Genomic DNA, 66132 nt, shown 5'->3' with positions numbered 1-66132 from the left:
TTTGTCATATTTATAGTTAGACTAATTAGATTACATACAGATACATAGAGATTGTATTCTGCATAAATAGGTAATCTTCAACTACTTCTAAGAGCTGTAGAATATGGCATTTAAATAACTTAGGGTTCTGTTGATGTGAGACACGATTGTTCCTGGCAGCACCAATCTATTCCTGAGAGAATGTTGAGCACCGAAGACACTCCACTTAGAGCTTATTTACATCTTGACAAAACTGCCCTTTGGGCAAGGAACTGCCCATGCATTGACCACTGACAAAATGCATGATATCCGGACAGGACAAGTAGGGTACAAGAAAACATTCTGTCAAATCTTGCCAAGACAGGCTAAGACAGTTTTGAAAAATTTCCAGTTTCTGAAAATGGTCTATCAGCTGCTCTAGGCCTTAGCCAAAGTTGGTTGCTCCAAAGCTGCAAATGAGACTTTGGGTGATTACCCAGGTAGCCAGTTGTCTCTGTCATTAATTGCACATTTTGGAAGTTGCTTGATTGCACTTCCTGCTTATTCAAGTAATATTATTTCCCTTCTCAGGTCTTCATTGGGGTTGAAGACTAAATAGTTATAGTTACTTTCCTCTCATGATTTGGCCAAGTTATTTATTATACAAAACAAACTTATTAGGATAGGATAATTATTGAATTTATTACATGTTTCTTGCTTGATATTGTTTATGCTGGTTGTAATTCTAATTTTTATACCCGATATTTGTTCTTATTGTAAATAAATTTGTATTAGACTTAGAACTTTCTTATTTAAACAAAAGGGGAGTTGCTGTAGGAATTCCTACCACCAGTAACCTTTAAGTTACCTGCCAACTTGGGCATGGCCACTTATACTATAAAGTGTGCATCTGGACTCTTTTCTGGCTGCGAGATTCAGTTGCTGTTCCCTGTTCCAACAGAGGATTGTGATCTGTGAGTCTACCCCTAAATGAATAACCCTCTATCATACTCAATTCTGAGCTAGTTTGGGATTTCTTTTAAGTGCCCTTCTTTATACCAGAGCTTGCTGGACAGACCCATCTGCAGCCTCTTTCACATATACTGTATTTATCAAGTCTTACTGAATAACACATATAAACTTCTAGGTATAAACTTGCTGGACACTATCACTTCTATAGGAACACATAAAGCACTATATATCAGGTCCAAATGGACACCTGCCCCCATCCCATATAAAGTTCTAAACTGGATATGCTAGCTACAACTCTTGTGGCTGCCCAGTATTATCAGTCTCTGCTGAGATCCCTCGTACATATACAAAACCCATATACAATGGAAGGTAACAGGTCCTGCAGTACCACATCCCACCTTGCCCTCCCACAACAATAGGAATCTACATCTTGTTGAACAGTGTCCTACAGTCCTAATTAGATATCAGGTTCAACTGGACCTTTCTCCGTCTTCCATACTTTTCAAGGTAACAGACTTTGTTGGAACACACACACGCACACACACACACACACACACACACACACACACACCAACCACTGCTAAGCATAGACTGCTGGATTTCAAACCATGCTGGATATCCCTCACAACCCTGTATACTGGGGTAGGTACCAGATTTGGCTTTACTCTCCTCTACACTCCCGGCAAACAGGCATGGACTGCTAGATAACACTGCCATCTTGTGACTGTCTCAAACACTGTGGGCTCCCTGGCCCCTCCTAGCACAGTCCACTGGACCTCCTTCCACTCTTTACCCAATGCTAACTGTAAAATATCAGGACCAACAGGTCAACCATTCCTGTTACTGTACATTTCGGAAGGTTATCAGACCCCACTGACCAGTTCACCAGAAGCCCCCCACCACACACACACACTGCTAGGAATTATGTTGTACTAGATCCTTTCCCTTTCCCCCAATGACATCCTAAGCATATGCTGCTTTATTCAGGCCATGCTGCATACCGTTGTAAATACTACATCACATATACTGTTAGATATCAGCCCATGCTGGATACCACACAATCACTGCTAGAAATTCGGTAATGGGAGACGATTATCTAGTAAATCCTAACATCCAGCAGAATAGGTGTCACATTAAGTAGGGTGCCTAACAAGCCGTAATGTTTGGAGGTTTATATGTAATAGTGACAAGAGGGTATCCAGCAATTAATGCATCATAAATATAGTAGTGTATGTTTGGTTGCCCTGGAATGGCTAGCCACTTATTATCAGACCCTGTGTCTTAGTTAGGTTTACTATTGCTGTGATGAAAACCATGATCAGAAGCGAGTTGGTTTATTGGCTTACAGTTATACATTGTTCATCACAGAAGGAAGTCGGGATATGAACTCAAACAGGACAGGGACCTGGAGGCAAAAACTGATGCAAAAGCTATGGGGTGCTGCTTACTACTTGCTCTTCATGGCTTCCTCAGCCTTTCTTTTTTCCTTTTTTCTTTCTTTCTTTTGTTTGTTTGTTTGTTTTTTGTTTTTGTTTATCGAGACAGGGTTTCTCAGTAGCTATGGAGTCAGTCTGGAACTCACTCTGTAGACCAGGCTGTCCTCAAACTCACAGAGAACCACCTGCCTCTGCCTCCCAAGTGCTGGGATTAAAGGCGTGCACCACCACCACCGGGCTCAGTCTGCTTTCTTATAAAACCCGAGACCATTATCCCCACCCCCACCCTACCTCCAGAGGGCTGGGCCCTTCCCCGTCAATCACTAATTAAGAAAATGCACTACAGGCTTGGCTACAACCCAATTTTATGAAGATATTTTCTCAACTAAGATTCCCTCTCAGATGACTTAAGCTTGTGTCAAGTTGACATAAAAATATTCAACACACCCTGATACTAGGATATCAGCTATAACTCAATGTATTTGGGTCATTAGGGTGTCCAGAAGGGTCCCTACACAGCAGTGTATGGGGTGCTGTCATGGGGTAGGGTGTTGACCTGGGGTGGGGTATCCAACTGGACTTGATACCTAGCAGTGTACTCTGAGGAGGCAAGTAAGTAAACACCAGAATGCACATGTTAGTTGGTGTTCTCTAAAGTAATAGAATTGATAGAATGAATAAATACATATATAGGTATATATGTTATAAAATGTTTTTACATTACATTTTTTTCTTTTATTGAAAATATATTCCCTTCTCATATAATATATCCTGATCAGGGTTTTCCCTCCCTCCACTCGTCCCAGTCTTTCCCTCCCCTCCCCTCCCATCCCATTCAACTTTTTTTCTGTCTCTCATCAGAAAACAAACAGGCTTCTTTGGGGCTGCAGTAAAACAAAATAAAATATATTAAGACAAAACAAAACCAATACATCAGAATTGTAGAAAGAGCGGCGGGACTGCGTTCCGCCACCTGACTAGCTTTACCCAAAATAATTACACAGAAATTGTATTAATTTAAACACTGCCTGGCCCATTAGTTTCAGCCTCTTATTGGTTGATTCTCACATCTTGCTTTAATCCATAATTAGTAATCTGTGTAGCATCACGAGGTGGTCGCTTACCAGGAGAGATCTTAACCTGCATCTGTCTTGGAGAGGAGAAGCATGGCGACTGCATATGGCGACTGCCTGAAGCGTCTGCCTTCTTTCTCCCACAATTCTGTTCTGTCTACTCTGCCTACCTAATTGTCTGTCCTATTAAAGGGGCCAAGGCAGTTTCTTTATTAGCCAATGAAAGTAACACATAGACATTCCTCCATCAAGAATTGAACAAAACAAACAAACAAGGAAAAGAGTTCAAGAGAAGGCATAAGAAACAGGCCCACCCAGGAATCCTACAAAAGTACTAAACTGGAAGCCACAATACATAGGCAAAGGACCTGTAGGACAAAACAAGGAAAAACCATAAATAAGATAAAACAAAACTAAAATTTTAAAAATTAAAGGAAAAGCCCTAACATAACATTATGATACAAGGAGTCCCCAAAGATTCCACTGAGTTCATTTTCTTTTGGCCATATACTGCTTGCTATGCAGTCTACCCTTAAAAGTAGTTTGTTTTCCCAGTAAGACTTCCTTGGAAGAAACTAAATTTTCATTTTCAAGTGGTCATCACCTGGGGATAGCTTCTGGGTTAGGGATGGGGACATGCATCTATTTCTTTCAGCTCTAAGACCCCAACTGGTGCAGACCCATGCATGTCTTTTGCATGTTCCCTCAATTTCTGTGAGTTCATATGTGCATCGATCATGTTGACAGGGGCTCCTTATCCTCTTGGTGCACTCTAACCCCCCAGATCTTACACTCTCTACTCCTCTCCTATAGGGTTCCTTGAGCTCCGAGGGGAAGGATATAATGGAGACCTCCAACTCTGGGCTGAGCATTCCACGGTTTCTCACTCATTGAATAATGTCTGGCTTTGGGTCTCTGTATTTGTTCCCATCTGCTAAGGAAGAAGCTTTTCTGATGATGACTGAACAGAGCACTGATCTTCCTTCCTGGCTGGAGTCTGGATTACTGTGTGTATGTGCATAATGAAAAGGGGATTAGATTGGCTTACAGAATGTGGTCTGAGTGCTCCAACAATGAATGCCTTGCCATGGAGAGGTCAAAAATCTGGTTGTTTAGTTCTTGAGACTGAATTTCTCAGCAGTCCAATCTGACGCTAAATCCCCAAAGTCTTCTTGGAGAGCTGCTGATCCTCCTCAATCTATGTTGGAATCCTAAATATGCTGTCTCTAATACTGGTCGCAGTAATAGGATAGATGAACTTGCTGGCTAGAGTGAGGGAAAATGGACAAAAAGCAAAAATTCCTTCTTCCACGTCCATATGAACTACCACCAGAAGGTAGGCCCAAATTTAGGGTTATTGTCCTGCTTCCAATACTCTAAGAAAAGCCCTTAAATGCTGGTCAGTGGTGGTGCATGCTTTTAATATCAGCACAAGGGAGGCAGAGGTATAAAGATCTCTGAGTTCAAAGTCATCCTGGTCTACAGAGCAAGTTTTAGGATGGCTAGAGCTACATAGAGAAACCCTGTCTCAATAAAACCAACCAACCAACAAAACAAAAAAACAAAAAATAAAAGGAAAGAAAGAAAAGAAATGAGAAGGGAAGAGAACTCACAGGAGTTGCCAGCAGCTTGTGTTTAGTTGGTTCCACATGTAGTCAAATTGACAATCAAGACTATCCATCCTAGACTAGTATCTACCAAGGCATGTGGGACATTCAGGGGAATCCAGTGTCAGCAGTCTAACTACTTTTAGTGTATATTAGAATGATCAAGGGGAGCTACAGAAGACATGATGATGAGACGTATATTTAGGATGACATGTAGTAGAGGGTCATGTAAATGTACACTACATCAGACCCTCCTTGATACCCAGTCAGTACACCTAAACCACTGTTGTTTGGGTTCAGGTACTGGTGGATATCTACCACCAAACTTGAACTTAGTGATCAGGCCATGCAGGATATCTATTCCTCACACCCCCAAAATATACTACGGTTGTTCAGGCCTTGCTAAAAATCATGTGACCTGCTTCCCACATACAGTGTTAAGACTCAAACCTTACTGGACACACTTGTCCCTGACTGCCATCTTACATAGACTTGTAGGTATCGGGCTCTGCTGGATAGCTCCTCCATGTTCTAATACCTGAATGTTGCAGGAAACTGTCTACTTGGCCCAGGCCAATGGTCAGCACATGGTCTGGAGAATGTCTACAGCTCAATTTAAAGATATAGCTAGGAAGTCTCTAGGATATGACTGACAGTGGCCAGATCTACATTAAGGTCTGAAGGCATAGGCTGCTTGTTTTTTCCCAGCCCCCCAGACTGTATTAATTAAAACACTGCTTGGCCTACTAGCATATTTCTAGATAGCTCTTATATCTTAAATTAACCCATTTCTATTAATCTGTGTATCTCCATGTTGTTGTGGCCTACCTGTAAGGTTCTATACGCCATCCAGCATTTGTTTCTTGCAGGAGCTACATGGCTTCTCCCTGACTCTGCCTATTCTTTCTCTATATATCTTTTTCAACCTGGCTGTATTCCCTTAAGCTTTTTGACTGAAAACAGCTTCTTTATTAACCGATGGCAATAAAACATATTTACAGCATACAGAGGGGAATCCCACATTGAAGGTCTCAATTTATTTATGTTATATCCTCCTCTCCCCAAGGCAGTGATAGTAGGAGTCCCTATAGTCCAAAGTTTGTGTCTGAGTGATGAAGACTGATATGGCAAATGTGAAATGGTGTGTTCTCACGTAAGTTCAGATCACATGTGGGGTAAGAGGGGATATGTCTTTGAGATTCAGATGCCTACCACCACTATAAAGAAAAATTGCTGATTAATAAAATACTGTGAAACTATACATCTCATTACATGCTTGCAATTTGATGACTAGAAATGATACTTTTCATGTTTTATTTTCCTGAGAATTAATTACATTTTCCCTCTTGTGGATCTTTTAATTACCCCTCTTCCACAAATTAACTTTATCTATGTGTATGGGTTGTATGGGGACCTCCTAGTGAACCCCTGAGCTTTCCCCATCATTCTACTTATGCTATTGAGCTACACCCCAGCCTGAATTTCCCTTTCATATCATTTCCTATTTTCTGTGGTTGTACTCCATGTGTTTTGTTCATTGCTGTGTAGGAACTTTCCATTGTACTGTTGCTGACTACACTACACATGGGTTAGAGGCTGGCAAGTGCAGGAATTAGAGCAAGGAGCACTGTGGTCTTGGAGGGGTTCTGATTGGGTGACAGTGGGAACAAAAGCCGAATGGGGGGCAGGGCTTGGAGGCCAATCTCAAGGCAAGGTCGAGAACTGTCCCAGCAGGGGGCAGGACCAGATCCGAGCAGGGCCAACTTCCTTATAGGTCCTGGAATCTGGGATGGGTACTAGGGTGGTGAGGATCACCTGTGGGCCCAGTCCTCTACTCTTGCCCTTGATGTTTCTGCTGCCCCTGAGCCCCAAGGCTGGCTCTGCTCTGAAGTCTGGTGTCTCCAGCCCCTCAAAGTTTTCTGGGGTAGCACCGTGGAGACTGGGGCCACAGCAAGGCTGGGAACCGTTTACCAGCGGACACCAGGATTCTATGAGCGGAGCAGAAGGTTCGTTTGAAAGCCAGTGGGCGGGTGACCGGGTGGAGGCCATAAAGGCCCCGCAAGGCAGTGGAAGTAGTGTACCCTTTTGCCAAGGGGGTTTAGGTTCCCTTCCGATACTGACTCTTTCCTCCCTAGAGCCTGGTGTGGTGCAGTGGGACCCAGGTGGTGTCCAGGGCTGACCCAGTGGTAGTGACAGAGAGCATGGGATTACTAAGAGCGCGGACAAAGGGAACAAAGCTCCCTGAGATTTCGGATGCTGATTCCTGGGAGAAGATAGTCTCGTAAAGATCTAAGTTCAGTAATCCCCTCCCAGATGAATCATAGAAACAAAATTATCATTATTGGCCTCACTAGGTCTCCGTTTAGAAATGTAAAGCAACTTGTTCCAGGTCGCTCATCAGCACCACAAAGTCCTGCCAGCAGTTCTCTCTCCCTTGGGTAGATTTAATTTGGGACACTGAGAAGTCATTACCTTGAATAACTAATATCAGTAACCTATGAGACTTCTAGTCTTGTGATCTAAAAAGTAAGCACAAAGCTGTGTTATTTGAGAAAACAAAGTCATAAAACCTCCCCTGTGTCCACTTGCTTGTGATGCCCACTTAAGGATAGGCTGCTGTGGCCAGCCTTGTGATGCCCACTTAAGGATAGGCTGCTGTGGCCAGCCTTTTGTTTGCTTCATCCCATCTTTCCAGACTCCTGAGCTCTTGCGCCCACAGAACCTGTCAGTGGAGTTTTTCATGTCCCAGGTGGTGGCCAGTGAAAGCAGAGACCTGGCCCCAAATCACTTACACAGGTTATTTGTTTTTTGTCATGATCTTCTAATATGTGAAGTGGAGGAAGGTCTTCCTTAGGGAGTTACTCTGCCTCTCAGGAATTGTCTCTAACAAATTGCACGGGGGTGTCTCCACAGTTTGTGGGAAGCCGAAGATGGTTGGGAAAGTGTTTGGTGGCCGGGATACATTGGCTGGTCAGTGGCCGTGGCAGGCCAGCCTGCTGTACCGGGGCTTGCATCTCTGTGGAGCTGTCCTCATTGATTCCCACTGGCTCGTTTCCACAGCCCACTGCTTTCAAAAGTGAGTTTGCCTTGTCTGGAGCCCCCAGAGAGGGACTGGGTGGTGATAAAGATGCAGGATGAGAGGAGGAAGTTAGAGATAGGTTGCCTTTCTCCTCTGGGCTTTTCTCTGGGGCAGTCTACTTCCACCAGCAGTCCTCTCTGCCTGGATTAGCCCCATATGCCATCAAAACTTTCTTGATCTGTCCTGGTTCTCATTATATTTAATTCTCAGCTTCTGTAGTGATCCCTACACTCCCACTCTGTGCCTGCCAACTCACACAGATGTTTCCCAAGAGGATTGGTCATGCTTTGTTGTCTACCTGTAGACTTCATCTTATTTCATGGTCCCTTTCTCTCCTGTGAGTCAGATTCTAGGAAAGGACCACATATGACCAACAGCCAGGTAATTTCTTATGTTTGTAAAACTAAGCCCTGGGAAAAACTATGGTCATGCCTATGCCATATCAGTATATATGGATGGAAAGTGCCGGTGCCCCAACCTGAACAACTGCTATGGATAGCCAGGAGCCAGTCTCCTCTGGCTCTCTGGAGTCTGACAGAAGGCCTAGCTTCTGATCAGACATGGAGGAATCCAGAGGGAATGGGTGCTATACAGTCCAGATCATGGAACTGAAACTTAGCTTTTTGGCTTTGAGGCTCCAGCTTAATCCTGTTGGCACATATTTTGTGCTGCATTCACCTGAGACCTTTTAGGGAACAGAATGTAGGAGATCCGAGGTCAAGGTTTCTTTTCTCTCAGAAGAAACAAGCTTCAATCAGTATGATACAGGTGAGACATGCCAAACAATATGAAGAGGGTAGCTCCGAGGAACATAAATCTACAAAGATGCTGCAATCATGGAGGAATGAAAGGAGCTACAGTGGCTACCAGAAGGGAGGAATTGAGTATGTGGAGCTGGTGAGGATCCTCCTAGTGTGGGGGCTGTGGGGAAAAAAGCTGATACATAGGCTGTTTACTCAGTCCTATTCAGGAACAAGAAGGAAAGCTCCCCTTTGACGCACTGATGTGTGCATTTAACAAGTCATTTGTGAGTGCTTCATATCAAGTGGAGAAGCAGTCCTTGGTAAGGGGGCAGGAAAATATGCTAGATTTCCATCACTGTGACCAAACAATCCAGAAAATGAACAAAAAGAAGGATTATCTTGACTCATGGTTTCAGTCCAAAGTTAGTTGGCCTGTTTCTTTGATTATATAATAACACAGTTCATCACAGCAAGAACATTTGCAGATGAGCCTGATCACCTCATGGTAGCTAGGAAACAAAAATAATGAAAAGAAGTGAGGGCCCTTCCAGGAAATTCTCCTAATGACATAGCTTCTTTTCACTAGGCCTCACTCCTAAATGTTCCACTCTTTCTGGATAGCACCACAGGTTGATGACTATGCCTTTAGTTATTGGTTTACTCCTAAGACAATAACATTTAAGATTTAAATCACAAAACTCAGATTTAGCCATAGTTTTTCTTAAGTAAAAATTTAAAAGGTTTGATTTGAAGATTCTATTAGGGACCCTTCCAGTGCTGAAATTCTTTGTTCCTCCAATTCTAAGATATAATGGGGAATACTTTGTCTTGAGGTTTGAGTAGAATATCCATCAGCCTGGAGAAAGAAGGTTCCTATCTTAGTTACTTTTCTATTGCCATGATGAGACATCATAATGAAGGCAACTTACAAAAGAAAATGTTTACTGGGGCTCACAGTTTCAGAGGGTTTGAGTTCATGACCATTATGACAAGGAGTGTGGCAGCAGGCAGGCATGGTGCTGGAGCAGCACCATGTAGCTGATAGCTTAAATATTAATCCACATGTACAAAGTGGAGAAATAGATATAACTGAGAATGGATTAGGCTTTTGAAACCTCAAAACTAACCCCCCCAAGTGACACATTTCCTCTTTCAAGGCCACATCTCCTAATCCTCCCAAGCAGGTCTACCAACTAAGGATCCAACATTCAAGCATAGGAGCCTATAGAGGTCATTCTCATTTAAAGTACCACATTCTACTCCCTGACCCCCTTAGGCTGTGGCCATATTATAATACAAAAATGCATTTAGCACAACTTCAGAAATTTTCAAATCTTTTGGTCTCAACACCATTTCAAAGTACAAAGTCTCTTATGAGATTCAGAACAATCTCTTAATTGTTACCCCTATAAGATAAGAAAGCAAATTACATTCTTCCAACATACAATGATATTACAATATACATTACCATTCAAAAAGGAAGGAACAGAACTACAGTGAGGAAGTAATGGACCAATGCAAGACGGAAACCCAGCAGGTTAAACTCCAAATCATGGAGCTCTATGTCCAGTGTCAAATGACTTACATGGTTCTATCCTTCCAGCTTTTCTGACTGCAGCATAACTTTTCTATTTTGGATTGGTTCAACTCCCCTTGACAGGTCTTCTACAGTTGCAGTTCTAGCACCTCCCATGTTCTGAGGTCTCCAGCACAACCCAGGCTTCACCTTCACACCTTCACACAATGGCCTCACTGGGCTTCCTTGCAGGGAAGCTTTTCTTAACAGAGAAAGATTCCACAAACCTTTTACTCTGTATCCTCCATGACTCTAAAGTCAGAACTACATAGTTGATGCAGCCAAATTCTGCTTGCTGTTCGGGACAAAACTTGACTCCCTCAAATTACATTTGCATGAGCTTTGATTTGTTGTTGCTCTTTAGGAACAAATAATTCTTTAGACCTTTTCTTTTTACAAGTTGCAGGAATAGCTGTGTGAGGTCTTACCCTGAGGACACCATTCCCTTTACCACCCTCCCCTCATTCTCCTTATCTCTTTCAGCGTAAATCAAGTCTCCAATATTAAATTTCCTGGTGTTCCTTTTCTCTTCAGACTTACATTTTTATTTTTTCCTGCGTGCTCTTTTTCAATAAAACCAACTTGACCAGGTCTGTGACAGCAATAGCCCATTCCCTGGTATCAAATTCTGTCTTAGTTACATTTCTAATGTCATGATGAGATACTGTGTTCAAAGCAGTTTAGAAAATGTTTATTGAGACTCCCTATTCCAGGGGATTAGAATCCGTGATCATCATGGCAGGGACACAGCAGCAGGCAGGTAGACATGGCACTAGAGCAGTACCTGAGAGCTTAAATCTTATCTTCAGGGAGAAAATGGGTTGTAATTTGGAATTACTTGGGCTTTTAAAACCTCAAAGCCATCCCAGTGACACACCTCCTCCAACAAGGGCACATCTTCTAATACTTCCCAAACAGTTCTACCAATTAGGTGCCAAGCATTCAGATATATGAAACTATGAAGGCCATTCTCATTCCACCCACCACAACACTTGACTGGCAGAAAGGGAGAGACCATTCTGCATGGAATCAGGGCAGAGTGGCCAGTGATAAGTGAGGGTTCAGGAAGATGGGGCTATCCTCCCACTCAGAGATGATGGTGATGATGGACTCCTTTATCTTTCAGCAAATCTCAGGCTCCAGGGGACTATCAGGTTCTGTTGGGGAATACTCAGCTATACCAGAAAACACAGCACACTCAGAAGATGTCTGTAAATCGTATCATCAAACACCCAGACTTTGAGAAGTTTCATTCCTTTGGGAGTGACATTGCAATGCTGCAGCTGTGTCTGCCCGTGAACTTCACATCCTACGTTGTGCCTGCCTGCCTCCCACCTAAAGACGCACAGCTCCACAACCACACATCCTGTTGGATAACTGGATGGGGAATGCTTTCTGAAGACAGTAAGGGAAAGGGAAGTTGGAGAGGGAGTGAGGGCAGGGAGAGGAGGAAGGAAGGAAGGAAGGAAGGAAGGAAGGAAGGAAGGAAGGAAGGAGGGAAGGAGGGAGGGAAGGAAGGCAGGTGCATAGGTGTTGTGGATAGAAATGTTAGCAGGTATGAGGCAGCAGGATAGATGGAGACACTAATGAAAGAATGCATGGATGGAAGACTGGGTGTGGAAAACGGATAGATTGATAAAGGTAATGAAAAATAATTGGGTGTATGGGTGAATGGGTGGATAAAGACAGGATAAAGATTAGTGATAAAGGTTGCTTAACAACATTGGACACAATGTGTTAGTAGGATTTGCCTCTTTATATAGTAGATTTGTGGTCTGCTGCTGTGAGAGAGACGAGGAAGGTAAGTGGGAGTTTCTGAGAAAAAGGAGAGACGTTCATGAGAAGTAGGTAGAAGATGGAAACAGAATTTGACACTCAGGAGCATCAGTCAGAGCAGCCTGGACTTCCAGCTAAGTCACAGTGTCCATCACTGACCTCCTCCTCATTTTCACAGCAAAACTGCTACCACCCTTCTCTCTGCAAGAGGGTGAAGTGGGCATCATTGAGAATGAGTTCTGTAATGCCTTATATGGGCGAAGACCAGGCCAAAACAAGGACTATGTGCATGAGGAAATGCTGTGTGCCAGGGGCCTCTCCACAGGAAAGTCCATCTGCCGGGTGAGTAAGGCAGTCATGTATTTTCCCCATGCCTATTCTATCTCAGTTCCTCCAGTATTTGTGGAGACCCCCACACTTCTTGCTTCCTTACCTCTACTTGTTTTCCTTGGGTTCATGCCTCAATAATCTCCTTGAGGATAGCTTTAGCAAATCCTAACATCAATTTTTGTTGCATATCTTATACTTTTTATTGAGGCATAACATATACACAAATATGTAATTTTTAAGTAAACAGTTTGGTAATGTTTTCAGTGCTGACTTAGTATGCTTCTGGTACCCATCTCCCTTTCTTGCCACTAAGTGCATTTTGTATGTTCATTGTTATATGCTGTCTTCTGTGATGCTTCATTTAAGTTTCTCACTTTGTTGTTGGGTTGTCAGTTTCTTATGGTAACTCTTTATATGGTATAGAAGTAAATTCACAATTGAATATAATGGATTTTCTGGGGAAACTGTCCCAGAGAAGGAAAATAGTTGGTCTGAAGTGAAGTGGCACAACGAGGGCCCAGATGTCTGGATTCTGATGCCTTCCCCATCTCTGCAGGCTTCTGACTCCTGAGCTGACATAGTTCCCATTATATACTGGATTTCCCATGGGATTTTCCTAAAGGGATTTCACAAATGCAGTAACTTTCGGAAGTGTTCTGAAGACTCCTTTGTCCAGTGATATGAGCTGTCTTTCCCCAGCCAAGGGATAGGCATATTTTTTCAAGAGTTCCAGTTCACAAGTTGAGAAAATAGACCTAACCAAGGTTACCAAAGGCAGAGGAGTTGGCTGAATATATTGCATTAGCTCAAGATTTACAGAGCCAGGGCTTACACATAGGTTAGCAGAACTAGCTTTCTTCCAAGTCCCTAAACTTTCCCTTCTAGACATGAGGCATGGTAAGCAAAAAGAAAAGTCCGTAAGTTTTCAGCCTGTCTTCATCTGTCTGGGCTCTGTAGGATCCTAACATGCAGTTGGTATTTGTGGCCCTAAGCAGATTGCACACTAACTACTCTCTCTCTCCTCAGGGTGATTCTGGGGGTCCCCTCATCTGCTACCAAACCAGTTCGTGGGTCCTGGTAGGACTGGCTAGCTGGGGCCTGGACTGCCGGCATCCCATTTACCCCAGCGTCTTTACCAGGGTCACCTACTTCACTGACTGGATCAGCCAAGTCAAGGGACTTACTCCACTTCCAGAATCTGGATCTGTGTCTCCTCACACAGAACTACAACCATGGCCTCTGAAAGCTGCTGGCTCCCCACAAACCTGCAGCATCTTCATAGTTGCACAAATCTGGTTCCTATTGGTATTTATCACTGAGGCTCAAGACCAGGCCCCAGGGTGAGCACCAGGCCTTTGGGCATTCTTTGCTCAGGCTTCCCTAAGCTATAACCTCCACTCTTTACCATCTGAATCTTTTCCTCAGCATATCTGCCCATTCACTGCCACTACTAAAACAAGCCTATAAAAGCCAAGCAATAAAGCCTCATCCTCCCTCAACTCTGATTGCATACCTTTGTAGGGTTCCCATATCCCTTGGTGGCCAGACTTACCCTGGAGTTAGCCATTAGACCTTGAAAGGGAGGAGCTGGAACATTACAAGGAAATTCTCCTTGAGGAAAAGACAAGGAAATGGGGGTGTGCCTAAGTGGGCAGGAAAATGGGGGCATGCCCACTACAGGGATACTGGGGAGTAAGGATGCATCCCCGAAAGAGAGTGACGTTGCTATGGCCTTGTCCCTGCTGTGAGGAATGCCAACTCTTTCCAGGGAAGTAGAACTTTACACCTGGCCTTCAAGTACACGGGAATAAGGTGGGGCAGCAGCCCTCCTGGGATTTCAAGGAGGAAGAACAAATGCACAGAGAACCTGAAATATTGAGGTGATTTTGTGGGTTTGGGGTGCTAGGATCAGGTCAAAAGGATAGAAATGTGATTTGTGACTAGAAGTCTCAATGGATGTGGGGGACTAGAGCATTAGTTGAAAGCAGATAAAAACTGTTCTAGTAGCTGGATGAAAACCAAACATTAAGTCAACCATGCTCAAGTTTCTACTCTAGGATAATACTGAGCATCATCCTCACCTACTCCCAGGGGCCCCGTTCTTCCTATGAACCCGATCCCTAATGTTTGAAGCCCAGACCACACCTGCTTCTGTCCACACTTGATATAACCTTGGCAGTTTGTTTGACCACAGGAGATGGTCAGTAGACTACTTGTCTATGACAAAAAGCCCAACTTTGATCCCTAGTGCTGCATAAACAAGGTATGATGACAAACACCTGTTATCCCAGGAGTTAGGAGGTAGAATCAGGAGGATCAGATGTTCATTCATTATCTGGAGTGCCCTTGGTGCTGCTCCATAGCTGGTGTTTTTGAACAGTCTCTAGGCTATGTCCCTTTGCCATTAACAGTTTCTCCCCTGATTGTCTTGCTGGGAAGGTTTCAGGTTTGTTCAATACATTGTTGTGTGGGTCTTTACTGCCCTGTTGCTTAAAGAAAGAGATCCATGAAAGCCCATAGTTGCTTGTAGATGAAGATGCCTCTGAAAGTTCTGCTTGAGGACTCATCCATGACAGAGAGTTACGAATCCTCTAGGGTAAGCCCCAGCGCTGTAGGATGAGCCTCTTTCGAAGGTGGTGCTCAAGTTTCTTCTGGATCTCACTGGTGAGGGGAAAATTTCCAAGAGAGATGGGCCTGGGACCATGGGTCTTAGAAGACTGCTTGACTAATGAGGGATTGGGAGGTGGGGGATAAAATTCTTCCTGGGATTTTTTGACCACAGTGGGTAAACCCCACACTCTTTCCTGCACCTTTTTCAAGATGCTGTATTCTAGGCAGTGGATTGAAGAGGCCTCAAGAGGTTGTGCTTTATCCTGGGGTCTGTGAAAATACACCCTACAGATTCTAAGCTGGGATAGCAGAGAAGGTGACAGCATTGACAGCACTGGAATTGAGTGTTGAAGCTGGGTCTGGGTCTTGGCAAAAGGGACAGGTTGGGACTGAGATGTGGACAGAGTTTGGGGCAAGTTCTGTGGTTGACTCTCAGGCAAGGACAATGGTGTGTGGTTAGTAAGTATGGCAGAATCTGAGAATCTGTGAAAGCATCCAGAGGTCAAGGAACTGTCAGCCCACACAGGAGCAACAGAGTTCATGGACTCACTGTGTAGAGAAGGGATGTCCCAGAAAAACTGTGTATGTTTAGGCTCTAAATGATCTTGAGAGGTCTTGAGATGGGGGGACTGCTGGTGCATGTGAAGTCTCTCTGGTTTACCTTCGCAGCTCCCCAAAGGACGGGAAACTGCCAAGTTCTGCTGATCAGATTCTTGGATCTTCTCCCAAGTTTTAAATGAATCAGCCATCTTTTGATCTTGTCTCTCAAGTATTACCATGGAATCAAGGTTGGAAAAGGAAAGGTTTCTAGGTAATTTAAGGCTGGTTATGTTGTTTCCCCATAAGTAAGATTCAGAAGAATGGAGGTCAAGAAACTCCTGGTTAACCAAATGTTCTGGCAGAAATTGTAAGCAACAAATTTCTAGTCAGTAGCCTGAGGCATGTGACCCTGTAGAACTTGGAGAAGATGAATTCCACACAATTGTCTCAAAGTTAAAAGGTACAGAGACAGCAAAACCAAGGCAAAGAGAAGATAAAAAATATATAAAACTGTCTTTTGTCTGCCAGTTTCATGCTATTGAACTCTTCTGTCTTGTACTATAAAGATTTTCATAGGGCCATTCCTGAATTCAAGAAAGGTCTTTAGTGGAGATTTAAAGCCCTTTGTTATTCCTCAGCTTTTCCAGGAGGGCACTTTGGTTGAGCTCTTGCTACAGAGATGACACAGCACCTAATGATGTGCCTCACCTGTTAGAGACACTTCCTACCATTGAAAACGTGACTAAGGACATAGCAGTGTGAAGGGCTCTTCCAGTGCTCTCAGCTCTGAAACTGGTCCTTGGCCTAGATGGATAATGATCTCCTTCCTTCACCTTAGGCCTTCCAACCTTAAAAAAAAGAATATTCTGACTTGTGTTTTAACCTTGATAAACCTTACTGATATGAGTTACACAAAATAAATAAGTTGCAAAGCAACAGATACCATATAATTCCTGTATGTAAAACTCAAAGAAAGAGAGAAAACTGAAAATAAATTCTTGTTGCCAGGGGTTGGAAGGGAAGAAATGGGGACCTATTGTTTCCTGAACAGAATTTGTTTTGCAAAATGATAAGGTTTTGGAGCTCAGTGTACTACATACATAATACTGATCTGTTAACTTAGAATTGAATGGTAAATTTAAAATTCTTTGTAGATGACCCAGGAAAATAAAATTCTCTATTCTCTCTCTCTCTCTCTCTCTCTCCTCTCCTCTCTCTCCTCTCGTCTCTCTCTCTCTCTCTCTCTCTCTCTCTGTGTGTGTGTGTGTGTGTGTGTGTGTGGTATATGTGCACTTACGAGTGCATGCACATACATTGAAGTCAGGCATCTTGTTCTATCACTTTTATTACTTTGAGATAGAATTTCTCATTGAACCTAGTTCTAACTTGGCAGCCAATTAGTCTCAATGATCCTTCTGTCTCAATCACCTACAGTGTTAGAGTTGTAGGCATGTGTGCAACCATACCCAACATTTTATGTGGATACTGGGGTTTTGAACTCAGTCCTCATGCTCAAGCAGTAAGTATTTTTACTGGTGGAGTGATCCTTCAAGTCCCATTACAGCCCATCATAGTATTTTTGTGTTGGTTGAGACTACATGTCTATTTCTTTTCTATTACTATAACTCTTCAATTACTAAGATTTATGATGTCTTAAAACCAAACAACTGACATTTCCTTTTTACTGTGTATATAGTATTCTGCCTGCATGCATGCCTACAAGCCAGAAGGTGGCTTACAACCAGATCTCATTACAGATGGTTGTAAGCCACCATGTAGTTTCTGGGAATTGAATACAGAACCTTTTGAAAAGCAGGCAGTGCTCTTAACCACTAAGCCATCTCTCTAGCCCGGCATTTTTTTTAAATTCAGGGAATGTGTAACATAGATGGAAGTCTAGAAGTAAAACCACTAATATTTGAAATACATTCTTTTTTTTCACATTAATATTTTTTTCATGGTTTATTTTTTATATTTTAAAATTTCCATCTCCTCCCCTCCTCCTCCCACTTCCCTGCCCTCTTCCTCCCCCTTCCCTCCCCTCCCCTCCACCCATACCTCCCCTCCCTCCCTCTCCAGGCCAAGGAGCCATCAGGGTTCCCTACTCTATGTTAAGACCAAGGTCCTCCCAACTCCCCCCAGGTCCAGGAAGGTGATCAACCAAGCTGAGAAGGCTCCCACAGAGCCCGTCCATGCAGAAGAATCAGAGCCCAGTGCCATTGACCTTTGCTTCTCAGTCAGCCCCCACTGTTGGCCACATTCAGAGAGACGGGTTTGGTCGCATGATCCATCAGTCCCATTCCAACTGGAGTTGGTGATCTCCCATTAGTTCTGTCCCACCGTCTCCATGAGTGAATGCACCCCTCACGTTCCTGACTTTCTTTCTCATGTTCTCTCTCCTTCTGCTCCTCATCAGGACCTTGGGAGCTCAGTCCAGTGCTCCAATGTGGGGCTCAGTCATTTTCTTCATCTATCGCCAGGTGGAGGTTCCCTCATGGTCCTGACTTTCTTTCTCATGTTCTCTCTCCTTCTGCTCCTCACCAGGACCTTGGGAGCTCAGTCCGGTGCTCTAATGTGGGGCTCAGTCATTTTCTTCATCTGTCGCCAGGTGGAGGTTCTATGGTGATATGCAAGAAATTCATCAGTATGGCTATAGGAACTGGCCTTTTCAGGCTCCCTCTACTCAGCTGCCCAAGGAACTAACTGGGGGCGTCTCCCTGGAAACCTGGGAACCCCTCTAGGGTCAAGTCTCTTGACAACCCTCAGATGGCTCCCTAAATTAAGATATATGCTTCCCTGCTCCCATATCCACCCTTCCTGTATCCCAAGCATCCCATTCCTCCGAGCTCCCGCCATTCTCCCTTTCACGCTTTTCTCTCCCCATCTTCCCTTGGCCCCGTCTCGCCCAACCCTCAAGTTCCCAATTTTTGCCTGGCAATCGTATCTACTTCCAATATCCAGGAGGATTACTATATCTTTTTTGGGGAGTTCACCTTCTTATTATCTTCTCAAGGATCCCAAATTATAGGCTCGATGTCCTTTAATTATGGCTAGAAACCGATTATGAGTGAGTACATCCCATGTTCATCTTTTTGGGTCTGGGTTACCTCACTCAGAATAGTGTTTTCTATTTCCATCCATTTGCATGCAAAATTTAAGATGTCATGGTTTTTTACCACTGAGTAGTATTCTAGCATGTATATATTCCACAGTTTCTTGAAATACATTCTTAAGTAAACAAGTTAGACTACATCTCCTAAACTGTATGTCAAGCCAGATGGTTCCATTTGGCTAAGGGCTCCTTCTGTATGTAAATTGTCAAGCTACTGATAGGAGAAGTAGAATGAGATTTCCAATCTCACCTTCAAAGGATATGTTGTCTTCAATCTAAACATTAGGTTGGCACCACTTCATGCTCTTAATGTCTTCCTGAGTGGTTCAAGAAGGTATTGTGTCAAGAATCAAGTTTTGATACAAGATTCAGCTCAGCCCAGTTTATTGGCATTTTGTCTTCATCCATTGAAACCTACCTGCTATTTTTCTTTTACTTCATTTCTCCTTCTTGAATAGGTCCATTTTCTGGGCTTTTTGGGTTGAGGTATTAAGCTAACCTATACATTTGGGGCTGCAGCAGAATCTGAGATGCTATATACTATATTCTAAAAGAAATTAACAAATAAATTGTAATATTTTCATCAAGATAAAGATGACATGAAGTAACAAAAATGCTTTCATATAAATTCAAAGATGAAAGAGGAATAAATTATTGCTATTTCTAATAGTAGTCATAGTAGTAGTAGTACCTGCACAGAAATTGGTGCATAATATATAGACTGAACACTGGTTCTGTGATATTAGGGAGTCCCACAAACTCTCTCAACTCTGTCTTTCCATTGGAGGCCCTGGCTTTTGCTAATTTAATACAAAATTATTTAATAATACTTGTTAAGCACAGAGTATGGATGGTTATGTGTGAATATCACAAAAGGTATAGAGGCCACTAGAAAGGAAATTTGCAGGGATTAAATGAGTTGGGAATTTAAAGACAAGAAACAGGGTAGTAAAGTCAAAGAATCAAGAAGAAACAGCAGAAATATCCTGGCTAACCCAGGCCTACTAGACATGACCTGTTATGGATGAAGGTAAGGTGTCTGATGAGATTTTGAGCTTGACAAATCCTAAGAATTGGGGTTCCTGCTTAACTGACTAACAAGGAAATGTCGAACCACCTAGAATTTTCAGAAATCTATTATTTGGTAAGTCAAGCTATCCTTTTCAGTACCAAACAATAATAAAGGTTGATAGCCCATAGGCAGCACTTGTATAGCTCTCTAGAGTTACTTGATGAGATTAAATTGGCTATTTTCTATTTTCGAGTTAAAAAATTCATATTTTCTAAGCTCAGAAAATTTTATTCATTTGAAACAGACCAAAAATAAGCTCAAAGTCTCTGACCTTTAGTCAAGGTTACACGGTCTCACATATGGGACCTCACAAGGTATAGGGGTTGTTCAGTAGGGCCTGCTCCCTAGCAGAATATGTAGGGTGTTGGTAGTTGGTCATTAGGTTGTAATAACAAGAATTTTATTAGACTTGGAAATTTAGGAGGTTCTGGCATAGCCTAAAGCATAACAGTGTATTTATAAACAGAAATTGGGGTCATGTATGCATAGAACATGTTTACCAAGACTTGAAACCTGACACACTCTAGAGGGTTAGGGAGAAGGGATCCAGTTAGGACCTAATTCATAGTAGGATATTTTGGGCTGCAAGGAGGTGTATGTCTACCTTGATCTGATATCTAGTGGCATATATGGCTCACCAGGATATGATTCCTAGAAATTTATATGATCTAGATATTATTTCTCCTATTGATACCTCACATAATCTGCTAGTTTTCATTCCATGTTGGGCATGACCCATTCTGGGTATTGCATATAAATTTCTAAATATCAAGTCCTAATGGACACCTCTCCAAAGCTGCTGCACAATATGCAACTCTAGATATCAGACCTTACCAGAAAACCCCACACTTCTACAGCCAGTAGATATACACTACTAATTATGAGACCCTGTTGGACGCTCTGTCCCCTAGCAAATACCACCCCCCACTGCTAGGTTCAGACCTCTGTAGACAAATCCCCATCTGACATATCATATACATTGCAAGATATGAGATCCAGATGGGCATCCCTACCACCAGCAATGCTTCACACAAACTGCTAGGAAGTAGTGATCTGCTACCCAACTTATGCTGCTAGTTTTCAAACCCTGTTGAACACCTTCCTGTTTTTTCCAGATACAAAATTCTAGGTGTTAGCCTTCATTGGTAATATCTTCACCTGCTGCAATTGCCCATAAAGCCCTATATGTCAAAGCCAGCTGGACTCATGCTCCTATCCCACATATAGTACTGTTGGCTATTTCAAACATACTCCCATTGTTGCCCAACATATACTAATATTTATCAAGCCATGTTGGATATTACTGATACCATCCTACATATTCTACATATTAAGAACTAATAGACACTTCACACCTCTAGTCCCTGAGATTTGATGGCTAGCCACTCACACCATTGAGGTCCTAGGCTCTACTAGATATTTATCCTTCTATGTAGCTTTACATGTACTGCTATCTAGCAGGCTTAGCAGGAGCTCTCCTAAACACCCCACAAAAAGTCCTAGGTATCAAGCCATTTTGGACACATTATTTGTCCTTTCCACTTACCATCCCAAATACACTACTATCATTTAGGCCGTGCTGAACACCCCATTGCTGCCTTTCCATATAAGCTTCTTTGTATCAAGTTTTGTTGTATAATCACCATCCAAGGCTACAGCCATACATTCAGTGCTAGGCATGAGAGCCTGTTGGACAACATTGCAAGAACAACATCAGGAGCTACCCCACATAAACTGCTAGGTATCAGGCTCTGCCAGACACCACCTACTCCACCTGCACTGCCACCACATGTATACTGCTGAAAGCACCAGTGGGCACCTCTCACCCATACATCTGTTCAACATGTGCTTGAAGTTTTAAAACCTCATATTTTCCCTTCTTTATAATGGGGCCAATGCCAATCCAAGAAAAGGCCCAGAAACTTGTCTTCTGCTACAGGTCATTACTTAGTGGGTTCAATAAGTGAACCTTCAACAGTGAGAACCCCACAAATTTGCCTTGAATTCGTTCAAATGTGGATAAGCACTCTTCATTGAAGGGAGCCAATTTTCATGCAGAAGGACCACAGATATTGCAAAAATTTCATTGAGCAGGAACTCTATGCTGACCCTTCTACATGACAATCCCAGACCCATAGTAATCCAAGTTTGTTTATAGGTATATTCCCAAAGTGAGGGGCCTCTGGACATAAAGTAGTCCTGTGGCTACTGGTCATGTGTAGGTTGCCATGTCCAAACCTGGTAAGATATCTTTACCTTTACAATGTGAAACAGTGTCATCTCAACAGATTAACCATAGAGAAAAACCAGGATTCCCTTTAGAGTAGGAACAAGTATAGGAGCTCTCTTAAATATCATATGGGAAGAAACATGATCATGTGCACCTGGAAAAGGAGACTCTGAAGCAAATGACACATCGTGGCAGAGTGGCCAGACAGTGGGCCAGTCATCAAATAGACACATGCGACTATCTCTCTAGGGCTCTGATAAGAAGGGCTGTGTCTGCAGTGAGCTAAACAGCTGGTGGGCTTGGACACAGCAGATGGAGAGCCAGTGAAGGAGGCTATGCCCTGATTCAGTCTTGATGCCCAATGAGTATAATCTACAGGCAGCCTCTCTCCAAAGTCTGTGGATATCACTAGCAATACAGTGACAGAAGTGCTTTTCAAAACCTGCACCTGACCACAACTGGGGGGCCCAATATGGTACATGGGTTGGTTCTAACTCTCAATTTTTTTGCATCATCCAGCAATCTTCTGACTACTGTAGGATTTGGGTGGGAGTGAATAGATCCATGGTACTCTCTCCTCTAGAGGCTATAGGGATGCTTTTATCCAGGGGTCAAAAGCTGTCCTTAGAGATGGGCAGTGGCTTTGCACCTGAGACACAGGTTTACTTTCTCTATGCCAACATCTCAGGCTAAAGTGTTCATGGCTGCACAGTCTTTACTCATATTCCCAGTTTACAGTCCCTACACAAAAGTGTCCCTTCCTCTTCTGACTCACTGAACCAGCATGCATTGGGGCTGTGTCTCTAGCGCTGAGATAAAGGAAGGAGGATGAGGGATACAGGAGGCTAAACCAACAGTAGCCAGGGGAGACTGAAGGGCAAGAGGATGTAGCTCTCTCTGGAGATACTGTTGGGCCCCAGGATTTACTCCGAAAAGGATGTCAAGAGGCTGCCCAACACAAAAATCTCACTGTCTGCTAATTATATATTATCTTGTTCCTTATGCTTACTCCATGGAGGTCATTTACCAACCTGGTTACACTGGGAGCCTAGGTTCCACAGTCATCATCGACAGCTGTAGCATCTCACAGTGAGTGTCTGGTGTGGGACCAAGGCCTTGCCTAAGATTGCTCTTCTAGCATAGCACAGCTGTGAGCAAAGCTGCTGCCAGACTGTCTTCATGGAAGAAACTGAAGCTCTGAAGGAAAAAGGCTTTTCTAAAGATAGTGCAAAGGACTCACAACCTACACCATGTGAATTCAAATATAATCACTGTAGAGATGGACACCAAGTGAGCACCAGCTTGGAGCATGGGCTATTTGGGGACTACATTCTCAATTTGGTTAACCTGTCCTGGGAAAAGTGGGTAGATTGTGACAGTCACTCTGGTAGAAGAACTCTTTCCTCATGTGAGAAGCCCTCTTTTCTTTCTTCAAGATATGGCCCAGAGATATGAAGGAAAATACAGTAGAGCAAGATAGGGCAATTGTCCTATCAAACATTTGAGGTTACCCCCTAGATGGGACTAATGACCCCCATAGCCTAATATATTTCAGTACTTGGTTCCCCAGTTGGTTGAACTGTCTGGCAAAGATTAGGAAATATGGCTTTGTTGGAGGAGTTATGTCACTGGGGGTAGGATTTGAGTTTTTAAAAGTCCACTCCATCCCAGCTAGCCCTTTCAGCTACTGCTCCAAAGCCATGCCTGTCTGTTCGCTTCTAAGCTCCCTGTCATGATCGTTATGGACTCTAGCCCTCTGAAATTATAATCTCTTCTAGAAACTGAATTGGTAATGCTGTCTTATCAAAGCAATAGAAAGTAACTAAGACATGGCTAAAAGGGATTCTAACTCCCGGGCAGCTTTGGGCATCCTTTTACGCATGTTCCCAATATGCGGAAGATAAAATGGAAGACCAGCCCTGAGTTAAATTTCCTGGTGACTGGGATTTCTGGTGGAGAAAACTATCTGTTTGTATACCTCCTCTCTGTGTTAGACAGAGCCTCTTTGCTAGGTATGCAGGCACATTGTCACCTGGACTTGCTGCAGATGTCTCAGTCCACATGGGCTGAGTTCCCACTCCACACCTCAGTGTTCATGATGTTCCACCACTTAAAACAGAAAGACACATGAAAGGAACTTTTGGCAACTGAATTGTATGGTACTTATTAATTTACAGCCCTGCTGTGTCATAGTTTCCTACCTGATTCTTCCCTTCTGAACATCTGTTTCCTTTAGTCAACACTTCTTCAATGCCTCCACAGCCACTGGTAACCGTTTCTGTTGTCTATGTCCAGGTCCACTTTCTCAGGTTCCAGATAATAATGAAGCTGTTGCTTTGTCCATCTGAGGTGCAAGTTGCATATTCCATAAATGTGTTTAACTATTTAAGTCAGTTGCAAAGAACATTAGAAAATTCATTAATTAAAATACAGAAGTATATTTTGGTCCACCACCTACCTCATTTTATGTGACTCCATTCTCCCATTCCACTGGAGCCACTTTCTTTTGGGAAGCATGGCTTCTCCTTTGGGGAAAGAGGCAGCAACACAGGCTTTGAAAACAATTCACCGTTCTCCTCTTCACCCTCTTCCAGCATCGCCTTACGTTATGGGAAGAGGCTGTGATCACACTCTGGGGCTGGGCACTGGTGGAGCGTGGTTCCTTCTGATGAGTGTCTGTGGTTGTGACACTTTGAGGTGCCTCTGTGGAGCTCATTACAGACGATGTGTTCTGGGGAGATGAGCTGTTTTTTGGGTTGGTTTTACTCTGTGGTGTCATGTGGGCAATATCATTTCTAGAAAGAATATTTTCTGAGGATGTGCTGCCTAAGGCCACCACCTTTGAGGTCATACATCTCTTCTGAATAATGCTTCTCATGAGATGAACAGCTACATGACCACATTCAGAAGCTACTTTAGGAAAGATGGTTCTCTTCTGTTGACAACACAAGATGTCAGGCATGCTGAGCCTTCTGCTCCCCTCCTTCATTGCAATCTTGTCATTATCATGAAACTTGTGTTTTGCCAGAAAGGTGTTAGTGGGAAGAGCAGGATCACTTCCTGTGCCATTTAGGGAGAAGCAAGCCATGGGAGGACATGAAGGTGGACTGGTAACATCAAACTGCATAGGTTTAATTTGATGGTGTATGTTGCTTCTCAAGAATGACTGGTGTTTTAATATTAAATAAGTTGCCATGATGTTATTAAATTTTTTTTTATGTAAAGAGTCTCTAATGTCTTTGGGACTGTAGCCCATGACCTGCATGGCTGACATGATATTGAGGTTTGGTTTTCTAGGGAGCATCTCCAAAGAAGATGATAGTTTTAAAAGTACTTCACTGTCCTTGAGCCACAGATGTTTTATAATGTCATGTATCTTGGGTCTCTGCTCAGAGTCAATAGTGAATAACTTCACAATGAGGTTGACAATATATTCTGGAAGCTTTGATGGAATGTAGTAATGTGGATCTTTCATCTCTACCTTCATGTCTTTATATGTTGTTGCTTTGAATGGGAGGTACCCTGTCACCATGATATATAGAACTACTCCCATGCTCCAGATATCAGGTGTCTTGGGATCATATTCTTGGTCATTGAAAAGCTCTGGAGCACAGTATGGAAGGGTACCACAGAAAACCTTTAATTTCTGCCCAACAGTTACTTTGGTAGCCAGACCAAAGTCACACAGCTTGATGCTTCCTTTGCTATCTAACAGTATGTTATCAGGTTTGATGTCCCTGTGTGCAATGTTATTCTCGTGGCAGTACTTAACTGCACATACTATCTGTGTGAAGATGTGTTGGGCCTCCTCTTCCTGCATGGAGCCAACCTCCACTATACGACCTGCCAGGTCACCCCCAGAGGCCAGTTCCATAACCATATAGATATGCTGAGTAGTTTCCATGACATGGAACAGCTTAATTATATTAGGATGATTCAATAATTTCATGATATCTACCTCATTTGTGATCAAGGCAGCTTTCTTTTTGTCGTTTTTCATAATCTTCAGAGCAACCTGTACCTCTGTATGTCGGTGACAGGCAAGTTTCACTTCAGCAAAGCTGCCTATACCAAGGGTATCGAGGATCATGTAATGATCTGTGGGAACCTCCTCCCCAGAGGAACTTTCCTTCAGGTCTTGGTGCATTGTTACCTTGTCACTCCTCCTGTTACATATTGTCTGTCTCAGTATAAAATCACAATACTAGATTTAAAAAAATTAAAAGTAAGTCTATGAGAGAAGTTCATAATCATCAAATTCCTATATAAATAAAAGCAAAAATTCACCTAATGATGTACTCCAAAGTCATAGAAACAAAAGAATAAACTAAATCTAAAACAGTGAATGGCAATACATAGTAATTTTCAGAAATTAAATTAATGAAATAGAAACCAAAAAACATCACATAGGATCAAAGAAAAAAGGGAAAAAAAAAGAAAAAAAGAAAAGAAAAAAGAAAAAAGAAAGAGTTGGTTATTAAAAAAATAAGTAAAATTGACAAACCCTTACTCAAACTAACCAAATGAGAAAAAACACAAATTATTAGAAATTAGACATAAATAAAGGTAATGTTACAGCAGCTAATATTAAAATCAAGGACCCTAAGAGAGACATACATGGATCCCCTGGGAAAGGGAAATAGACAAAATCTCCTGAGTAAATTGGGAGAAGATGGAGTGTGGAAAGGGAACGAGAAGTGGAGAGGAGAACATGATGGGACAGGACAGTCGAGGTGGGGGAAGGACAGATAGGGAGAGCAAGGAAAGAGATATCTTGATAGAGGGAGCCATTATGGGGTTAGCAAGAAATGTGGCACTAGGGAAATTCCCAGGACTATACTAGGATGACCCCAGATGCTAAACAATAATGGAGAGGGTGCCTAAACTGGCCTTCCCCTGTAATCAGATTGATGACAACCTTAAATGTCATCATAGAACCTCCATCCAGTAACTGATGGAAGCAGATGCTGAGATCCACAGCTAATGACTGGATTGAGCTCCTGAAGTCCAGTCAGAGAGAGAGAGGAGTGATATGAGCAAAGGGGTCAAAACCATGATGGGAAAACCCACGACCCAAGCTAGTGGGACCTCATTGACTCTGGACTAATAGTTGGGGATCCTGCATAGGACCGAACTAGGCCCTCTGAATGTGGTTGAAAGCTTCATGGCTTGGGCAGTTTGTGGGGCCAATGACAGTGGGGCCAGGATTTACTCCTAGCGTATGAACTGGCTACTGGGAGCCCATTCCCTATGAAGGGTTACCTTGTTCAGCCTAGATACAGAGGAGAGAGACTTTTGTTGACTCCCCATGGGAGGCCTTATTCTCTCTGAGGAATGGATGCAGAGTGGAGTGGGGGAAGGTGAAGAGAGGAGGGAGGGGAAACCAGGATCGATATGAAAACTAAAAAAGATTGTTTTTAAAAATAAAATAATTTTTTAAAAAAAAGTTATGTAAAGTTAAACCTTTAAAATGCAAAAAAGAAGCTCATTAGGGAAAATGGGAAAGGGGAGAGGCTCATTAGGGAAATAGTTCTTGTTTTGAAAAGAAAAAAGGAGAAATGCTGTGGGATAATGATCTTGTGCCCTGTAAAGATTTGTCACTCATATTGGTTTAATAAAACACTGATTGGCCAGTAGCCGAGCAAGAAGTATAGGTGAGGTGACCAGGCTACAAGAATTCTGGGAAGAGGAAAGGCTCAGCCTGCAGTCACCAGCCAAATGCAGAGGAAGCAAGATAAGAATGCCTCACTGATAAAAGGTGCTAAACCATGTGGTTAAACATATACATAAAATATGGGTTAATTTAAGATAGAATAGCTAGCTAGAAATATGACAGAGCTTTTGGCCAAGCAGTGTTATAATTAATATCATTTTTGTGTGATTATTTGGGTCTGGGTGACTGGGAAATGTAAGTGCAATCTCTGTCTACAGAAGGGAGTTAAATATAGAAGAAGGAGTGAGGTAGATAACAATAAAGATCACTGATAAAAGCCACAATTAATCATACTATTAACTATTTACCTTAAAAACCCCTATAATGTATATAATTCAGCATATAAATATGCATGGTTAGTTGTAATAAACTTTTCTCATCTGTGCTGATGGTGTTCCTTCCAAGAACCAAAGACCACCTAACAAAACCCCTAACAACAGACATGAAAAGCCCTCTTTTGAGTTGTTGGCCTAACAATACTGTCTAAACGAATTCTAAAATACCTCAAAACATATAGCCTATTGCTGTTGTCCTTGGTTACCATCCAGGGGTAGAAGGCAAGGCTATGTTGCTGAAGACACTATGCACTTCAGAAACAGGACTCAGAGGTCTTTGAGCTCAAATTAACCTTAATTCCCCTCCCAAAGAACTAGCTTTCCTGGTACCAGAAGGTGCCAAGAAAACTTCCAAAAGTAAAGGCAACTAATAGTCCCACCTAGCTATGATACCTATGAGCTGTATCAGTGACCATCATGGCATGATAACCCTGTGGATGCAGTAGTCACACACACACACACACACATACACACACACCTTGGTCATAGTCAGGTTTTTTAATTGGTCTTAAACCCTGCTCAACAAGAAGGATACCATGTCTGGTATGGGAAACCTAGCTAACTAATCAGTGCTAGCAAAATCATGGTTATTGGAGGAGATCTACAAACACTAAGTTATTAAACAAACACAATCCCTAACAACAAATTACAAATGTGTTCTTTTACCAACAGATAAGTTTAGACTTCACCCCTCATAAAAAAACACTTCTCTTTGAAACAGATGGAGACCACCATAGAAAACCAGTTCAACCAATCAATATTCAGAGTTGTAGAGCCCAGTCTCAATGGATACATCCACAAAAACTCAGAGAACATTGTGGAAGGGGCAGAGGTTGGGAGGTGGAAAGATTATTAGAACCAGAGGATCAGGGAGTTTGCTGTCAAATTGTGTCTTGTAGTAACAGCAAGAGCTCAGAAAGCTATACCCATAAAGTCTCATCAACATAAAAGTACAAACATGAACTGAACAAAAATGCCAATGAACATGCCAAACTGCAAGGAGAAAAGCCCATGAGGCCTCAACCCTACAACAATAACTGAGTAAATCTGGGAGTGAAAGAGGTAGCCCACTGGTTATCCAGTGCCAAATGGTCATCCATGCAAACACACATACAAGTAACACATTATATGGATTCAATAGATATTTGAGGATATATTATATGCAAATATATATGTGCATGCAATAACAACTGATAGGAAAGAAGAAGTTATAAATTTGAAGAAATGTGGGATGGGAGACCTGAAAAGGGAAGGGAGAAATGTTGAGATTAAAATACAATTCTCCCAAAAAAGATCATTATGGAGTAGCTTGAAAAAAATTTAGTCAATTATAATATCTGGAAGAAATAGACCAATTCCTAGAATCATATAACCTACCCAAAATTTAGATTAAAAAAAAAACAAAATCATGTACATAGATCAATAACTAGGGACAACATTGAAATATTAATGGAAAAAACTGCCATAAAGAAAAGTACAGGACCATACAGACCAGCAGATAAATTCTACCAGAACATTAAAAAAAGAATTAACATCAGTGCTTCATAGATTATCCTATAAGACAGAAAGGGAAGGAACACTCCCAAATTAATTCTACAAAGTCAATATTACTCTGATACCAAAACCAAATAAAAACATAAGCAGAAAATATTATAATTTCCTTGATGAACATCATAATTCAACAATGCATTTAAAAGGCCATTGAAGCAGAATTAATAAAATCTCAGAGACAGAAATTGGGGTTCAACATAAAGTTCCAAAATGCAGAGTAGCCAGCCACTGGCTCTTACCTCAACATCAGTCCAAAATGGCAATCCTCCTCAGAATGAGACTGAATGAGAACTGTCTCCTCCCATTTTATAATCCTATCTAGGGCTGGGATTAAAGGCATGCACCACTGGGATTAAAGGCATGCATCGCACAGTTTCTATGGCAATTAGTATGGCTACTGGGATTAAAGTATGTGTTACCACCGCCTGGTCTGTAAGCCTGATAAGTGTGTCTGTTTTACTCTATGTTCTTCAGGTAAGCTTTTATTAAAATGCAAATGTAATGCCACTACAGACCATACCCCAGGATCAGGTGGATTCATCCAGGAATGTAAAATTATTTCCTCATACACAAACTCACAATACAGCATATAAAAAGAATTTAGGGCAACATAATCAATCCTAAAGAAAGACAGCATTTTGACATAAAATTAGACAGAACCAGAGATGCTTCAAATGGGACAATCCAGCTCCACAAATATCACTGTTTTCTATAATATTTGGTATCAGTAGATAAGGCAGGGGATCTGAATACAAAAGGGAAACCATCAGAAATATGAAAGAGGTCAGGGATAGCCACCAGACTGTCCACAGAATGCTACACAGGACCTGGGATTAGTTCAAAATTCTGGTCTTTCACAGCATTGTGGTTCTCTATTGAACCTGCTAATATGAACAGAGGGCAATTGTATGAAACCCATTCCAAAGTGACTTGGACAACCCACAAAACAAAGCTGATTGAAGGACTTTGAAAGAGAGAAGTGCAGTGGCTGATGGCATTGGGCAGAGCTGTACCTGATTGTTAGTCAGAGACCAGGAGACATCTTCATGAATCTGGGGTGCTGCTTACTACTCTCTGCACTGGTGTTCTGCGGTGAGAGCTCATTTAACAAAACTGCAGCTAACTGTCTCAGCAATTCTCCCCACTTCCAACTGTGAATCCAGATTTATGAGCCCTCATTGGTCACATGCATTAACCAATCACACTGACCAGATGGGCTTGGCTCTTCTGATTGGTCAAGTTGAAACCATGTGACCTTTTCCTGTGGATACAGAGGAACTACTGGTGGAGATCCTGAGAGAACAGTTAGGAGACTGTTTCCAGGGATGTGCCCGTTGAGACCTGCCTCCTCCATCACACTGCCTTCTGTCTACAGAATTTATGACAGCACTTCTTCCTTTCCCAGGCCCCATTCATTTCTAAACAGACTTACTCTTTGAGGATCAGTTTTCAATTGCTCCCAGCAAATCACTAACTTCCACAGTAGTGGTTTTCCCCCCAAGATAGACTGACACTTGATCTAAAGAAGACAAAGCAAAAGTCAACATACGTACTGGAGGCAGCTGGTGGCATGTGGGGGTGGGGCACTACTACAGGAACAGACTACATCCAGGAAATAAGCACATTAGACTATGCAGTTACTCGGGGCTAGAGTGCTTATCTACTATGCAAGAAAGCCTAGACTCAATCTAGTATCCCACCAGTTTAAAAATATTCAAAAGTGTTAATTAAAAGCTCTTTCTCAGTTCCTCAAGTACTAAGAAACAAAAAATAATACTTCTAAAAATGGATACAAGAAGAAACAAAAATACTCAAGTAGTGTGAACTAAAGTTGAAAAGCAAATTGAGAAGTGTAGCTAAAAACTAATGAGGAAGGGTAATGAATAACAAGCCTCTGGGGAAAAACAACAAAGGTCACAATTTGATAATTTATGCTTATGTCTTAGAAACTAGAAAGAAAGGTGTTAAACACAAAGGATGAACAAGAAGGGAAGTATTATAAAACAGCAAATATTTCTGCAAAGCATATATTGTATCTTTATTAAAATATAACATATTTTTGTCTTGCTGGATGCCAATGAGAGCGAAAGCAGCAGAGGAGAGAGTGGTGAGGGTGAGGTGAGAGAAGCACAATGTCTAGCTGTATGGATAGATCCGATTACACCTGTATCTTGGTATTTTGCTCATAATGAATTTGTTTCATTAATTTCATTTTCAAAAAAATATTACTTTTCGGTATCATGTGACTTAACTTCTGGTTTTGTAGTTGTCAAGAGGAGACCTTTACTCATCTTACTCTGCAATAGTCTGCACAAGGTACACTTGGGAATCAAGCATAGAATTTGAAGATTTGTACAATGGGGTTCTCTGCAAGCTGTGTGAAGCCAAGATGGCACTGCCTTCCTAAAATTAGAGCTCCCAGGTCCAAATATTAAACATGTGGTGCCTGGAAGGGAAACCTGAGGTTGGCTCCAAGAAAAAAGAAGAGTGGACCCTCACAGAAGGTGATGAGTAAGAACAATGTAGCAGGAATCAAGGAAGTCTTTGCCTTGTGCTGAGCTTGTGTATTATTTCTTAAAGAAAAAAAGAGCATAAGTATTAAAATCACAACTATTAGACTACTTGAAAGTTGTTTATGATTATACTCTCCGGTTTTCAGAAGAAAGAACATGAAGAATTATGGACAGTCTGAAAGAATACCGAAAAGACATATAAGCAAGGGGTGGGGAAACATTCAATTTTGAGTCAGTTGGGCATTAATTCATAGTGTTATCATAATACTTAAGGAAGATAAAGATATTAATCATGATGAAAAGATGGATAATTTCTTGAATGAATATAAATCTGATGGCCAATCCTTAAAAATTGGTAAGAGAGGCAAAAGAAGATTTTTCTTGTTCAGGAAAGATCAAAAGTTGAAAACAGTGCCACTGATAACTCTGCCAGTGATGACTCCCTCAGGCTTCCTTACCAAACTTTCTTTATATATGTATTCTCCATTGCCTGAAATGACCCTGAAGCATGAAGGAAGAATTTGGTAATCAATCTAATCTTGAATTCTCTCCACTTCCTGATGAGTCTATCTATCATTATCTATGTCTCTATCATCTATCAATCTATCTCTATCTCCCTCATTCACCCCCCCCCCACATGTAAAACAAGGCATATCTTTGATTTCTGAACAGCCTGTCTCATCTAGTTTTAAAGTTTCAGTCACAGTGCCTGTTTTGTATTCCAACAGCTTTCTTTTCTGAACCAGCTAAAATAGCATGTTTTAAAACTGGCATGAAAAGTGCTTCTTCATCTTTTCAAAGGCAAGCACTCACATTTAGGAAAAAAATATGTTGCAGTGTAGTCTTGGCCAAGAGCACATTTTGTTAATCTGTTATCATTTCAGACCAAAAGTTTGTTCAACATGGATAACAACATGAAATCAGTTTTAAATCGCTAACTTAAAATATCTCTTAATCCTGGACATGCCGTGCTGCTTTCTTAAAATTTAATCTGATACTTAGAGCAAGGACAATAAATAAGTTGACTGAGAAAAATGTTTCAGGTTCCTATTCCCTTTTAATATTTTTATTTCCTACATCTGTCCCTTTTTAAAATAATGCATGAAGGGATAGTATGAGGAAGAATGACGGTACGTCTTCAGGCCTAATTGAAGAATACTTTTTGTATATTTGTCCCTAAGACAAACAATTTAGGGAGTTTTAGAAGTGTGATTTCATATTTGACTAACTCCATGACTTTCAGGCTGCAATGAGGCAGAGCATCATGGTAGGGAGCATGTGGTGGAAAAGAGTTGGTTATCTCACATCAGTTGAACTGTGGGTGGAGTAGTGGGAAGGACAAGGAATAGCCCTCAAAGGCACATCTACTCCTCCCGTCATCAGGTCCTACCAGCTGCGAGTAGTGAGAGCAGTGCCCTCAGGATCCAGTCACTTCTTCATAGTCCTTCTAACTGCAAGCCAAGTTTTCGGTAGATAAGCCTTTTCACAGGAACACTTCAGATTCAAACTGTAATTGTCAGGTGGGGAAGCCAGAAATCAGGGTCTAACAATGGATAACTATGCCATTATATTGAGAAAACTGACACAGCTGGACATTCTTGGATCGTTACACCTACCAAGAGAAAGCCAGCCAATTAAAGAAATAAATAACTCTGTCTCCTTAATACCGTGATGGAACTTGGGCTTATTCCACAACTCTCAGAGAAGGGAGAACAAACTAGTGGGTTTTTTTCTACATGTTTCATTTCTGAAGTTTGTTGCAGTGGTGTACTGTGGTGTTCTTCGGGATGAAATCCTGCAGTTAGGTCCCATAGAAACAATAGTCTTTCTTGAAGACAGTGAGATGTTCCCACTAACCACCTTCCAATTCCACAGGTTGTCCTGTCTGCTTCACAGATGACCTGCTAAAGTGCCTTCCCATATACAGGCTGCCCCTTATGTAGCAAGGTCAGGCTGTTATACACAGTCTCTCCAGAACCCTGGTATGGGGTAGCACTTTTTCCTGGAATGCAGGAAGGAATGAGGTGGGCAGATGGGTAAATGCTGGAGGCAGCAACCTTGTGCTGGAACTGAGAAGAAACGGGGCTTCCCAGAAAGAATGAGTGGACTAGGCTTGACAACTAAGGCACTAAGCAAGTGACCTTGTCACCAGGAGAAGGTGCATGGAGGTTTATATGAGAACTTCCAGGTTGTCTTAGTTAGGGTTTCTAGTGCTGTGAAGAGACATCATGATCATGGCAACTCTTATAAAGGAAAACATTTAATTGGATCTGTGTACAAATTAATTCGTTACGTTCATAACAGGAAGCATAACAGCATGTAGGCAGACATGGTACCAGAGAAGGAACTGAGAGTTCTACATCTTGATCCTCAGCCAACAAGGCTATGTACTGGGTGTAGCTTGAGCATATATGAGATCTCAAAGCCCACCACCACAGTGTGACATTTTCCTCCTAGTAGTGCCACTTCGTATAGGTCAAATATTCAAATCCATGCATCTATGGGGCCATACATATTCCAACCACCACACCAGTAGAGTGATAGTGCATCTTTATCCCATCTGACCCAAGAACTCATACCGCCTCAGAATGAAACCTTTCAGATATGCCTGCCTCTTCCTGTGCCCTAGTTACTGGCACTTCTATTTCCAGTTTTACCCCAAACAAGAAAGACTTCTTCCATGAAACTTCATGGCAGTTAAATTTAATAAATTAACAGTTGTCTTTGCTTGAGTGACTGAATGAGAATACACAGAATATATGCCTTTCATGACTCTTACCTTCTAACTTCTCATGGATGTTCCAAGCCCTCACAGTTAATTACTACTCAAAAATTTTGAAATTTGCTGCTCTGCTGACTTGGAGATAGAAGAGTTGGCCCCTCTTCTTGCAAGACTCTTCCTCAATCAGACTCTGAAAATCTGCCTGAGTTTTAAAAGTCTTTGTAGCTAGAATGGAAACTTCATAGATAACTGGATGGTCTTAAATTGTCCCAGTATTTATTGTTTAAGTTTTTTAATGAATAAGTGAATGAATAACTGTAGATTAATCCTTTGGAGAAATGTTCAGATTAATGAGAAAGGTACAGGAGAGAAGAGAACAGAAATTAAAGTTCTCAAACAAGAAGCAACTTGGTTGGGCTGAAGAATAAAGATCAAAATATAAGGAAGAAAGAAGCAAAAGTGGTGACTGAATATTGGAATTTTGCTTCATTTTCTTTTTGTTTGTAGTCCTGGGGGCTGAACCTAGAGCTTGTGTATACTAAGTAAGCATTCTACCACTGAGCTCCAGTCCAGCATTGGATTTTGAAAGGCCCGAAATTCTCAAATTACAGTTCTGTCTTTTTGACAAATGAGAGCCTTGAAATAAAACTTCAAGGGGGAGAAACGTGCAATCTTAATTTGTGTTTAGGGGAATTCATATTTTATCTAACCTATACAGAAACATACTAATGAGTGATAATTCTAATATCAGTGGTATTAGCACTGGCTACACTGAGGAGTAAGAATTGAGACTGGTGAGAAAACAATATGAAGAAAAAATATTTTATCACAAGTTGATCAAACTTAATTTAGCTACAAGTTATTCTTATAGTGATAAACAAACATTTTAGAAAAACATTATTCTTTATTACATTTAAGTAGTTATAAACTATGAATTAAAATTCCTTCAGATCAGGAGGAGATAAATTGTGGCAAATGGATACAATGAAATATTATTCAAGGATAGTGTACTATCTTTGAAATGATACAAAGTGCTCTTAAATACCTATTGCTAAGTGAAATAAATAAATATGGAAAGGTTGTTGGAATCATACAATAGATATATTGATATTTTTTTCTGGAAAGATTGTAAATTCTTCATAGGCAATGTGGGGTCTTAGCCCTTTGTGTATATATAAGTATTTAATAAATACTCAGTTCAATCAAATGGTTGCCTTGAAAACATGAAGGCCTGAGATTGTCCCTAGAACACTTTCAAAAAATTCTAGGCATGGTGGTACATACTTGTAATTTCAGTTCTGGGGAGGCAAAGATAAGAGAATCCTTGGTTCTCATTGGCTATCCAGTCTAACTGGTTGGAGAGCTCAAAGGAGGTGGATGGATTCCTGAGAACAATACCCTACATTGTCATTCTAACATCTAGATGCATGCACCACACAAACATATGCACCCACATATATGCACAAATACATAAAACATAAAGTCATTATAACTATGTTTACAATAAAGAGACATGGATAAATATTTTATATTTTACCCTGTCTGAATTATACCAGCACTACATTTTTGGTATGCAAGAATCTTGAGATAGCATAGGAAAATAATCAAATTGAAATGATGTAAAGAAATTCCCAAATTATTAAACAAAATGTTTTTATTTTATGAGTCACATGCAAATATTATTATAGTTTCAGAAAGTCTTAATTGAACATATGTTCTGGCTGCCAGAGGGAAAAGATATTCCTCTAAAATTTATTTAAATTGTTATATTTTAATGTTATTAAAGAAAAAGCATTGTGTTAGAAACAGGGTGATGGCATATTATGACTTAATGTGTACATTTTGAGTATGATTCTTACCCTCATCCAGAAATCTCATGATTGTTGACCTTTTGGCTCAGGACTACAGTTTATGTATCTATTATTATGATAAAACACCACAACAATGAAAGCTTACAGAAGAGAGAGTTGGAAGAGTGAAGGGCATGGTGGCAGAAGCAAAAAGCTGAAGAGTTTTTCATGACAATGAGACACATCTGCTCCTGGCAGCACCAGCTACTTCAAGAGGAAGATGGGCATCGAAGAGGCTCCTTATACAGTTTGTTAGCCATTTAGGCAAGAAACTGCTCTTGCCTGGACTGTTGCATAAACTGGACATGAAGATCCCGCAGAGAGAGCACTGCTGAACTTACCTAAAGGTGAGATGATCCTTTGGGGTTCCTGATTCATAAAATAGTCTGTGAGACATTCTACAGGATACAGAAGAAAGTGACTGAACTGTCTTTAAAATTTCCTACTTTATGAAAAATGTCTGCTGGATACTATGGGCCTATAGGCTGAAGATAGATGCCCCAACAGTACAGAAAAATGTTGGGTGACTGTACAGGAAGTGAGATGTCTCTGTCATTTCTAGAGTTTTGGAAGTTGCTTACTTCTTGTTTACTTAGGTAATATATCCTTCTGTAGTCTTTAATGGAGTTGAAGAATATATAGTTATAGTTATTGTTTTCCTTTGTTATGATAAAAGATAAAATAGATATAAATATTATAACTGTAATTCTTGCTTGATAACTGTTTCATTATATGTAATTTTACTATGTTAAAGTTAAAGCCTTCCTTTTTGTTTAAACAGAAAAAGGGGAAATGGTGTAGGAGATTTTTCTGTCTATCTGTTGCTTTCATTGGTTGAATAAACAAACTGCCTTGGCCTTTTGATAGGGCAGACTTAGGTAGGCAAAGTAGACAGAACTGAATGCTGGGAAGAAGGAGGCTGAGAGAGTTGCCATGAAGCTGCCAGGTCAGACATGCTGAATCCTTCCCGGTAAGCCACAACCTCATGGTGACATACAGATTATTAGAAATGGGTTGAATCAAGATGGGAGAGTTAGACAATAAGAGGTTAAAGCTTATGGGCCAACAGTAATTTAATTAATATAATTTCTGTTTGGTTATTTCGGGGTTTAAGCTAGCTGGGCAGCCGGGAGCTGGATGGCTGGGACCAAAAGCAGGCCTGCTCCTCATATAACAACTTTAATTCAAAATAATATCAATCATTTAAACCTGAAAAATTAATTACCCTAAGACAATATTGTCCTGTAGGAAAGTTTTCTTTTAATTTTCACTTAACTGGTTTGTTTCTGATCACTATGCTTACACTGTTAAAACATGTATATAATCTGATTAGGGCTAGAGGGCAACCATGCTGCTACTCTGTCATTTAGGTTTCAGTGCCTTCACAAGGAAATAACATAGAAAAATAATTTAATTTTAAACTATAGGGAGCTAGGGGGAGTGCCTAGTACATTAAAAAAAAGTCAAGTCAAACATAGCTGTGGATGCTTATAACCCCAGCATTGTGGGGCAGATTCCAAGAGCCTGCTGAACAACCAGCCTAGCCAACATGGTGAGCTTCTGATTCAATGAGACCCCCTTATCAAGGCAATGATGTAGAAAGTGACATAGGAAAACACCCCATGATCTTCAGCTTGGTGTCATGCTTGTTTGGGAGATATTACACACACACATACACAATAGAAAAATACAATTTTATCAAAAATAATTAAAAATCCCTTCACATCAACTCTGTAACTCTTGGAGAAAGTACCATGATGGTGTGGTCCTGGTGGATCATCCAGTGATACATACTTAACAGCTGTCATTAAAATAGAACTGTTCGAGGCAAGGATAACAGTTCATTCATGTGAGAAACATAAAGTCATACCAAAGCATGTCCTTTGGAAAGTGATAGCCAGATAAGTCAGACATTTTATTAATTGCTATTATATAAATCTAATTAAATGTACACTTCCTTCAGTTCAGATATTAACAATCACAATAATCTTATCAGAACTTATATTTATACAAGTAAAGACTTTTGTCTTTAAGTGTTTTAAGCAATGCTTCTTTTTTTTCAGCTCTGAAATACAAACATAAACTACATTGTCCTAATGAACTTTAACTTTCAACTTGACATAGCCTAGAGCAATGGTTCTCCACCTTCCTAGTGCTGTGGTCCTTTAATACAGTTTTTCATTTTGTGGTGATCCCTAACCATAAAATTATTTTTGTTGCTATTTTATGATTATAATTTTGCTACCATTATGAATATAATACAAATATCTCTGTTTTCCAATAGTCTTAGGCAACCCCTATAAAAGGATCATTTGATACCCCACAAAGGGGTCACAACCCACAAGTTGAGAACCTTTGGCCTAGAGTCACCTGATAAGGGAGTCTCACTTAAGGATTACCCAGATCAGATAGAACTGTGGTATATGGGTGGGGCATTGTCTTTATTATTGATGTAGAAGAGCACAGTCCACTGTGAGTGGCACCATCCTTAGACAAGAGGGCCATGAGATATATAAGCAAGCCTGCTGAGCATGAAGCTGATAAAGCCAACAAGAAGCATTCTCCTGTGGTTTCTGCTTCAAATTCCGGCTTGAGTTCTTAGCACTGTTTCCTTTAATGACATACTATAACTGAAATTGTAAAACAAATAAACCCTTTCATTCCTTAAGTTGTTTTTGATTCCTTTGAGGCAGATCTTTCAAAAAAAAGAAAACTAAGTTCAAAACCTCCCCCAATGAGACTTTCCCATGGAAAGTCACTATGAGAACTTTCAGATTACAAAGCAATGTGAGGCAGTGATAGGTGTCCATGCTGTCCGGTCTCTCAAGGAGGCTTCTGTAGATCTCTTTGATGACCTTCTTGAATCTTATGGAAGATGGAGAATCAATGTCTTCTGTCTGGTTCAACAGTGTAGCCAATGTATTGCCCGTTTCCTGATATGAACCATGGGATCTTGGTCCAGCTCTCCATACTTCAGAAAACTCACCCCTTGGTGTCCTGAGAGAAGCTGGCACCAGTCAGATATGACCTCTTCTGAGGTCAATGTCCAGTCTATATTACCCTCTTCTTAGTTTTTGTAGTCTGGATAACAACTATGCTCCCAGTTCAAGACCCTTCTGTCAGCCCCAGCTCCATTTTCACTGTTGGTCCCACTCTGGAGGCTAACTTAGTTGTCCATCTTTAAGAGAAGGCTAGTTGCATCAGCACCTAGACTCCAGGGGCCTGTGATTACTGTCCCTACATGTAGGTGAGTACTAGCCTAATCCCATTTGTGGAGGTCAGGGCCCATTTCTGTTGGCATCAGGATCAGTCTGGTACAAGGTTCTCCTCCATGGGCTATGAAGTCTCTAAGCTGTGCCTATTCTGTGTTATGTGTGTAGCACAGTTTGGAACATGTTCTCCACATAAATAGTTCCTCCTCCTAATTTTCTGTATGGACAGAGCCCAGTAGGAAGGAATGCTAGAAGCAAGGAGTAGTGCATAGACCCTTCAACGCAGGGGAGGGGATACATTTTGACAAGGTACTGGCAATGCATACCCTTTCTGATTGTGTCTTTCCTATTGGTCTCTGAACTAAACAAGGACAAAGAGCTGAGGAAAATTTGCATGTGATCCCAAATCATCCCCTCCATCCTTTTTAAATTTTCCATTTCTGTACTGGTAGTAATATACACACAACAGACAAGATCTCAAGATCCTTGGTCTTGAGATCTATTGTGAAATCATCCTTTCTAGGATTAGAGATTTGATTATATGCAACGTTAAAAAATTTATCTTTCCTAATTTTTTAAAATTCCAATCCAGTATGTGTTGGGCTGTTTGTTGGCTTCTCTAGGTCTGAGACCAAGGATCATAGATGGGATACAAGTGTGAGCAAGATGATTCACTTGGCCCCTAACATCCTCCCCCTCTTGGCTTCCAGATGGCAGGGGAACAGTAAGGGTTCCTCATTGATCACGTTTATAGCACCTTCATGTTTCTGTCTTTGATTCCAAGGTTTTAATTTCTTTTGTACAACCCTGAGTCTACAATTCCCAACTCTCAATCATATCCCTCTTCATTAATCCAGAATGCTTCCCTGGACTGGAGTTAGCTATGAGACAGATTAAGGTAAGTGAACTGTAGGGGTCATTCCTCTGGAGTAGACTTGACCTTCAGTGGCATCCCTGAATGATACCATCACCCTAACCTGGAAAGTGCTTTCCTTGCTGTTGTAGAGCATGAGGAATGTAAAGAGGTGGCTAGCACATGACTGAATTTTTCTTAAGGCTGATCTGTTCCTACCTTTCCCCAGGAGAAAAGGCTTCCCAGAGGCAGGCATCATCTATTCTCTGCTAAGAAAGCTATGGGCCCCCATCCAAAGTCCTGGCTATTTTGTAACAAGGAAAGCTCTTTGACTCTGGCCCTGTTTGAAGCACCAGGGAGAATTTTGAGACTTAAGATGCCTCTGTCTGCCCTAAAGTGTAAGGTTAATATAAATCAATGGAGCAATGGAGTTGATATAAAGTATTGAAGCAGACAGTGAGATGGGATTTTCTCAGTTTTCCTTATCCTGACATTTTTATGTGTGGGAAGATATATGTGCAAGCAGACATGTGTATTTGCATATGTGTGTGTGTGTGTGTGTGTAAAGGGTAGAGGTCAGTGTTGGGTATCTGCTCTTTTTTTCCTTTTTTGAGACAGTATCACTTAATGAGGCTGTAACTTGTTTATTTGACTAGTTAGCTAGCCAGCAAGCCCCAGGGATCCTCTTGTCTTCCTTCCCCAAACACTGGGATTAAAAATACCATTGTGCTTGGTTTTTACATGTATGCGAAAGATCCAAACTCAGGTCTTTATTCTTTTGCATCAAGCATTTTACCAAGAGAACCATCTCCCTGGACAATGGAAACAGTGTTTTGATGTCAAGAGTTTTTGTGGAAGTGGGTTTGCACTATCTCTGCCAATCACCCATCCTCCTTTGTCTCTGGTAGAAACGAAGGCCCATATAAAACATGGAACAGAGGGAAACCATCACTCTTTATTAAGAGGAAAATATGTATTTTGGGCTACATTAAATATCTTGAATGTATTAACACGAGATAAATAATTTTTACATGGACCAAGTTTTTTTTCTTTTGATTATGCTTTCCTACTAGTGAAACCTAGTATCTAGTTGGCTATAGATACTTCTCCGAAAAGCACAGTGCCTAGGACAGCAGATATGGTAACTTGAAACAGTTGGCACTATTGTTCTATTCTGAGAGGAACTCACTAGGTTCAAAGTTGTGTTACAGAGCAAGAGGCTGGGATTCTGAAGGGTCTGTGGTTCATTTCTAAATGGTACATTTTTCTGAGATGGTTGGTCTTTGATGTGCCTCTCCTTTGTAGAATACCTTTGGCGGGAGGAATTGGATGGGTGGCTGGGTGCTCTTCTTTGCTCTGAGCCAGAGGCTGGCTTACGGCCATAGGAAGACTGAGGGGCAGGGGGTGGAGGCATTTCCCAGTGCTCTTTTAACTTGGGAGCACATTGTTTACGTTGCTGTATCACCTTTTTTTCTAGCATCTGTCCAATGGCTGTCATAAGTTCCTGGGCCTCAGCAACATTGTTGTCCACGCGTGGTTTCTTCACTTGGTTTCGTGGACTCTGGGAAGTAGCTGCTGTAGGCTTACCTTTCTTAGGAGGAGATTCCTGCCCTTTGATTGCTTTCTTGGGGTGAATCCAAAGAAGAAAGCGGCTCACAAGTTTTTGGAAGGGGCTTTCTGGAGGAACCTGTGTAGGTTTTGGAAGGGGCTGATGTTTTCTTATAAATTTATCTTCCTTCTCCTTGACTCTGGTGAGCTTGGGCCCTTCATGATTTCCTTTATTTGGTCTTTTAGTTTTCTCACCTTGGTAAGTAGGTGCCAGCACTTTGATTTGGCTCTTTGGTGAGACTTGATGCTTTGGAGTACTGAACTTCTGCTGCACCAGGCTATTGTCCCCTCCTACCATCACAATGTCACCTAACCCAAGGGAAGCCAAAGTGTCTGCAGGAAGCAGTATGCTCCTGGGATGTTCAGGAAGGAGCACAGCACTGGTGTAGACCTGTGGCTGGCTGGCTGATTCTGTCTCCACACTTTGTGGAAACTTGCTAACTGTTTTTGCCTGGTGACTGTGTGCCCCTGGGTTTTGGACACTGGTTCTTCTAGGCAGTAAAAGGACTACTTGGGTCTCTCTCTCTTTCTCTAAGACAGTCCCACTCTGAGATGGTGTATCCGTGATTTTATGTTTGAGAGTTTCAGAATGCTTGCTCTCTGATTTGGTTGGCAGGACCTGTGAAGGCTCATGGTCAGTACCAGATGGAAATGTTCTCAGGGTTCTCTTGATACCCTTACAGGAAGGAGAGGTGACAAGGAGAAGACTCCCTAGTGATGGAGAAGAATCCTCAATTACCACCTCTCTCAAACATGTCTGGCATGGTTTTCCTAGGAACCTCACTACCTCAACTGCTGAACTGGTCCCAGATACAGAGGTGGTTGAGGAGGGCAAGTCACACAGTGCAACAGGCAAGGACTCAACTTTTTTAAACTTAAAAAGATTTACGGGCCTGAGCATCTTGAGGGGTAGGCCCCACCTGTGCTTCACCCAAAACCTTACAATATGTTCCTCCAGGGCCTGGTGAGTACCTGGATCAAGAAAGGCAAGCTTCTGTGAAGAGCTCATGGACTTTTGTGATGTCTTAGAGGATGGTAAATTCTTAGTTTCCATTTGGATATCAGACATGGAAAAACCATCATTCATAGCAAGCCAGGATCGACGCACACACAGAGGGATCAGACCTTGATTGATTTGCTCTGACTTTGTTCTCACATGAGCTTTCAGGGTGCTTTTTAATTTGTTTATGTGTTTCATTGAGTCAGTTTTGGAGTATCTCTTCAAGCTCTTCACTGGATTTCTTTCTGGCTCCAAAAGATTTGCCCCTTGTATTGTTACTGGAGCTTTTTCCAAGTACCTGTTTGGATCTTTTGAGATCTTTCCAAGAATGGGTCCTAAATTCTTTCCAGATTTTTTCTCTTGGAATCTCACCTTGTAGTCATCCTTGCTATGGTCACCCATAGACACAGAGGATCGTGAGGGGCCTGGTTTGTCTCTGGTTTGACAAGGTCCTGTTACTGTGTTCTGAAGCTGCATCACTTCCAGAGACTCTTGGATCTTATGAGGAAGGTCCCATTGGTGTTGAATGAGCCACTTTTGAATGTGTTGCTCCAGTTTTTCTCGGAGCTCACAGCTAATAGGAAAATTGTCAGGAAGGATAGAGACTGCCCAGTCCTGGGAAAGGTTGGGGGCCAGGACATCATAGACTTCTTGAGGTCTCTGGACCATCAAGGGTAAAGGCAGCCTACTTTCTAGTTTTGTAAGCAAGTGCTCTTCTGTGTGTTGTATTTCAGTAGGGAGACACTGCGACTGACTTTGTGACTGAGAACAAGATGGTCCATAATCTCCATAATCAATTGTGTAGGGTAGAGAAGAGGGTAGTAGGGCTGGGAGAGGGGATTGAGGGTGGACTTGATTCGGAGCTGGGGCCTGGAATTGGGGTGGAGACAGAAGGTCCAGGTAGGACAGAGGACATGTACAGGAATGCGCTGGAGACATTTTATCCTGCATTTGAACTGGATAAGCAGTTGAGATGACATTGAATAAGAAAAAGGGAGAAGGGAGAGTAGAAGAAGCCTGAGGGATCCAGGCAGTGGCCACTAGAGATTCACTGTGCAGAGAAGGGAGACCCCAAAAGAGCTGGTTGTATTTCTTTTGAAAATCATCCCCCAAGATGGTGGGATATGATAGTTTCTGAATGGCTGTCTGCTGTTCTGATTTTTCTTTCAGGTTCCAGAAGGGTGGCAGGATGGTTCTGTCTTGCTTAGTACTTTGTGACTTAAACATGTTCCCTAAAGAATTCAAAGGGCATCTTGGGCTAATTTCTTCTAGAAATGATCCATCTTTTTCTTTTTCTTTCAGCTTTTCCAGGCTTTCTCTCCAAGCTGGAAATCAGGAGACTGGATTATGATGGTGTAAGGTAAGGCATTTATATTAAGCTAAATGTGTGGGTGTCACATTAGAAAAGATTATGAGATTAGACTCTAAAGCCTGCTCATTAACATCCAAGGTCATGTTACCCATGATCAATAGCGTTCTCAAGGTAGATGGATGGACAGCACTTAATCATTCATAAGCAGATCCCATAGCTGTCACCCCCTCCCCGTGATCCTTCTAACTGACCTCTGGGAGAAAGGATGGGGTCACCTCAGAAAAGAATCAGCTTTACTCAAGTCCTGCCTCCAAATCCTGGTAACATTGCTCCTAATAGTCCAGAGCCCTCCCTGTTAGGAACACCCTGTTAGCTGGATCATCATAGCTTTTTTCTAACACAAGAGCCTGAGTATGGTATTTCTTTCCCAGGAACCTCCCTCTTAGGCCTCTGCAACTCACCTGGGAAACATGGTGCTAGCTCCTCATAGGCAAGTTAATGACAGAGACTGACTTACCTTTGGGATCTTTTCTAGAATGAGTCCCAAACTTTTTCCTGTACTGACTTTGCCAGGTCATCTGCCTTTGAGGCTGAGAGAGAAAGAGATGATTAGATAGATAGATGATAGATAGATAGATAGATAGATAGATAGATAGATAGATAGATAGATGATAAATGTTCTCATTATCCTCTAGAGAAACTGCAGATATTCATAAATTTTTTTAATTTGATATGGAATTAATACCATTTTCTGTGTGTGTGTGTGTGTGTGTGTGTGTGTGTGTGTGTGTGTGGTGTGTATATGGTGTGTGTGTGTGATTGTGTGGTGTGTGTGGTTATATGGTGTTGTGTGTGTGGTTGTATGGTGTGGTGTATGTGTGTTGTGTTGTGTGCCTAGCCACTAGCATAGACCAGAATAGTGTATTAGTATATTGGATATCTTGGAACTAGAGTATAGGTGGTTGTGAACTATGCATTCTGGGAAGCAAACTTGGTTCCTCTGGAAGAACAGCAAGTGTTCTTAAATGCTAAGTTATCTCTCCAGCCCTGGATGTCCTGGAATTAACTATATAAATCAGGTTAGTCTTGAACTCACAGAGATCTACTTACCTCTGTCTTCCAAGTACTGGGTTTAAAGAAGTGAGTGAAAAAGTGCAAACACTTGTTCTCTCTCTCTCTCTCTCTTTCTCTCTCTCTCTCTCTCTCTCTCTCTCTCTCTCTCTCTCTCTCTCTCTCTCTCTCTCTCTCTCTCTCTCTCTCTCTTATATGTATTCAAGTGTGTATGAATATGGGAGACCAGGGATCCCTTTCAGCATTCTTCCTGTCATTTTATTTAATGACAGAGTCTCTTACTAAACCTGGAACTTACTGATGCAGTTAGACTGGTTGCCCAGGAAACTTCACAGATCCTTCTGTCTTTGTTTCCTTAGCACCAAGACTACAGGCACACATCACCCAGCTTTCTAATTGGGAGCTGAGTATATAAACCCAGGTCTTCATGCTTGCAAAACAAGCACTTACCTACTGAACACTTCTGTCAGCCAGTTTTCTTTAACAAATATAAGAAGGGAGATGTGGAGATGGCCTAGTGGGTAAGAACATTGCTGCGTGAGAACCCAAGTTCAGGTCCCCATCACTCATGTAAAAAGGCACATAGTTACACATGTGCTTGTAACCCCAGTGTTATGGGAGGCAGACATAGTTGAGGATCTGAACTTGGAGCTAGGCTACGAGACACCAACTTCCAGAGACCCTTTCCTGTCACTGCCTGCCATAGAACCGGCTTGCAAGGTCTCTGTGTAACAAAACTAAGGAGAGGGTTATAGAGCAGAACATCTTCCATTCTTCCTTGGTCTCCTGATAGATGCACAGGCATTTGCACTGTGAGACCAAACTTGGATGTCTACAGTAACTGTTCTTCTGCTCAAGAGTCAAATCTCTGTAGCTGCTTCATAGTTGCCAGGTTGAATTCTGCTGCTTGAACCCAGAAGTCACTGTGGCCTCTGGTCTAATACCTTTTGAGGCTCAGCACAGTCCTCAGACAAATCATCCCAGAGGAAAGGATGGTACAGGAGAAGAGAACATATGAACCAGTGCTCAATGCTTGTCTTATCCCTGATATAGAGGCCCCCAATTTATATGAAGAATGCAGGTCCTATCCATGAAACCATGGCATTCAAGTTCACCCTGGCACACCAGCATACCTCACAGACATACTGTGAGCTCCAGATAGATGCCCTGGTGACTGCTCTCAACTCTGCTCCACCAGTTCCCAGGAGAATAGAATTCTGTTCCTTCTGGAGATGTCTCCCCAGCCATGTCTCTACTTGATTTGGAAAAGTGGATATTTGTAGTAAAATGTGTCATTGAGGCAGGGGAGACCGGTAAAAGGACCCATGTCGCATGAAAGCCAAAAAGTGGCTTGTGGGTAGTGGAGGAGTACAAGTAGGGAGGGAGATGAGAGAGGAGAGGGGGATGGAAGAAAACAATCAATAAAAAATGAAGTTTGTTTGAAGATCCCATCATTAAACCCAATACTCTTTATGCTAATTTAAAAAATCAAGAAAGAGACACAGAGAGGGGAAGGATGGAGTGGGGGAAGGAAGTGAAAGGGGGAGAGAGGGAGATAGGGAGGGAAAGAGGGAGGGAAGGAGGGAGAAAGAGAGAGAGAAGTATTCTCTGTTCGATAGATTGAGAGTTTCTTACCTTCCTGGTGAACTTTATATTGGGTAGCGGTAAAGACAGATGACTATCAATGAAGGGAAGTAACAGAAGGTAGAGCCCCAGTCCATACACAATGGCAAATATCACGTCCATTGTGTCCATCGTGGAGCTGAGGCTCAGCCATGTGGCGTATATGCTTTCCAGAAGAGAGGGAAGATTCTCCATCTGAACTGATCGGGCTCTCACTGAGGAGGGAAGAATAACCCATGTCCACTTCCTCACAGAACTGGGGACTCCGCATCACAAAGCCAGGTCTCCACATCACAAAGGGCTTCTGAGAGTGGGGGAGGAGCAATGCAGACAGATGAATTCTCCCTCCTGAGTCTTTTGGGTACTTCCTTTCAATTCCACCTACTCTATTTTTTTAAATTTACAATTATCAGCTCCCTCATCCAAGGAATTTATATATTACCTAGTTCCTTTTCTTGTTTGCAGTTCTTAATTTGAGGTCTTTCGGGGTTTTTGTTTGTTTGTATTTAATTTTATTTTTTTCTTTTTCAAGACAGGGTTATACAATGTAACAGCCTTGACTGTCCTTAAACTAGCTCTGTAGAACAGGCTAGCCTTGAACTCACAAAAATCGGCCTTCCTCAGCCTCCCTAGTGCTGAAATTAAAGGCATGCACCACCACTACCACACTTAAGATCAATATTATCATCCTTAAAGTATCTTAGATTGGAGGTTGGACAGATAGCTACAGGCTAAGAACTCTTGTTCAATCATTAAGATTTGAGTTCAGATACATAATGGCTACATAACAAGCTAGGCCTCTCTGTCACTTCTTATAATCCCATCTCAAAGGGGAGTAGACAGAGGAGAGCACTTGCTAGAGTGTACAATAGTGATTATTAGAGGCCGAGAAGGAATTGAGTGGTAAAAAAGGAGGCTGCTTTTGATTGTGCCTGCTATAAACATGTATTGAAATATAACACTGAGTTAAATTAGTATGTACAACTAATACATGTCAATAAAATCTTTTTGTTGAAAGGAGCGTAGGCCCTTTCTTTGTCCCTCCCAGCTAGTTTACACCCAAAATAATCACACAGAAACTGTATTCATTTAAACACTGTCTAGCCCATTAGTTCTAGCCTCTTATTGGCTAACTCTTACATCTTGATTCAACCCATTTCTAATAATCTGTATTTCACCACAAGGTCGTGGCTTACCAGGAAAGATTCAACATGTCTGACTCTTGACAACTCCATGGTGGTTCTCCCTCTACTTCCTTTCTACCAGAATTCGGTTCTGTCTCCCCACCTACCTAAGTTCTGCCCTATCACCAGGCCCAAAGCAGTTTCTTTATTAACCAATGAAAGCAACACAAATACAAAAGGACATTCTACACCATCTTTTATTTTTGTAACACACTTATTCGGGTTTCTTATCAGGGTAATAATGATGACTTCCATTAGAGAAGTTTGAAAGTGTTCTTTTGTCTTCAAATTTTAGAAACATTTGCTCAAAATTACAAAAGGAAGTCTGTTCCTAGAAAGAAGCTCACAAAAATTACCCTCTAGTGAGCATTATTAGAGAGAGGAGGGGAGCAGAGAGAGAATCTCACACCATGCGAAATTATGATGGGGATTTGAAATTGGAAACCATTAGGAAGGATAGCTATCATGTATTGCTTGGCCCTAAGGAAAAAAGACAGATATTTTGTTGTTGTAATATCAGAATATGCATGGCATCATGTCCAGTTACAGCTATTATTCAGTCTTACAGGGAGAGGGAAACTTTCTTTCAAATCTGAAGAACGGGGAGTCTTTGATTCCTGTAGATTTTCAAGGAGGTAGGCAAATTTCATACTTTCTGACCTAGCTGTACCTGCCCGGACTATGCCAGGAGTCCTAAGAAATCAGGAAAGCACAAAAAGTTATAACTCAGAATTGTCCTTGGTCTAGGATTATCAGAAGGCAGGGCTTGCTCACAGCTGCAAGTGGGAGGAAGATAGCTGAATTCTTTAAAATCTGTGAAGGTGCAATGCATTTTATCAACTCTTTCAAGGAGAAAGGCTACCAGGCTGAGAGGCCAAGGTTAGCTCAAGTTCTGAGAGAGAGAGAGAGGAGGGAGCTAGAGGGTCTATCCAACATTTGTGAAGTATGTCAAGTTTCCTTTAAATGTTTGGTAAATGGATAGAGAAATGGTTAGCAAATGAAAGTACTTGGTCTCAGAGAAGAATATAGTCCACTTTCTAGCATTCACATTGGTTGCTCCTAAATACCTGGTACTTAAAACTCTCTCTGGCCTCCTCAAAAACCTACATATATGTGAGTACAAATACAAAGACACATGAATATGCATAAATAAAAATAAAATAAACCATTAATTAAAAACTCACTTCAATGTTCAGTAGAATTCCCCATTAAAGCCATCTAACCTTAAGATTTTTTTCTTCCTTTTGGTTATTTGGGGTTGAAATATAAGGAATTTTGGGATTCTTGAGTCTTTTTTTTTCTCACACAGACATTTTATCTCTGTACACTTTCCCCTTAGAGTTGCTTTTGCTACATTCTGATGATATGGGATTCCCCTCTGTATGGTATGAATATCATTAGTTAATAAAGAAACTGTCTTGAGTCTGTGATAGGTTAGAACTTAGGTAGGTGAGGAAAACTAAACTGAATTCTGGGAGAAGGAGGCAGAGTCAGGGAAAGTCATGGAGCGGCTGCCAGAGACAGACATGCTAAAACCTTGATGGTAGGCCAAGACTTCATGGTGATGCACAGATTAATATAAATGGGTTAAATTAATATGTAAGAGTTAGCCTAGAAGAAGCTAGAGCTAATGGGCCAAGCAGTGATTTAATTAATACAGTTTCTGTGTGATTATTTCGGGAGTCTGGACAGCCAGGAGCCAACAAGTGGCCTCCTCCAACATTCTTTAAGTTTTGATATGTCTTTCTATAATTTTTTGTTTTAGTTATCTCTAAGACCAATGTAGTGACTTTTTCTTTGTCCCCTCAGTCAGCCAGCTTCCAAATTACAACACAGAAATTTATTATTAATTATGAAAATTTGGCCAGTAACCTAGGTTAGTTTCTATCTAGCTGTTATAACTTAACCCATATCTTTTCATCTACATTCTTTTACATGACTTAGTTACCTTTACTTTGTAAAGCTCTTGCTGCTTGCTCTGAATCTCCTGCTATCTCTGCCCTTTTTCTTCCCAGCTCTATCTGCACCCAAAATCCCACCTAACTATTGGCCATTCAGCTCTTTATTAAAGCAATTAGAGTGACATATCTATACAGTGTACAACAAGATTATTCCACTACGTTTCCTCTTTTTGTCTAAATAAAAAGTAAAGGTTTAACTCTAACATAGCAAAGCTATAAATTATAAGAACAATTTTCAGGTAAGAGTCATATTCACAATGTTCAGTCAATTTGTATTTGGCATATTCAGAGAAAATACTCTATTATCTAACTTATATTGATGAATTTGAAGTTTTATGCCTAAACCATTTTTATCATAACTTGTATTATCTTAAAACTATCTATTTAGTTTTCCTTGAATAAACAATTTAAGCTTATATGTCTCTCAACCTTATACAGCTTATACCTTTTTGTGAGTTTCTTCTTTGAATTTGGTAACAAAGAAAGCTGTAATTTTAACTGTCTGGTCTTCACCTCTATCAGACACCCCAGAAGAATATATTACCTGAGTAAACAGGAAATGCAGTGCAAACCACCTCTAGAACAACAGAGATATCTGGCTGCCTGGACAGTCACCCAAGGTTCCTCTGAAATGTTAAGGCATCCTGAATAAGGAGAGGCAATAGTTCATCAAACAGCTTGGTCATTTAGTCCAAGCTGACTAATAAAAACTTAAAAATGCCTTTCATTTGGTCAGACTTTAAAAAAAAAATAAAAAAAATAATAATGATAATTTACCAAAGGCATGTATGCCTTACTGGCATGAAATGAAAAATGGATTTTCTTAAACCGTGTTAGAATATTAGACTGTGGATTGCCATGTGATCCACATCATCTTAGACATCAACTGTTGAGTTTTCTTCTTAAATAAAAAGCATTTTTCTTGTTTCGTATTAAAAACACAGTTAAGCGATCTAAAATGTTTAAACAAAGTGTTGCTATAGTTCAAACTTATTTTCTAAATCTCTAAGACTAAGAATGATTTGGTGCTGAAAAACTATTTGAGCAGGGTGGTGGTAGCCCATGCCTTTAATCCCGCAGAGACAAGCAGATCTCTATAATTTAGTTGTTTTCTAAATTCTAGAGCTACAGTGGACAAGGTGGTAGTGGCACATGTCTTTAACCTCACCACCCAGGGACAAAACTCAGATATAGTTCCTAATTGCTATGTTTGCACACTTTAGATATCACATACAATATTTACAGATTATTATAAAAACACTCTTCAGGGTTACTAGGAAGGCAGATAATTTCCAATGGGGACAGGAATATATAGCAACTTTTGTGACTGCCGATAAGCTCTTCTCCATGCATATAACCCTAATCCATGTTGAAGTAGATGATACCCTAATTATGGATATTATATTTATTGGTGAATTGGCAACTGGGGACTCTTCATAAATCAAAATAGGAGTCCACCAACATTTGTGTATTGGCTTCTATTGCAAATGCTTTCCATATACGGAGAATAAATATTCTCTCTTGGGGAAACAGATCTAGACACTTTGTGAGGCATGAAGAACATTATACTCCTTCATTGCCAACCACCCTATGGTCATAAAAGCGGCCCATAACATGGTGAATTTGATCTGTTTGAAGGCAGAGTCCTTCACAGGATAAGCCATGAAAGGAAAGATGTTAAAGTGGAACTGAGTCCTATCTGAATTTCTTCATGACCAGGATGTAGTAAGGAAAAGGTCTGTGCTTTCCTAAACTGAAGAAATAGCTCAGTTGCCCATAATTCGCATCCCTAAACTATTCACCTCTTCCCAAAAGAGGCACCTATTGAACTGTGAGGACCACTACAGTGGTCATAATATTTGGCTAATGAATTGTTTAGGATGGGTCATCAACCACTGATGGAACCAAAACTAATGGAAAGTAGCAGCCTATATAGACCAGGGGATGGAATGGACAATACTGAGGAGGGAAACAAAATCAGTGCAGCACTATTGGATATAAGACAAACAACTGAGAAAGCAAAAGGAAAACCTATATTTTCTCTAATTCATGGTGTCTGTGCAATAATTGTATAGCTATGTTGTCATCAAAATGGAAAACAACTGACTGACAGATAAATGACAAAGATATTTGGTCATGGGAGACATGAATGGAAATGACATAACCTAGCAAAACTTAGCAAAGGCATCAAATTTTATGTAGTCCATACAGGCAACATAGAATATCCAGGAGGGTAATGCCATAATGAAGAAACTGCATGCTAACTCTGTTAGGTCTACCCCGCTGCTTCCAGTCCTCTTCCATGTGACCTGCATCCCTCACACAGATGAACTGAAAAGTATTCACCACAGCTTCTCATTTCATACATCAGTACATTCATTTATCTCAAGATGATAACTGTTTGCTTTTTCTTTTTTTTCTTTTTTTTTATTAAAAATTTCTGCCTCCTCCCCGCCTCCCATTTACCTCCCCCTTCCCCCTCCACTCCCCCTCCCTCTCCTGCCCAAAGAGCAGTAAGGGTTCCCTGCCCTGTGGGAAGTCCAAGGTCCTCGCCCCTCCATCCAGGTCTAGGAAGATGAGCATCCAAACAGGCTAGGCTCCCACAAAGCCAGTATGTGTAGTAGGATCAAAATCCAGTGCCATTGTCCTTGGCTTCTCAGCAGCCCTCATTGTCCGCCATGTTCAGGGAGTCCGGTTTTATTCCGTGCTTTTTCAGTCCCAGTCCAGCTGGCCTTGGTGAGCTCCGATTAGATCAGCCCCACCATCTCGGTGGGTGGGAGCACCCCTCGCGGTCCTGACTTCCTCATGTTCTCCCTCCTTCTGCTCCTCCTTTGGACCTTGGGAGCTCAGTCCCGTGCTCCAATGTGTGGCTCTGTCTCTATCTCCATCCATTGCCAGATGAAGTTTCGATGGTGATACGCAAGATATTCATCAGTATGGCTATAGAATCTACACGCCTTAAGAAATTGTAAGAATAAGAATGTTTGATTTACGGTACTTAGAATCTATGTGAACAGGTGTTGGAGACATGGATCAGTTGGTAAAGGGCTTGCTATGGTAGCACTCCAGTTATTATACAGCAATGAACAACTCGTCCATGATACACAAATGACATTTTATGTATAGTTTATGTAAAGAAGTACCTAATTTAGAAAAACAGATTAATTGTATCCTTACAGTGAACTAACTAATCACTTTTATTTATCAGACTTCTGACAGTTTCATATATATATGCTTTTTCTTACAGAAAACTAGAGATATCAACATAAATGCCCTTTAATATTATATGATTACCTTCTCCTTATCCTGCACAATGACTCTCAAATGAGAAACATACTTTTGTGTTATTAATTTCTTGAGACCTGGTGGGTGTATCTTTATAATGTAAACACTATTAATATTTTGGTTTCACTTTTTAAAGGTATTTGTAAAAAAATGGCCATAGTTTCAAAACTTTGAATTTCTGTTATACATTCTATGTAATTTCCAGGAGAAAATATCAAAATACATTTCTTTACATGTTTACATCTTGCCTTAAGTAGTATGAATTCTGAAAAACCATAATGGAGACTTTTATTTTGACTTTGGCATAATGATGATAAGGATAGTCCCCTAAAATATTTAAAGAAATGAGATGGGAAGAAAGAAAAGATTTAATTTGGGCCCACTGACATGGCTCAGCAGGTAAATATGTAAACCTGGCCACCTGCAATCCTTACAACTTACATAAAGGTGGAAAGAGAGAATTGACTCCCAAAGTTCAACCTCCATCTATGCATTATGTACTCATATGCATATACACACAATAGTATTAAACCATTTTTTAAAGATTCGATTTGGTACTCTAGCAATTATAAATTATTCTGATAAATGTGAAAGTAAATAAAAGGAAAAATCATAGTATAGCATATTAACATAGAGCACATATGAGAACGTCAGCAATTCTCACTAGGCTGTAGTTACTAGTGTAAAAATGAGTAGAGATATAGAAGATGCAAATATCACCACTGTCCAGCAGCTGTTTCTGTTTCTCCTTATCCTTATCTGTATTTCATACTACCCAATAACTTATTATAATACATCTGTTGTCTGGTCCTTACAGAACAGTAAACAAGATTTTTTTGTTTTTTTTGTGTTTGTTTGTTTTGAGACAGGGTTTCTCTGTAGCTTTGGAACCTGTCCTGAAACTAGTTCTCTAGACCAGGCTGGCCTTGAACTCACAGAGCTCTGCCTGCTTCTACCTCCCCCAGTGCTGAGATTAAAGGTGTGCACCACTGCCACCTAGTGTAAACAAGGTAAATTACGACAGTTAGGGGTAGAAGAAATCTTCATGTTTATAAAAAATTTAAATCATACGTTTTTCTTCATGGGCGACTTAAGTTCTACTTGTATATGTACAATGTTTTCTTTATTCACTAATCTGCTAACTAGTATCTAGTCTGGTTCCATTTCATAGTTATTGTGAATAGAGCAGAAGTCAACATGGATAAACAAGTATTATTGTGGTAGAGCTTAGAGTCCTCCATTCTTGGGAGGTTTTCTGCCACTGTATTTTTCAGTGTGCTTTGTAGCCCTTTCTGACTCTCTTTTCTTCTGATACACTAATGGTGAAAAAGTTGCTACACTTAATGTTGTTTTGCATGTCTCTTTACTTTTCCCATTATTCTTTCTTTTTATTAATCATTCTTGGTAGTTTTTCCAGTGACCCACCTTATAATTCAGTAATTCTTTTCTCTGTTTGATCTAATACTCAGACCCTCTGTCAAAGTTTTCAGTTCAGTTACAATACTTTCCAGTTCTGTGATTTCTCTGAGTCCCTGAAAACACTTTTTAGTTAACTATAGAGACTTCTCGCTTTCTGTCGATTTCTTATAGGAAACAAAGTAATATAGTTTTGACTTTTTGAATGGTAAATATTTTGTTTTCCTATAAATATCATTGAGCTCTGTCCTGGTGATACATTTAAGGTATTTGAAAAAAAATGTCTTGCTTTTAAATTTTCTTAAGAAATAACAGAAATTATTAGATTAAAGGTAATGAACCCTTTATAACAAGATAAGGGGTTTTCACTGCAGCTGGTGGAACTAGATATTATTCCTGGCCCTATGTGAGTGTTGAATACTGTTTTCCAAATCCTTTGTCAGCCCTTTGATCCTAATCAGTTGTTCACACAGTGTGGAATTTTGAGGGGTCTTTCTGCTTCTCCGAAATTTCCTTATTCTGTGCAGGTCTTGTGTCTTTTGTAAAATACACCTTAATCTTCCATATTCCTAATATTGTCTTTTACAACTCAGAGGATTTCTTGGCCCTACTGTTTTCTTGTGTGTGCCATGGTCCAAAAATCTCCAGACAATAAGAGTCACATGAGAAACTTCATTTAGTTCCTATCTTTTCAGGACCAATTCTTTTTGTTTCTGGAGGTTTGACATTTGGAAAAACAGTGCTTCCATGTATTTTGTTAATATTCTTCCAAGTGAGCATGTGAATCCAATGTATATCATGCCTTCCTTGCCTTTACATTAAGCTGCTATCAATATTATTTCATTTTATGTTAAAATTTACTATATAGCTACCATACTCTCATAATTTCCCTTCCCTTTCTTTTTTAAAATGAAGCACAAATTTATTTTACTCCAAGTCATAAGTATGAAATTCTTATCCAGGTTTCAGTGGGTTTCAGTTTGAGGTCTTTTCTTTAATTGTATTTTTGATTATTGTATTTTTAGTTATAAGGCTATAATCAAAATAAAGCTATATGTAAATATTTAGTGCTTTTTTTCTGACTGAAAAAAATCATCAGTTCTTTTCTCTCTTTCTTGATTATTTAAAAATTTTAAGGGACGGATATAGCCTCCGGGAATGAAAAAATTCAAGTTTCTAGTTATATTTTTATGATTGAATTTTGATTATCAGATTTTTAAAAAGGACTGTTACTGTTCATGTACTTTTAAGTTTTCCATTTTGTTCATGCATTTGTCATTATAATAATTTTTAAACAGAACTGTAGCCTGAACATGGTCTTGTGTGCCCATTACTTATTCACATGCACTGTCCACAGAAGGCTTTAGAAATGTTCTCCACTATCATTTCCTAAGAGATGAAGAAGGTGGTGTCTTCAGATTTACCCACTGAACCATGTCCCAAGGGTAAATAAAACTTCACCTTTTAAGTAAACCTTACATTGAAAGATAAGTTAAAGGGGTAATTTTGAAGAGGAAATAAAAAATATCTAACTTAATCAGTTTATATCTGAAGGAGTGAAAGAACAGAGTGACCCTACTAAGTGACCTGACTTATACTTTGGCAGGGGACTCTCTACAGTAGCAGTGGCCTTCTAGGTTCCATCAAAAGGCTCTTTATGGAACTAACTTTCATATAAGGGTGGAATTCGAGAGTGTTGATCTTTAAAGTATATTTTCTTGTCCTTTGGAGAACAGTCTGAAATTCTTTCTTTCCTAGTAAAATTCCATGTCATGCGTCACCAGACACCACATGCATCAGTTGGCACTTAGCAAATTATCATCTGCTAGATTTATTAATAGAAACAGGAAGTTCAGGATAAATCCTCTGAAACAAAGCAAATAGTACCCCTACCAGATTCAAATCTGTATTTAAATAGTAATTATGTTTAGGTGTTTATTGGAGGGTGTTAAATTTTTATAAATTTACATTGGATACCTAAGGGAATAAATATATTGTCACAGACTCTTTGAATAGCACAGTGTGCACATTATTTATTATTCATGTGGAAATTATTCTAGCACTGTTCTGGTCTACAGTGCTGTGAGAAATTCTAGAAGCATAAGAAGCCCAAACAACCAGCATTTAACATAAATCCTCCTGTAAAACGTAGTATCTGGGGATAACTTTTCAAAACCAAAGAAAACTATATTTAACTGGGGAGAGGGGATGAAAGACACCTGTTGATAGGATTTTTAATATATATTACTGACTATCCACATTTAAAAAGTAGTGTTTATTTTCCTTTAAAGTAATAGCAATATGACTAAATTACCGAACTCTTACTATTTATAGGCAGTGGTACTTTGTAAAAGCTATTCTCAGACAATCTTCACAAAATATTCAGAAAAATAAAATTACATTCATTCCAAAGACATAGAATTAGAGGTTTAGAGAGACTTAGACTCTTACTGTCGGGGTGAAGAGGAAAAGGTTCTGATGTTTGTCTCTAAAGTCCATCTCCAGGACATCAGACATCTTATCTCCCAGAAGGGAGTTTCCTAATCATTTTATCACCTTAACTTTGTTTTATTTATTTATTTATTTTTAGTTCTTCTATCCTCCTTATATACCAATGACAGTTCCTTTTAAAATTGGGACCAGGAGATTCACATTAAGTCATTCTGCAGAGTCCTTGCTTAATGTTCTTAGGAAATTACATCCAAATGTAATCATTTTTCCTCCATCACTAAGAAAGGCATATTTGATGGAGATTCTCATAATCTTAGATATAATTCTTTTGAGATAGCTGAATTGTTTGAAAACATTTTGTATAATAAAAATAACATCCCTGGCTACTTTGACAACCTGAGTTTGATCCCTGGATCCTACAATATGGGAAGAAGAGATAGCTGACTCCTGAGAATTGTCTTCTGAACCTACACACACACACACACACACACACACACACACACACACGAACCATTCTTTCCTCATTTCCTTAATTTCTTTTCCTTGAAATAGAGTTGCACTGCTGCCCCCTTGATCTTGAACTCCTGAGCTCAAGTAATCCTCATTTTGTTTAGTATCTAAGATTATAGGAGTGAATATTGAGCTTACCTTTCCATTTTTTGTTATTTTCCATCATGAAAATCTTGTATTCAAATAACTGAGAAGAAAACTGCATTCACTTCTCTTTTTTTTCTGGGTCCCTTACTATACCTCTGGCTAGTCTTGACCTTATGACAATACTTCTGCCTCAGTATCCCAAGTCATGCAATAAAGTAGTTAGCTGTCTCACACAGTTAATAGTTTTATCTTTTATAGGATTTTTGGTTTCATTTTTATTGTTGTTTTTGCACAATGATGAGGGGGCTGAGTTATATTAGACTAAGTGTTTTCAGTATCCCGTTCTCAGTTTCTATTTAGATTGCACAGTAGAAGGTATGGCAGCTTTACTGTGTATAAAATACTGCATTCTACTTGTGACTTTATAATTTTTGCAAAAGCAGTGACTTGAAGATACTGTATGGCATCTGCTGGCAGGCAGGGCGTATACTACTCCTGAAAATTGAAAATGAGTTATTTTAGTGATGGAATTCATAGCCTCTTCTCAAGGCAAGACAGTCAGGCCTGCTCCTAAAGAGGCTGTCCATAGGTCTAAAACACAGAGGAAAAAAGTTTTAAAGGTCCTCTTACACCATAATTCCCCAATTTCTGTCTTTTAAAATAGGAACTGTGTTGCTTAAGGCTTATATCTCTGAGCCAAAAGGATGTCCCAATTACACACAGAACCCCATTACTTTAAGCCTCAAGCTTCACATATACAACTGTATTTGTATCTACTGAAAGGCATCTGTAGAGATTCATTGAAGAATCAGATTTCACTTAGATAAAACTAGAAAATGAGTAAAACTCATCTTAGTTGACCTCTTTCACAATCTCATACCCCTACAGCAGCTACCCCTCCTGGTACTTTTCTCCTTTTTGTCTTCCCACTCAAAGTCTTAAATCAGATAATTTATTCTGCTTTAAATTATTCTTGTGTTAAGGAACAGATATGATTTCCACAAGAGATTTCAAGCTAATAATTAGCATACTCCAGTGGTGAAATGGTATTTTGTTGAAGTTCATGTTTGTTTGTTTGTTTGTTTCAGTGTTTAAAATCATACTTAACTGTGTCTACCTCCTCTTTACATGTGTCAAATTTACATGTCAAATGTGTTAAAGCATTTTCTCCAAGTGTTTCTACTTTTGTCATAATGTGAAGCTGACCTATACAGAGCCTTAGCCTTTACTTTCTCCATTTGTAAATTACCTGAATCATTACTGCCTTGTACCTCTACTGATTCAGTGGCTTATTTAAAAAATTATATTAATATCATATTGTATTGCCCAGAAAAATATTCTAAGAAAAATAATTCTAGGAGATGTAATGCAGTTTTAGGAATAGAACTGTTTAGGTCTTAAAAAGTGCCACTGGATTGGAAGACAAAAACGACTACATTTTTAGGGATTCCACTTTAATCTTTAGAACTGAAAACTGAAAGACTATAAATTCTGGCTTTTATTGGAATACACTTAGTAAATTGTGCTTTTTTTCCCTTCTAGAAATAGTTTCTTTATTTCCAGGCATATAATTCACAGGCTAGAATTTGTAAATGAATAAAAGTATTTGTCACGATCTACCAGCAGCTTTACCTAATAAATTCAAACTCTAAATATTTATTATATCATCCTGCCATAAGAAAGTAATGTGTGCGTAAAGACCTATTAAAGGGATAAAACACAAGGACCATCATTCATGGAAGGATATGCCTAAACCAGAGTAAGTTTTAACAAATAACTTCCAGGTGTTATAACATTTTTTACACAATTGTTTGTGTGAGTGTGTGTACAGACACACATGCACACTTATGTGAGTTTTATGTGTACATACACTGTAGGAGGACAGAAAAAAACATTAGATCTCATGGTGCTGGAATTACAAGCAGTTGTGAGCTGCTTGATGTGGGTGCTGGGAACTAAATCCAGGTCCTATGCAAAAGCAGTAATTGCTTTTAATTTCTGAGCCATCTCTTCAGCTCCTCTAATGTCTTTTAATATGAACTTACTTTCTTTCAAGCCATACTCTTACTGTGGGAGATTCTGTCAGCATCTTTTTGCTCTGTAGCTAGGCTTTAGAAGCAATGATCATTATAAACCTTAGTTTTCACTATGGCAAAAAGAGATCTTTGGAGGTCCTGGTCCCACATACTTCATATATCACTAAGAGATGATATGAAGCAACAGGATAGGAGTGCAAAATATGGAGCAAAACTTTATTAAATTACAGTAAGTGAAGGCTGTGTATGTTTATGTAAAAGCAAAACTGGAAACCATTGACATTTTGTGGTTTTATTTTTGTTCAGTTTAGGGAATGGGTTCCATGTTTCCAATTTCTCTCTCACTCAAGGAAACTAATCTGTCAATCAAGGATCTGCATTTTCAAAACCTTTCCTTAATAAAACAGGAGTGATTTGCAGAGTTCTTGTGCAAAGGTAGCTTAGTGGAACCAATTAATAAGCCATGAATGGCTTAAGAGATATTGCTTATATTACTGAAACATTAAAATTAATTTTAAGGAAGACTTTTGAGAATATTTTCAAAACTATTTTCCCAAAAGAAAGGACAGAAAATAGATTTAGCTGTTATTTCTCCAAAACAACCCTTTTGTGGAACTGTGTGGTTCCAGTTACTGGGAGCCTGTTCTGTGGGTTTAGGGTTTAGAGGAGAGAAGAGGTTTCCTCTTCTTCCCCAGAGAAAGAGAGTAGATTGTACCACCAAGTATTACAGCCCTGGGGTTGCTTCTTTACAGTTATCTGCAATGAGGTTTGCCATTTGTCTTTCTGGAGGACCAAACGAAGATGAGGGGAGTAAGGAAGCTCAAAGTGAAAACTTCAAGAGACAATAATCCAGCTTGATATTATTTTAATGCATTGTAGGCAAAAGTTAAATTTAATGGAAAAGAGGGGGCTTGGGCATCATAGACAGCAATACAAAAACCCTGTTAAAGTCAGATTTTGATTTGAACAACCCACTCTCATCAGCCTTACCTCTGACCTGACCCCTAAGCTTTCAGACAGAGGTCCTACAAAGCTGAAGTGTGTGCCTCTGCATGCATCCACCTATAGAGTCTTTTTGGCCCATCTTTTTTAGTTGAAACAAAGCAGAGTTTTCTCTGAATGTACTCCTTGCAGTCCCTCAGCCAGGTGATAACACCTAGCCTTTGCAAACAGAGACTCTAGTATGGCAGTGGGGTCCACAGTATGAGTCCGGTGATTCCCAGCACCCAGTGCCTGCACACAGGTGGGAGAGGAAGTTGCGGTATGACCATGAGGAGAGCTGAAGAGACAATGGACATGGGCTCCTGTCTCCTCCCAGACTAGCATTTGACATCTGTCACCTCCAGGAAATTGAGTTGGGAGAGACACACAGCCTGGAGCTGGAGAGGCAGTCTGTCGCGAGGTGGCAGTCCTTGCACACTCAGCGCGGGAACCAGGAGAGTGCGCAGCTGAAGAAGAGGCTGTGGCTACTTTGTGGCCAGCGGAGGACTGGCAGCGTGAGTAACAGGAGCAGAGCCAGCAAGGAGGGAGAACCATCAGAAACATGCAGGATACCGGAGCCACCCAAGCAGCTACCGCTCACTTTTGATTATCCTGGAACATGAGCATGGCCTGGGTCGCAGGAGCCTTTCTGGATGTGTTTTTACTACTGCGGCTGCGGCTGTCTGCTCAGATGGGGCCCCTAGTAGAAGCAGGAGATCCACGTAAGTACAGAGAAATGCTTAAAACTTGGGCTACCCTATTTGGAAAACTTTGCATTTAATTCTTAGTCATCTTTGGATCCGGAATAGTAGAGCATAGGCCTGGGAAAAATAAAGAACGTTTCAAATAAACCTGTTCAGTTGCAATCTGAGAGTAGAATTAATTTCCTCTTTCCTCTTTTGAGAGGGTCTAAAATATATAATATGTATTTTATTTATCTATCTTTTACTCATATGTCTGAAGAACTATTGAGTGATTTAATGTTTTCACAAAAACAAAAAAAAACAGCATAGTTAGGAATTAATTGGCCAATGTTATCATTTATTTCCTTTGAGGATTAGAACAATTTCAAGGGATTAGTCCATCAGAGAAATGACTAGCAGGCATTACATCATTCTGCATCAGTTTAGCTGTTATTAGCTTACAGTTTTGCAGACCTTGGCAGTTTCAGAGTTAAGATGCTAATTAACTCTTAAATACAGCAGGGATGGAGCACCTGTAGGCCAGCCTAAATTTTATAGGTCAAATTTAAAACCCATTGCTCAGGGGAAAAAAAAAACAAAACCTCTAGGTATTCCCTTAACAGAGGGTTTGTTTCTAATAGTATAAAAGTTCTTGCTTAAAAACAAAACTTTGCTGTCTTTCTCTAGATGCCAATATTTTACATTTTAAAAATTCTATAATCAGGCAAGGCTCCTAGCAGTGGGACTGGAACATCAATCCAGCCCCTAAACCCCCACCTAAAATCTATCTTGCCTGCAAGATATGCTGGACAATGACGGCACAGAACTTGTGGGAGTGGCCTACCCATTACTGTCCAGCTTATGACCCATGCCAGGAGAGGGAGTCCATACCTGACATTGCCTGAATGGCCAGGAACCAGAGATAGGACAGCCAAGAGACCCAGGATAGAACCAAACATGACTGGAAAGGAAAGTCAATTAAATGATACCTAGTGATCTTCTGCTATACTTACAGGTTGGTGCCTAGACCAGTTGTCATCAGAAAGGTATCATGCAGCACCCTATGGAAGCAGACACAGAGATTTATAACCAAACATTGGGTGGAGCTTGAGAAATCCCACAGAAGAAGGAATTTTCCAAGAAATTTCCAGTGATTTCCACAGGACTGTAGGAGCCAGAGGGCTCGAGAACACCACAAGAACTTAAGATGCAGATCAACTAAGTATGGCTCCCAGAAACTGGTTCAGCAAGCACAGGTGCTGTTGTTTATTCTTTGCTCTAGCCCCACCTTAGAACATCAAAATGTTGGTTGTTTTACTCTTTTGCTCTTTTGGCTTTTTTGTCTTTGGGGGATCCTGCCACCCAACTTCCAAATAAACCACACACAGAGGTTTATTCTTACTTATAAATGCCCAGCCTTAGCTTGGCTTGTTTCTTGCTTTCCTTATCTTAAATTATCCCATCTACCTTTTGCCTTTGGGCCATTTCCTTTTCTTACTTCTGTGTATCTTACTTTCACTTTTACTCCATGACTGGCTGGGTGGCTGGGTGACTGAACCCTGGCGTTCTCTTCTCCTTCTATTCATACTCTCTGCCTGCCAACCCTGCCTATTCTTTCTCCTGCCTTGCTATTGGTCATTCAGCTCTTTATTAGACCATCAGTTGTTTGAGACAGGCAAAGAATCACAGCTTCACAGAGTTCAACAAATGCAGCATAAACAAAAGCAACACATCTTTACATCATTAAACAAATATTCCAGAGCATAAACAAATATGACACACCTTAAAATAATATTCTACAACAGGTCTTACCTAGGTCCTCTGCATATACCTTATGGTTGTGTACCTTGGTGTTTCTGTGGGATTCCTAACAGTGGGAGAGGTTGGTATCTCTGACTCTTTTGCCTATGTTTGAGATCCTTTTCCTCCTCCTGGGTTATCAGCTGTGATATGAGAGTTTCAGGCCAGTCTTACTGTAGCTTGTTAAGCTATGTTCAGTATATATCCCTAGGAGACCTCCTCTTTTTTTTTTTTTTAAGGGAAACAGAGAGGCATTGATCTGAAGGAGGGGGGAAGTGGGGGAAGGTACTGGGAGGAATGAAGGTAGGGGAACCTGTGGTCTGGATGTAATGTATGAGAAAAGAATAAATTTTTTTTAATGTCTTGGGTCTCATTGGCCTGTGGGTATGTCAGGGTGGGGAGTTCTTTTGATTATAAACAAAGGCAGGAAGGTCCAGCTTATTGTGGAAGGTTGTTCCTAGGTAGGTGGTCTGGGGATATAAAAGAAAACTAGCTAAGCATGAGCCAGTCAGCAAACAACGTTTCTTCCTTTGCATTCTTGCCTTGACTTCCCTGGATGGTAGATTATAACTAATGAAAGAAGGGCTTTTGTTCTAGAGACCAAGGTTGCAAGTAGGTGATTTGTGCTCCACCAGCCTCAATTTTGGCAATAAAATAGAAAAATTAGTAGACCACAGATCTGTTTAGGATTAAGCCAGCTCCTGGTGTATAACACTATGTATTATATCATTTCAGTGGGGAAATGTAGTCTAGATTTTAGTTTTAAAAGTTATCATAAATCGGGGACTTCTTCACTGAGAAAATTGGTACTATAAAAATGTCAACAAACCTGGTCATTTATTAGGCTCTCATTGTGACATTTTATTCCTATGAATAAGCCAGCTCTTCATAAATCTGAGGATAAATTCAGTTGGTAGAGAACTCATTATTTCTAGATACAACATTATTCTTTAGAGCACTGTCATTTTGACAAATTGTTATTTACCTTTCCCCATTGCTGGCTCATCTGCTTATCTTCATACCAAGTCTGTGAAGGCACTGGACCTCATTTCCCCTCCTCTGAGGGCCCAGTGATGGTTGGATGATACCTCACCTCTGAGGTACTACCTTTTCACTTGTAAATTCATTCTTTCTTTGAAGACTTTGATCAGTTCTTGGCATGTGCACTGCAAAGACAGAATCCTTGGCAACTCCCAGCTTGACTTTCTATGGTGTCAGGCAAATTCCCTGAGACCTAGAATAGGTCTCCTCACTGAGCAGAGCCTAGATACAGGCAGAACTGGGGAAAGACCTCCAGATCCCTGTATTTCCAACTCTAGAACCACATACCATCCGTGACCTGGAGCCAATTCAAGACTTTTCTGTGATTTTTTTTTTTTTTTGGTTGGTTTGTTGGTTGGTTTCAGTTTTTCAAGAGAGGGTTTCTCTATGAAACAGCCTTGGCTGTCCCGAAACTCGCTCTGTAGACCAAACTGGCCTCAAACTCACAAAGATTCTCCTGCCTCTGCCTCCTGAGTGCTGGGATTAAAGGTGTGTGTCACCACTGCCCCCCTTTCTGTGATTTTTAAGCAGTTACAGTCACCATACAAGTCCAGAGAAGATAATGACTAGAGAGAGCAACTCAATCATTCAGCCCAATAAAAATCTATGTAATAATGCAAGTACTAAATAAATACCCATGAGTCCATACTGGTCTAAATAAATGATTGAATAAAAGACAAATAGATATAACAGACTGATATCCCATGCAGAGGAAACCAAATAGTTTATGCAGACATTCCATCCTCAGGAAGGGCAAATTCAACTGCACAATGCTTATGTGTGGAGTGCAATAACTTCCTCCCCAACAGTACAGAGTGAAACAGGGAAAACACATAACTTTACAGCATTGATTCTGGTTCATTAACGCTGATGTGTTAATAGGAAAAACTAAGGACAAAGTACATGCCCTGTATGATCTTTATTCGTCTTAGTATTGAAAGTATATCCTAAAAACTCTATTCAGCCTAGAGCATGTGCTCTTCTTATTTCTCTTCTCTCATTCCATTGGCCCATGCACTTAGCATCTTCACATTACATCAGCTGCTTCTGGACCATACCCGAGCAAAGGTAGCATGCAAGCCTGGTAGTGGAGGAGAAAAACAGATGTAACTAGCAGACAGCAATAACGTGGTCAAAGTTATAAACATCCAAATTCCTGTGCAAACACACAGAGGAAGAGTGCTCATGCCCTAAAGTTCAGATAGGAGCTTACAGGGAAA

General features: G+C 40.6%; 4 protein-coding genes and 1 pseudogene across 4 annotated transcripts; 2 read left to right on the top strand and 3 right to left on the bottom strand.

The window, feature by feature from the left end:
• Positions 1 to 7967: 7967 nt before the first annotated feature.
• LOC119817149 (putative serine protease 47) lies at positions 7968 to 13894 on the top strand. Its single transcript, XM_038334340.1, has 4 exons — positions 7968 to 8122; positions 11571 to 11848; positions 12399 to 12562; positions 13577 to 13894. The coding sequence occupies exons 1-4, from the start codon at positions 7977 to 7979 to the stop codon at positions 13892 to 13894; spliced, it is 906 nt and encodes a 301-aa protein (XP_038190268.1). The 5' UTR covers positions 7968 to 7976.
• A 696-nt stretch (positions 13895 to 14590) lies between these two features.
• LOC121677241 (spermatogenesis-associated protein 31D4-like) lies at positions 14591 to 17028 on the bottom strand. Its single transcript, XM_042055339.1, is given in 3 exon segments — positions 14591 to 14742; positions 14880 to 16055; positions 16998 to 17028. Coding segments are annotated over 3 exon segments (1359 nt in total).
• Positions 17029 to 21453: 4425 nt separating this feature from the next.
• On the bottom strand, positions 21454 to 26261 carry LOC121677240 (sperm motility kinase X-like). Its single transcript, XM_042055338.1, has 2 exons — positions 24720 to 26261; positions 21454 to 21570 (listed from the first exon to the last, which is right to left on the bottom strand). The coding sequence occupies exons 1-2, from the start codon at positions 26259 to 26261 to the stop codon at positions 21454 to 21456; spliced, it is 1659 nt and encodes a 552-aa protein (XP_041911272.1).
• A 15671-nt stretch (positions 26262 to 41932) lies between these two features.
• LOC119817148 (spermatogenesis-associated protein 31-like) lies at positions 41933 to 47672 on the bottom strand. Its single transcript, XM_038334339.1, has 3 exons — positions 47490 to 47672; positions 45301 to 45373; positions 41933 to 44796 (listed from the first exon to the last, which is right to left on the bottom strand). Exons 1-3 carry the CDS (start codon positions 47670 to 47672, stop codon positions 41933 to 41935), a joined length of 3120 nt encoding a protein of 1039 aa, XP_038190267.1.
• Positions 47673 to 62013: 14341 nt separating this feature from the next.
• The window catches only part of LOC119817147, a 19785-nt pseudogene continuing 15666 nt past the window's right edge, over positions 62014 to 66132 (top strand).

This window comes from Arvicola amphibius, chromosome 6, assembly GCF_903992535.2.
Source record: "Arvicola amphibius chromosome 6, mArvAmp1.2, whole genome shotgun sequence".
Classification (NCBI taxonomy): domain Eukaryota; kingdom Metazoa; phylum Chordata; class Mammalia; order Rodentia; family Cricetidae; genus Arvicola; species Arvicola amphibius.
The sequence above is the reverse complement of the archived record's forward strand: the minus strand, read 5'-3'. Positions and strand labels throughout refer to the sequence as shown.

Coding starts and splice junctions, on each gene's coding strand:
- LOC119817149 (XM_038334340.1), top strand. CDS start 7,977: ATGGTTGGGAAAGTGTTTGGTGGCCGGGATACATTGGCTGGTCAGTGG. Junction 8,123..11,570: donor ACAGCCCACTGCTTTCAAAA/GTGAGTTTGCCT, acceptor TTTATCTTTCAG/CAAATCTCAGGCTCCAGGGG. Junction 12,563..13,576: donor CAGGAAAGTCCATCTGCCGG/GTGAGTAAGGCA, acceptor CTCTCTCCTCAG/GGTGATTCTGGGGGTCCCCT.
- LOC121677240 (XM_042055338.1), bottom strand. CDS start 26,261: ATGCACCAAGACCTGAAGGAAAGTTCCTCTGGGGAGGAGGTTCCCACA. Junction 21,571..24,719: donor TCACAGCCTCTTCCCATAAC/GTAAGGCGATGC, acceptor GTTGTCCAACAG/GCTCTCATGCCTAGCACTGA.
- LOC119817148 (XM_038334339.1), bottom strand. CDS start 47,672: ATGGAGAATCTTCCCTCTCTTCTGGAAAGCATATACGCCACATGGCTG. Junction 45,374..47,489: donor ATATAAAGTTCACCAGGAAG/GTAAGAAACTCT, acceptor TTTCTCTCTCAG/CCTCAAAGGCAGATGACCTG. Junction 44,797..45,300: donor TTCTAGAAAAGATCCCAAAG/GTAAGTCAGTCT, acceptor CCTGATTTCCAG/CTTGGAGAGAAAGCCTGGAA.